This window comes from Capra hircus, chromosome 15, assembly GCF_001704415.2.
Source record: "Capra hircus breed San Clemente chromosome 15, ASM170441v1, whole genome shotgun sequence".
In the NCBI taxonomy this organism is placed as follows: Eukaryota; Metazoa; Chordata; class Mammalia; order Artiodactyla; family Bovidae; genus Capra; species Capra hircus.
In genome coordinates, this window is record NC_030822.1 from 18,492,678 (window position 1) to 18,554,762 (window position 62,085).

General features: G+C 40.0%; 1 protein-coding gene across 1 annotated transcript; it reads left to right on the forward strand.

Moving 5' to 3' along the window:
• Window positions 25,607–59,140, forward strand: FBXO3 (F-box protein 3). Its single transcript, XM_018059260.1, has 11 exons — window positions 25,607–25,748; window positions 29,952–30,041; window positions 32,292–32,455; window positions 42,782–42,896; window positions 44,432–44,636; window positions 45,780–45,825; window positions 48,996–49,080; window positions 49,895–50,017; window positions 51,456–51,571; window positions 52,792–52,982; window positions 57,990–59,140. The coding sequence occupies exons 1-11, from the start codon at window positions 25,645–25,647 to the stop codon at window positions 58,158–58,160; spliced, it is 1,410 nt and encodes a 469-aa protein (XP_017914749.1). The 5' UTR covers window positions 25,607–25,644; the 3' UTR covers window positions 58,161–59,140.

Below are 62,085 nucleotides of genomic sequence, written 5' to 3' on the forward strand. Positions count from 1 at the left end.
TCAAAAATTTTCCAAGTCATTATGATTAATACCATTTTCAAAATCTGTGTTGGCCTTCTCTCTCTGGTGAATGCTCCACACTCCCCTCTCTCTTATCTACTTCATGTTTACACATTGGTTTGGCAAGGGGGTGTTGGGTTGGTCAATATCAATGCGCTCTGGCCATGTTTAGAGGCTCACTCTTAGAAAAATCAATCAACTTTCAATTAACAATTAACTTTCACAGCAAAAAGTATTTTTAAACCTAGACCTGTCTGGCTCACGCATCACATGAGGTCATGGAAAATCAGATAAAGAGTAAGGATAGTTAAGCACTAATGGACTCTACAGATGTAGGGTTTGTGAAAATGAAAGATAACTCAGCTCTTTGAGGTGGACCAGCTCACAAGAGCTTTTCATGTGACAGCTGGCAGCTGGAATCAGCCTACTTTTGAAGCTCTGATTCCTCACTAAGCAAGAAATCATGCACGTTTTGTGGTTGTTGTCAATGGTTTTCCTTCCTTGAAAAAAAAGATAAACAGCTGAAGTGGGTTTCTTATCATTATCAAAATCATATGAGTTTAGGTATCCAGACTATGTTTCCGATGATCTGACGAAGAAGATGAAAAAAGACTTTGGAGACCAAATTTGGCAGCTTAGACTTTACAAGCAAAACATAAAAGCTACCCTTTCGTAACCAGTCAACCTAATCGTAATTCCAACATTGGATAGTAGAAACTCTAAACAAAATAAAGACCTGTTACAGTTAGTAGAAAGCTCTTAAAGATGTAAAAACTCAGTTTAACCATCTTATTGGTTCAGGTGATGCTAAGACATTAAATGACTAGCCCATGATCACACTGCTTGTTTCTATCGAAGCAAAAGCTAGGATCTGGGTCTTCTGATATGGAATTAGGTGTTATTATCATCTATATTAGGTGTCCCTGGTGGCTCAGACAGTAAAGTGTCTGTCTACAATGCAGGAGGCCTGGGTTTGATCCCTAGGTTGGGAAGATTCCCTGGAGAAGGAAATGGTAACCCACTCCAGTATTCTTGCCTAGAAAATTCCATGGACGGAGGAGGCTGATAGGCTACAGTCCATGGGGTCGCAAAGAGTTGGACACGACTGAGCCACTTCACTCACTTATTATCTGTAACACTGTGCATGAGAAACATAATGCCCCTCCTTACGAAGAATAACAAGAACGACAGAATAAAGCTCAGAAGGGTAGAGACCACATCTGTTTATCGCTTTATCTGGTATAGCCGAAAATCACGGGCACAGCACTCAACACATATTTGCTGAATAGACTTGCAACAGATCACAATTCAAGAAATGTTTGCTGAGTGTTTCTGAGTTTCTAAAACCATTGGTTAGGCAGTATATGAGGCACATTTACAGCACTACCTTCATTTTATACAACTCCTTTCCTACCACCATTATTGTGATTATCAGAGTTGCACGCAGTTACTACACAAGGTATAGATAGAGGTCATCATTTCCTCTGATTTAGGAGAGAAGGAAAGGAAGACCGGCAGGAAAGGGTGGATAGGATATCTTGGAACTTAGAGACAGGCTCACCTTAGACATAATTTGAAATTTTCTGCTATCTATAAGCAATTGACTTTTTTCACGAAGTATATTTTCAGAGTATAAACGGTGATCCTTAAATTTTGCCCAGCTGATGCAATCCCCAGAGGACTGTCACTCTTAAAGGCAAGAAGTGAAGGGAGATGGTCCATGGGTATTTCAACGGTTATATAGGTTTTGAGTCTTCCCTACAAACTGGTGCTTATCAGATCCTTTTCCTCCCTCTGTTTGCACGAAATGATCTAGAGGTAATGTTAACAAAAGAAAAACGACTTAGAACACACAAAGGCAGTTAAGCCTAAGACTCTGCCAATGCTGTTTGAGCAAATCCTTCAAAAACAGCCTCTCCAGGGTAGCACGGTCTTTCATTGTGGCTCAGGGAAGAAATGCAGACACAACTCCATCATCCAGCTCTGTTGGTTTAGCACTGTTTTATTTTTACTCTTGAAGCCTTCTATCTACTAAAACCTTAAATGGAAGAGAATACACTATAGATCAAGACAGAACTCAGTTACAACTCAAACCCTGCTCCCGACTGCTTCTTAGAGTGGACCCTGGTGCACAGTGACTGCTGGATAAATGCTAGCAATGGCCGTCACCATGGCCATCACCTCCATATTGCCCTCGTGGAGGCTGCTCCAAGCCTGCTGCTCCAACGTTGACAATCTTCCCTCAGTCCGCATGGATCCCTGTGGATTGCTTCACCCGAGGAGACAAGTCATTTCTGGACTTCTGCACTTCAGCACTGAATGCCTTATCTAGATTAAAAAGTACCAGCTCCTGTCTAGTCAAATGACCAAGAACCATTTTTAGGTTTTTCTTCTAAGATGAAAGTAAATTTTTTTTTAATCTACAGTATGTGACACCTATTACTACTAATGCAATACTAATAAATCTATTAACAATATAGTACTAATAAATCAACATTTATGTCAGAAGTAAGGGCAAGAGACAGATATAGACAGAGAGAATGAATACAGCTGTGTAGGACACCAAATAAAGTTCCATTGCTCCTGACCCCAGTAGGAACGTAAAAAATAAACTCAAAATGGATTAAAGACCTAAACGTAAGATTGGACACTGTAAAATCTTCGAGGAAAACATAGGCAGAACACTCTCTGACATATATCACAGCAGTGTCTTTTTTTCTCTCTCTCAGATTAATGGAAACAAAAACAAAAGCAAATGGAACCTAATTAAACTCAAAACCTTTAGCAGAGCAAAGGAAATCACAAACAAGATGAAAAGACAACCCACAGAATGAAAGAAAATATTTGCAAATGATGACAAGGGATTATTCACCAAAGTTTACAAACAGCTCATGTAGCTCAGTATCATCAAAACAAGCAATCCAATAAAAAAAATGGGCAGAAAACCTAAACAGATATTTTGCATGTTCCAACAGACATATGAAGAGACGTTCACCATTGCTAATTATCAGAGAAATGCAAATCAAAATCACAATATCACCTCACACCAGTCAGAATGGCTATCATAAAAAAAGAAAAAAATCCACAAACAAATGCTGGAGAGGGTGTGGAGAGAAGGGGACCCTCCTACACTGTTGATGGGAATGTAAGTTGGTGCAGCCACTATGGAGAACAGTATGGAGGTTCCTTTAAAAAACTAAAAATAGAGCTACTGTAGGACCCTGCAATCCCATTCCTGGGCATATATCTGGAGTAGAAAGGATACATGCACCCCAATGTTCATAGAAGGGCCGTTTACAATAGCCAAGACATGGAAGCAACCTAAATGCCCATGGATAGAAGAATATATAAAGAGGTGGTATATATATATACAATGGAATAGTTACAAGAATGAAATAATGCCATTTGCAATAATGGATGCACCTAGAGATTGTCACCATGAGTGAAGTAAGTAGAGAAAGACAAATGTTACATGATATCACTTACTTGTGGAATAGAAAAAGAAACGAACAAGTGAACTTATTTACAAAACAGAAACAGGCTTTTTCTCCTGGGAACTGGCACATTTAAAATGGATAGCTAACAAGGACCTACTTGGCATAGCACATGAAACTCTGCTCAATATTCTGTAACAACCTAAAAAACAAAATATTCTGTAACAACCTAACTGGGAAAAGAATTTGATAAAGAAAAAATATATATAGTAAATAAAATAAGAACAGCAAAGTCATCCTTTACTGAGGAATATTCCCTCAGTTACTGAGTCTAAGCCTTTCAACCATTTTAAGGTCATCTTTGAAAGTTATCGACCCTCTCTATGGAGAAACATTCACACACACACTAAATATTGAATAAATATTACTGGCTGATCCTTGAGAGTTACTTGACTCCCTGAAGCCCATTTTAAGAAAACCTTGGCTAAGATTAGCCCCATACCTTTAAAAATGAGACAAAAGTCAACATTCAGCCTCAAAGGAGAGAAGAGAAAGACAAGGGGATTCCTGGGCTACCAAGGACAGCTCACACTCTGCCCTGAGGTAGGGACAGGTGGAATAGAAGAAACCCCATTGCCCCAGGGAAGTTATACTGCCCCTAAGAGAACACAGAGCCAAGAGCTGCAGAACCTCCCTAATTCAGGATTCCTGCAAATAGAGAGGGTTCTTTCTTTCTTTCTTTCTTTTTCCCTTTCTTGGTAAGAAGGGAAAATTTGATGATTCTATCTAGTGGGGTTTTAGGAGTACAGGTCATTCTTGGCAGTGCCCTTGGCCCCCTGTTTATAGAAGTTACCAACAGAGGTCGCTATGAATGTATCTACTCTACCTTCAAGGCCCCAAGGCCGTGCAAAACAATTTTGTTTTGACAAACAAAAGAACGGTCTACTACTACCCCACCGTGCGAGCTCTGGTTTCTTGCAGATTCAGGAAATACGGAGCCTTGTCTTGCGAGACAGGGAGGGGTTAGGGACCGAGTCCCAGCCCTCGTCCTGGTTCCCACCGGTCCACTGTCTACAATCGTCCTGGAGCATTCCTGGTGTTCCCATTGGGCCCTAAACCTCATAGGGGTTTTGCCCTCCAGGAGTTGGCAAATCCGCGCCGGGTTTTCCTATGCGCCGACCTGCCTGGCTGCGAGTCTGGCAGCGGCCGCAGCCTGTCTTCGGTACCCACTGCCGCCTCTCCATCCTCTTTGCTTAGGCCACCGCCTCTCTTTGGCAGCTTCGCTACCATGTTTTTCCTTTTGCAGCGAGCGTACCTCTGTCTTTTCAAACGGCGCCTTTGCTGTGGGGCTCCAGGGCCTGGCAGAGCCCCTGCTACAGCTTTACTTCCCTCCCAGATCTCAGAGCCCACCCCCTGCAGCTGAGTTCCCGAACTCAGAGGCCGCCTCCTGGGCTAGTCGTTGCCTGAGACCCTCACCCAGGCTCCAGCGCTTCCTGAGACCTGACAGGACCCTTAAGAAGAAATGTTGCCATCCCTAAGGTTCCCCGGCTTCAAATGAAGTGTTAGTTGCTCAGTCGTGTCTGACAGACTCTTTGCGACACCATGGACTGTAGCCTGCCAGGCTCCTCTGTCCATGGGATTCTCCAGGCATGAATGCTGGAGGGGGTTGCCATTTCCTTCTCCAGGGGATCTTCCCCATCCAGGGATCAAACCTGGGTCTCCTGCATTGCAGGCAGATTCTTTACCATCTTTACCATTCTTTACCTGAGTCACCAGGGAGGCTTCAAATGACCACCTCCAAAAACTGGAGACAAGGTGGATGTGTGCCTGTGTGGTGGCAACGGTCATGCGGGAAAACAAGGGTCCCCACCCCTGAGGTGGCACCCAGGTACAGATAGAGTTCATGAGACACCTAGGAGCAGGGGAGGGAGAGCCTCCTCACCACCCTCAGCTCCGCACACATGTGTGGCTGCTCGGGCAGAGCTACCCTGGGCACTGCAGTAAGGTCTTGGCCAAGTGATGCTCTTACTCCAAGGGGGAAGGGACACGGGTGTCTACAAAACAGCATATCTTCCTGATTGAGGACATGGCTTTGGTGGAAAGCAGGTGCCTCTGCAGTCTAGCCTGCCTTTCTTCTGTACTCATTCAGACCCGCTGAACTAATACCTTGAGAACAACCAAAAAGGCAGGGCCAAACTGCCTGGGTCCCTCCTTAGTCAAGCACTGCCTTTCTTCCCCCCTAGGGTCTTAAGAGCACAAACAACATCACATTTATTTCTGTAACCCCCCTCAATACTGAGGAAGGGAAAACCAGCCCTGCCATTCATCAGGTTGAGATAACAGACACAGATTCTTGAAAAGACAGCTGCAAAGTTTTCAGTAAACAGTATTTCTTCCAAGGAAATGCTGAAAAGTACCATGTGATCCCTCTTTGGAATGACTAATGCTGTCTTAGAGCTCCCTGGTGGCTCAGAGGTTAAAGTGTCTGCCTGCAATGTGGGAGACCTGGGTTCGATCCCTGGGTTAGGAAGATCCCCTGGAGAAAGAAATGTCAATCCACTCCAGTATTCTTGCCTGGAGAATCCCATGGACAGAGGAGCCTGGTGGGCTACAGTCCACGGGGTCGCAAAGAGTCGGACACAACTGAGCGACTTGACTTCACTCACTGCTGTCTTACTCACTGGAAAACTGCCAGGGGCCAGCGTGAGGAACTCCGCCCATGGCAAAGGTCATGAGGAAGGAGGCTTGGCATAGGCAAAGTCGTGATCAAGCCTCAGGAAACCCCGTTCCCGAGCATCTAACCCCAAAACCAGAGTCTGTTTTATGCTCTCACCTACAGCTCTGACTTTACGGGGGGCTCTCCCCCATAACCGTTTCTCTTGGAGAAGGAGTAAACGTGCAGCTCCAAGGCAATAAAAATTCTTGGGCGTGACTAGAGTGTTTCAGCTTACGGACTCCTCTGAAGGTTATCTAGCCCGCCTGTATAGGTTCGTCCAGCCACATGTGATTGTTTACAGCCTCCCAACCTGAGAGGCACGAGATGTTCTAGACTTACTAAAGGCAAATTCTTTTGGGGAGTTAGAAATTATTAGTATAGTGGGTTGGTTAGGAATTATATTGGTGAAGGGTTTTTCATTTGTTGTGTCAATAATTGCTGCTAATTCCCTGCTCTGGGTGGGACAAGGATGTCTCAGGTCAAACCTCTCTGCTGACAGACTAGCTTGTGTGACAGGATTATCCATACTCCTGCCACTACGCACATGATTGTTTACTACCCCTCAACCATAAACAGCACAGAGTTTGGGAGTATTTTGAAAGTCTAATTAGCATAGGGCTTTTTCTTCTTGTTGAGTCAATGATTGCCGCCAGGCCTCCATATCCTTAGGCACCTGGGAATATATTAATCAATGTATTTGGAATATAGAAAAGAAAATATAGTAGTTTTTAAGGTTAGCAATACTAGACTTTTTGAGTTAATGAATTTTCTCTTTTGTAATAGATCATTGTACTTTGTTATAAATCACTCTATACTTGTTACATAAAAATGTAACTTTATCACTATCTTAAGACTAAATTGATCTTAAGGGGAGCATTGGTGAAAGGATTTTCATTTGTTGGGCTGATGTTTGCTGCTAAATCTCCATGTTCCCAGCCCTTATAACGAATATAACTAGCATATGGGAGAAATAAACATTAACCTTTAAGTATATAGGAGAAATAAGTATTAACCTTTAAGATTAATCATGTTAACCTTGGGTTAAATAAATTCCTTTCTTGATTGTAACTCACTACACCCTCACCCTATAGGAATGTAACTTTATTTGGAGGGTGGTGCCTGGTTTAAGAAAAAATACCCTTGGAAAAAATACGTGTTTTGGTTATCAGAAAGAAAGGATCATAAAATCCCTAAGACCTTTTTATGTGAAGCACCTGATTTTGATAAAGGTCAGGACTGCTGACCCCCGCGTGACTCTGTATTCATCCCTATGTGTAACAAAAGGTATATAAGCAAACCTAAAAATAAAGAAAATGGGTCAGTTTCCGGAAAGGCTGATTCCCCCATGTCACTTCCTTCTTGCTCCCGTTTCTCTGGCTGAATTCCCATCTGGATTCAGCCTCCTTTTCTCCACTACATGAACTCCTACTACACTATCTGTTTCTAATCTCTCTATATATCTGTAATTAAATATGTATTTTTCCAAAGACGCCGATGCCGTCCCCACCTTCGAATTCCCTGGATCCACCAGGGCTGGACCCCGGCAGAAAACCTGTCCCCTGAAAGCAGACTATCAGAAACTTGGCTGTTTGAAATTATTTCAGTAAGAATGAAACCCCTTCAGTCTTGTCTGGAGTAACTAAGACACTCTGACACAGAGAAGCTGACTTGATTTTAAGCCCAGGTGCAGACACTCAAATAAAGGTGTCTGGACACAGGAGTACACATTTAACCTAACTTAGTGGTTTCCGAGGAAATATGACCCTGGGTCCATTTTGGTTTAGACCTGTTGTGACCCTTTTATTACACTCACTTTGCATTGCTTTAAATGCATTAAAACACTATTTCATCTGAATGTTATCCAGATTCTATCCTTCTGCCAAATTCTACAATAACTCTACTTTTCCCTTTGTTGAGAAGCTCCATAATGACTACTGCGTGGTTCTCCTCCTTGCAATGAGACAATAAACCCCACTTTGCCAAACTGCAGGTTTGTCCCTAGTGATCTTAGGCTGATTGGGCTCTGACAGTAACAGGCACAGAGACTCACTTGTAATGGAAGGGAATTCTGGTGGGTTTGTTGAACAGTCTACATGGATCGTGAAACAGATGGAGATACGGCATACGCAGAGGTGAGCCGTTTCCATTACACTAAGTGAGTAGAATCATTTCCGCAGCACTATCCAACTGTTTTCCCAAGAACAGGTAGAAATGAGAACATGATCAACTTGTTTGTAAAGTGTACAGTTCAGTGGTTTTCCAATACAGTCACAGAATTAGGCAGGCATACCCACTGTCTAAGTTCATATATTTTTATCATCCCCAAAGAAACTGCCCTTGTACCAACCACTCCCCAACCCCTCTGCACATCCTCTGGCAACCACTAGTCTACCTTCTGTCTCCTTGGATTTGCCTATTACTGGACATTTCCGTGAATGTAACCCTACAATATGTGGTCTTTTGTGACTGGCATCTTTCATTGTACCATAGTCCTCCATTTTGTTTCATTTCTCTCTTTTTTTTTTTTTACCTAATAATATTTTATTGTATGGATTCTCCATACTTCATTTATCTGTTCAGTTGATGGACATAAGGGTTATTTTCATGTTGGGGGCACTATGAATAATACTATGAATATTCACATATATGTTTTTATGGGAACAAATTCTTTTAATTCTTTTGGGTTTATACTTAAGAGTGAGATTGCCAGCCTATAAGATAACTCCATATTTAGCTTTTGAGGAACTGCCAAACTGAGAGGTCTTACGCTAGCACTAGGGCCCATTTTTGAAGGAACTCTTACTATTATATATAAGCCAGTCATTATCTGCTTGGTCATTAATACAATTTTAATTTGGACAGATTCATACTAGTCATGTCAGAAGTATCAACATGTAAACGTATTTTTTTATCAAAAAATGTGACTGAACAATTTTACATTCCCACCAGCAATGTGTGGGGTTTCCAATTTCTGCACACCCTCATCAACACTTGTTATTGTCTGTCTCTTTTATTAAAGCTGTCGTGGTGTGTGTTTTTGATTTGCATTTTCCTGATGACTAACGATGTTGAGTATCTTTCCATATGCTTATTGGCCATTTATCTATCTTCTTTGGAGAAATGTCTTTTCAAATACTTTACCCAGTTTTTAATTGGGTTATTTGTCTTTTTATCATTGAGTTTAGGATATCCTTTATATATTATTGTATATAAATAGTATGCAATATAAGCATATATATTATTACAAGTCCCTTATCAGATATATGTACTTGCAAACATTTTCTCCCATTATATGGGTTGTCTTTTCATGTTCTTGATAGGGTCTATTATAAGACAAAAGTTTTCAGTTTTGATGAAGTTCACTTTATCTCTTTCTTTTCTTTTGTTCATGTTTTGGTGTGATATCTAAGAATCCACTGCCAAGGTCAGTAAGATTTACTTGCGTGCTATCTTATAAGAGTGTTATAGTTTTAGATCTAATTTAGGTCATTGACCCATTTGGAATTAATTTTTGTATAAGGATTCAATCTCATTCTTTTTTATGTGACTATTCAGTTGTTCCAGCCCTTGTCTATTGAAAATCTGATTCTCTCTTCACTGTTGTCTTAATATCCTCATTGAAAGCCAATTGACAAATGTACAGGTTTGCTTTTAGACTCAATTTTATTCTGTTGATCTATAGAATTCTCCTTATTCTATATTCTCATGATTGCTGTAGCTTTCCAGTAAGTTTTGAAATCAGGATATGTGAGTCCTCCAACCTTATTTTCTTTCTCAAGATTATATTGGTATTCTGAGTTGCTTGCATTTTCATATGAATTTTAGGATCAATTTATCAATTTCTCCAAGGAAACCATCTAGGATTTTGATAGAGATTAAACTGACTCTATAGATCAATTTGGAAAAAAATTGCCATCTTAACAATAAGTTTCCACTTATTAAGGTCTTCTCTAATATCTTTTGACGGTTTTTTAGAATTTTTAGTATGCAAGTTTTGTACTTTTGTTAAATTTATTCCTATGTATTTTATTATTTTTGATGCTCTTATAAATTGGATTGTTTTATCTTTCATTTTGGATTGTCCATTGCTAATACATAGGGATGCAGTGAATTTTTATATATTGACCGTGTATTCTGCCACTTTGTTGAAACTGTTTATTAGCTACAGTATTCGTCTGTGTGTGTATTCCTTAGGATTTTCTACAAACAAAATCACATCAAATGCAAATACAGTTTTACTTCTTCCTTTCCAACCAAGATGCCTTTTATTCCTATTCTTGTTTAATTGCCCTGACTGAAATCCTCAGTAAATATTAAATAGAAGTGATGAGAGCAGACATTTTGTCTTATTCCTGATACTACAGGTAAAAGCTTTCAGTCTTTCCCTGTTAAGTGTGACACTGCTGCTGCTACTGCTGCTAAGTCGCTTCAGTTGTGTCCAACTCCATGCGACCCCATAGACGGCAGCCCACCAGGCTCCCCCGTCCCTGGGATTCTCCAGGCAAGAACACTGGAGTGGGTTGCCATTGCCTTCTCCAATGCATGGAAGTGAAAAGTGAAAGTGAAGTCGCTCAGCCATGTCTGACTCTTAGGGACCCCATGGACTTGCAGCCCACCAGGCTCCTCTGTCCATGGATTTTCCAGGCAAGAGTACTGGAGTGGGGTGCCATTGCCTTTAGCTGTGGGGATTTCATAGATGTCTCAGTCTACTAATTCAGATGCTAATCTCATCCAGAAATACCCTCACAGACACATCAAGAATCATGTTGGACCAAATGTCTGGGCACTTGCATTGTATTAATAACAAGACAATACAAATGTATAAAACAAAATAAAATAATCATCTCCCTTCATTCCCTCTCATTTTCCTTACTCACCTTTTCCACACCATCCTTGTATCTATCTCCAGGAAAGCAGTATTAACAGTCACTTAATTTATCATGTCTGAGTTTTGAAAATACTCATAACAACAAGGACAATAAAGAGTATATCTTCCTGGGAAAAGAAGTTTTACATAGCTTATTTTTCCTGTTGCATACTTAGCGTACAAAATACTAGAACTTAGTCATGGGATACCCTAGAGTAAATGCCTAAAATTTTTAAATTAATGAAAAGATTTCCATATGATTTAACAGACACTCTATTCCTTGACCACACTTAAATCCTTGCAATATATCCTTTTCATCAAGTAAAGTAGGTTTTGAATATAGCTCTGCATGCTAACATCATCAGCTAAGTACAGATAAGAAGTAAAGACATTTAATCTCTATGAAGTTCATTTTCTGCCATAATTACTAGTAATATAAAGCAGACTCTAAAAATAGATTACCTGAATCAAAAGAATCACAGCTTTAAAAGAAAGCATATCATTAAAAATGATAAGGCTGCAGAGTTAGTAATTCCATGAATGTCTCAGACTGAGGCATGGAAAAACTTCAGGCACCTTGAAAACATCTTCACACCATGGCTCCATTTTCCCTCTGCAAGCATTTTACTTGGCAAAATCCGACCCATCCCACGATGTTCAGCTCAGCTGTCGCATTCTGGGGGATGCTTTTCTTCACTGACCTGCCCACCACTAGGTTAGTCACTTCCACCATCTGTGCCTTCAAGATGTTCTGCTGACACTGCCATCATCCCAGTTAATCCCACTGCAAGTGTCAGCTAGGGCGACGTTTCTCTTATCTTCTGAACTGTCAGCAAAATGTGGTAAAGTTTTATGGTGTCCTTGCTCCTTTGAGCACATGTGAATACACACACATACACACACATCTCAAAAATATACAAGCAACTCCTGCAGCTCAATTCCAGAAAAATAAACAACCCAATCAAAAAATGGGCCAAAGAACTAAATAGACATTTCTCCAAAGAAGACATACAGATGGCTAACAAACACATGAAAAGATGCTCAACATCACTCATTATCAGATGAGTACCATTTCACCACAATAAGGTACCATTTCACGCCAGTCAGAATGGCTGCGATCCAAAAGTCTACAAGCAATAAATGCTGGAAAAGGTGTGGAGAAAAGGGAACCCTCTTACACTGTTGGTGGGAATGCAAACTATTACAGCCACTATGGAGAACCGTGTGGAGATTCCTTAAAAGACTGGAAATAGAACTGCCTTATTACCCAGCAATCCCACTGCTGGGCATACACACCGAGGAAACCAGAATTGAAAGAGACATGTGTACCCCAATGTTCATCGCAGCACTGTTTATAATAGCCAGGACATGGAAGCAACCTAGATGTCCATCAGCAGACGAATGGGTAAGAAAGCTGTGGTACATATACACAATGGAGTATTACTCAGACATTAAAAAGAATACATTTGAATCAGTTCTAATGAGGTGGATGAAACTGGAGCCTATTATACAGAGTGAAGTAAGCCAGAAAGAAAAACACCAATATAGTATACTAATGCATATATACGGAGAAGGAAATGGCATCCCACTCCAGTACTCTTGCTTGGAAAATCCCATGGTGGAGGAGCCTGGTAGGCTGCAGTCCATGGGGTCGCTAAGAGTTGGACATGACTGAACGGCTTCACTTTCACTTTTCACCTTAATGCATTGGAGAAGGAAATGGCAACCCACTCCAGTATTCTTGCCTGGAGAATCCCAGGGACGGGGAAGCCTGGTGGGCTGCCGTCTATGGGGTCACACAGAGTTGGACATGACTGAAGCGACTTAGCAGCAGCAGCAGCAGCAGCAACGCATATATATGGAATTTAGAAAGATGGCAACGATAACCCTGTATGCAAGACAGCAAAAGAGACACATAGATGTATAGAACACTCATTTGGACTCTGTGGGAGAGGCGAGACTGGGATGAGTTGGGAGAATGGCATTGAAACATGAATAATATCATATATGAAATGAACCGCCAGTCCAGGTTCAATGCATGATACTGGATGCTTGGGGCTGGTGCACTGGGACGACCCAGAGGGATGGTACGGGGAGGGAGGAGGGAGGGGGTTTCAGGATGGGGAACACGTGTATACCTGTGGCGGATTCATGTTGATGTATGGCAAAACCAATACAATACTATAAAGTAATTAACCTCCTATTAAAATAAATAAATTTATATTGTTAAAAAAAAAGAAATGCACCAACAGTTACACATACATAGAGTGAGATATGGAACCTAAATGTCAATTCCACTATTTTCTGTTCCTAAGAACTGTGGTGTTGGAGAAGACTCATGAGAGTCCCTTGGACTGCAAGGAGATCCAACCAGTCCATCCTAAAGGAAATCAGTCCTGATTATTCATTGGAAGGACTGATGCTGAAGCTGAAACTCCAATACTTTGGCCACCTCATGCGAAGAGCTGACTCATTTGAAAGGACCCTGATGATGGGAAAGATTGAGGGCAGGAGGAGAAGGGGACGACAGAGGATGAGATGGTTGGATGGCATCACTGATTCAATGGACATGGGTTTGGGTGAACTCCGGGAGTTGGTGATGGACAGGGAGGCCTGGTGTGCTGCAGTTCACGGGGTCACAAAGAGTCGGACACAACTGAGCGACTGAACTGAACTGAGTTCCTTCCATTAGACTTTTCCTTAATTTGTACATATCTGGCTTCTCTAAATGTACTTGTTCTTCTACAACTTGAGTGGAATGATTTGTATATCTATTTTCTTTCCTTGTCTAGTACATAAAATATTTAAGGTTTTTAGTTTGCTTCTAGGTAAGGTTTTGGCAGAAAAAAATTTTTTTTAATTATTATATGCCCTTCTGGTGGTCATTATTGTCAAATAATTCCATAACATCTGCTTTAATTTCTTTGACTGATTAGGTTTTTAAAGGATGTTTTTATTTATTTGCTTTTTGAGGCCAACTGGTGGGGCTTTGAGAATATACATTTATTATTCGGTTCTGATTTTACTATATTTGGGTCAGAGAATATGGGTCTGTACTGCTTCTATATCTAGAACTCAAGGTTTTGTCTGTAACCTATTTTGAGAGCCCTTTAGAAATATATGACAAACTATTACAAAGTTTGCAAATTTGACCCAGCAATTCCAAACCTAAGATTTATGCTATGAGCATAATTGAAACAATTCACAAAAGTGAATATACAATGATATTTATCAAAATGCCATTTATTATAACAAATTTGGAGATTTTCTAAATTTCTCATAATAGGAGACTAAAGTAAAATATGCTACATTCATATTTTATTATATTTGTATTTTCATTTCCATTATCTTTCCTATTTTATTTTTTTAGCTTTTTGAGGTATGAGTGACAAAACTGTAGTTATTTTAAGGGTATGATACAAAGATTTGATACACTCATACACTGCGGAAGGAGTCCCACAATCAAGTTAATTAACTTTGTTCTTTTGCCCACTGAACATTCACAGGATAATTTGTGTTCTTCAAATCAACCAATCAGTGACAGCCTCGCTGCAACACCCCGCACTTCGGAAAGTCAGCAAATCACAGAGCGCCCCTAAGCTGCTGAAAGTGAGCCAATCAGTGACAGCCAGTACGTGTCAGCACACCAGCTCACAAAGTAATTGAGTGTGTTTTGTCAGTAATGGATGTTCAGTGGACAAAAGAGCAAACTAAGTTGGATGTGACCCCGTAGAAACCATCTTACAGTGTAAATGAAACACAGATTTATTGTAAATGAAAGGAAACACAGAACTTACACAAGCGAAACACAATGTAAATGAAACACAAGACTTACACAAGCAACTGACAAATGGCCCAAGACAGCTGAACTGGTCAGGCTTGCAGAGACCACCAGGCCATCACTGGACAGACAGGCAGAGTGGGCAGAGAGCACAAGGTTTTTTTCAGTAACAGCAGCTTCTATTTTTGTCGAAAAAATTTTCAGTTGGGTATCTTCATCCTTTTGGTGGTTTCATTAGCATCATGGGTTAGAGCATAGACTCAGTGAGCTGATATAGATAGACATGAGGCCCATATATGCTTCATCAGTCTTTTTAAGTAGGTTATTTTCCTCTACATTTTGTTGCTCTTCCACAGAGGGTGCCTGTGGACAGTGTGCTTGACAGCCAAAAATGGCACATGAAGTTTAACCCATTGTTTAGCATGCCTAGTGCTATGGGCCTCTGTGATTTATGGCTGTGGCGTTCCATGGGATTTGCCCATCTCAGAAGCAAGCTATTTCATCAGTGAACCGTGCTTTTCCATTATATGCTAGCCTTCTCAAAAAGACACCAGTGAGCTAACTGCTTAGGCTGAACAGTAAGTTGGTCTCTCTGAGTTTAATGGGTGGGCAGCCACCTGTTTCTAAATTTGGCTAAGGCATCAGGAACCAGGCTTGGGCCCCGGTTAGAGGGACCATCTTCATATCATTACAGAACTTGCTGGATATTGTAGTTCAGATGGTTCAGGACCCAGTGCAAGGTAGGAATGTCAGGTGGCAGAGTCATTTTCCTTTCAGTGACCATCCCGTTTTTCCAGAATGAGCTGGTTTCAGGCTGGACAACAGAAGGAAGTCCCTGTAGACTTGGCTGATGATAAAGTAGAGCCCCATTTCCAGTCTCCAACCTGTTGTGAGATTGAACTGTGACACCTGTGAGTCCATGGGTCTGAAGGAGGTAGGAAGAGGCCTCTAGCACAAGGTTAGCTTCCCTGATGACTGGATCACTTTCCAGGGCTTCTTGCCCCAGGTGCCCCCTCCCCAAGTGTGGTTGCGTATCTGATATATAAGGCTGCAGTGAAATTCCTATGTGTAGAGAGTGTTGTTTCCAAAATAGGCCAATCACAGGTTGGGCCTCCATTCCTATGGCTGCTAGCCACACAGGAAGCCCCCAGAAAGGTCCCATGCCCACTTCTTCTTTTCTTTTTCCCCCTCTTATACAGCTCTATTGACGTTTAGTTGATATATAACAAAAGTTTCACCTTTTACTATATACATTTTGATGAGTTTGGACATATACAGAAAAACACAATTATAGTCAAAACTCCAGCTGAGGGAGACTAAATATCCTAGTTCCTCCTTTCTCCCCCTTTCCCCAGTTGCTGACCAGAAGCCAAATGACAGGGGAACCCAAATGAAGGAGTCCATAGAGGTCAGCCTCTCAGGGCACAGAGATGAGCAGAGCTCAGAGACTGAATTTTCCCTTCTTCCTGGAGCGTATCCCCTATCCCCTAAAATAAAAGTATTGGCCCATTCAAGCCTGCATATCAAGCATCCCACTGGTTCAGCCACTCTTATGATATCTTTCAGGCACTACAGGAAAATAGCACACAAGCTGACCTGCATAAGCCTCAAAAGGACACAGAAGGACTCCAAACACCATGTCTCCCTCAGCCTACAGGCTACTGAGTTGGTGGATGGCGTTATCTGGCTCCCTGAACTGCGTAACATCTTGTATGAGGACACTGCATTTTCTCTGGCCCTGGGAGAAGTCATTGTTTCCAAGATGCAATCTTGGGAAACTCTGAGATTACAGACCATCCACCCTTAGTATTCACTGTTTTAGAAGCCACCAATAGCGGACACCACTTCAAATGTGTTCAATAGGCAGGTCCATTCACTGGGCATCCAGAAAGTTCACACTAATTACCAAGGGTGCAAGAAAATGAGAAGTGTGTTCCAGACAAAACAAAACAACACATGTATGCTTTAGCAAATTCAGGAATATTGAAAGTCTTGCCCATGAGAGGAGCAGGGGACCAAATCCCAGAACCTCATTCATATGACTGCTGGAACCGTACATTTAAATCCAGGTTTATTAGCCATGGGTTTTCCTGTGTTTGTACCACAGAAACAGATAAATCCATTCCAGATTTTTGCATCAGCTCATCAGGCTGGATGCCTTTCTGAGCAGCAGTAGCAGCCCCTAATCTCCCTGCCACCCTGTAATTATATTCCTCTCCCTGCTTTCAGCCATGAAGCATGAGCATGCTCTTGAGTTTTCCTGAGCTCCGCAGAGGCAGGCCTCCTTATCACCAGTCACTGGCAGCCTTTCACCCGGCTTTTTTTTTTTTTTTTTTTTCTGGATGACGCACTTGTCTGGGGGAGCTGGTGACTGGTAGTTCCATCCTGGTCTTCCCACTCCCTCATCTCCTGGGTTCCCAATGCCAGGCCTGCCTCACCACCACTAGAAGAGCTGACAACAAGGCTTGCACGGTTCAGTCCCAAGCCTGCACTATAACCTGACAGGACCTCTGGGAGCATCTCTGAGAGGCCCAATTGGTCAGGGCCATTTCCACAAACACTTAGCATGAGACGAAGCAGTGTGTGACCTCCAGGTTACCTTCAGCAGCTACTGTTCGTAGGCCCAGGACACATATCACCCAGACCATGCAGCATAAATACAGAAAGTTGGTATGGGTCTACAAGCAGAGAAAAGGAGGAAAATATACAAAAACGCCCTACTTCCAGGCCCACTCCCATCTTCCTCCCCATCTCAGTTCACAGCTTTCACTGTCCCACTGGGAGGTGCATCTAGGCTGGGCAGAAGACGGGACACATCCCAGAGGGTGGTCAGTACAGAGGGACCCTAAACTATGACGCTTTACATATGGCGGGTGGGGGGCAGGGCGTGGGGCATGTGAGGCCACCATTTACAGCATTTAGCAAGAGCCCCTAAAACTCAGTATCTGGCGACTGCCTGTTCTGCCTCCCGGCAAACTCAGATCTGCTGATGCAGCTAGTTGCTAAACCCTGAACACGAGGGAGAAAATGAGACTCCAGGGCCATGTGGATTTGTTTCTCCCCAAGCAAACAGGAAGTGTATCTCTCACCTTCTAAAGAGTGATTGCATCCAAGTAGGAACAGCACCCTGTCTTGATCACTACGTGATTGCATCCAAGTAGGAACAGCACCCTGTCTTGATCACTACAGTCCTGAGCCTAGGTCCTGGCAAGTAATAAGGAATGAATGAATGTCTGGAGGACTTACTGAAACAGCCGGTGGGAACCTTGAAGCCAATGAAGCTAGTAAAAGAAAGTATTAGTTGTTCAGTTGTGTCAGACTCTTTGCAAACCTATAGACTGTAGCCTGTCAGGCTCCTCTGTCCATTGAATTCTCCTGGCAAGAATCCTAGAGTGGGTAGCCATTCCCTTCTCCAGGGTATCCTCCCAACCCAGGGACTGAACCCATGTTTCCCATATTACAGGCAGTTTCTTTACTGTCTGAGCCACCAGGGAGTGTGAAACTAAACTGTAACTATGTGTAAGGAGGTAGGGTGTTGGGCACTAAGGACTACTTGCCACTAACCAAGGTGACACTGGGCTTTTAAAGAGAACACGTGAGTGTATTTATTTCTCAGGCATTATCTTATCTATCTCTATTTCTGAGAGAATAGATAATCTCTTCTCTTTTAATGCCATGTATGAACTCTTCTTTCAGAATCTTGTGCATTCTGATGTACCACAAGAATATTAACAGCGAATAGGGACTTCCCTGCTGGTCCAGTGGTTAACACTTCGCCTTCCAATGCAGAGGGTGCAGGTTTGATCCCTGGTCGGGGAGCTAAGATCCCATATGCCCTATGGCCAAGAAACCAGGACATAAACAACATAAGCAATATTGTAAAAAATTCAATAAAGACTTAATTTTAAAAAAAGAATATTAATGGCAAATAAATGCTATTTTGGTGAAGTCCTTCCATGCCCTTTAGAGACTAGCTTCCAAAACCATTAGCAGACTTGGAGTGTCTCTCCCACCCAGGCACAAAGGCTATGAAGCCCTCACCCTTGACCTTAATCCAGGGGACCCAGATAGCCAAGTCCCAGCTCCTTCTTCCTACACCTTTCCAGCCATGACTGGGGGTATGGCGGGGTGGGGGGGGGGAGGGGGGCGGTGACAGGAAGCCACAGCCCAGAAAAGGGCTTTCCTGGGGACTGCTCACCTGCATTGCTCCCCCCAACCTCCTCGACCTGCTTCCTACCATTTTGGGGAGAAAAATGGAGTCTGGGCTGAGGTCACTTCCTGGGGAGGTATGGTCTATCACAGAAGGGGCCAGCAACCTGATGGTACTCCCCCGACCTAAGAATGGCAGGAGCTCTGAGCCTTGCTACATAGGGGAAGCAAGTCCTCTACCTGAACACTCCCTTCTGGCCTTCTAGGAAAAAACAATAACTATTTGAAAAGTCATAAAAACATATATTTAAGAGCACATTTGTTTTTTTCCCTTTTGGCTTAGGGTCCAATATGGCTTGCACAGCATTGTGGGATCCCATTTTTGTCTAAGATTTTGTTATTTTGTTCATCATGGGGATTTTGCATTTAAAAAAATATTGCATTAAAATATTATTCATCTTGATTACTGAGGGTTGGTTTTTTTGTGTCCCAGGTGAGTACGTCTCTTACCTCACCTTAATCCTAGCTATGACAGAGTAACTTCACACTTTTGGTCTTCTCATTAGGTCATAACTGGACCAAGTCCATAAAGGAGGAGAATGCAATAGGATAGCAGAAGCAAATACAGTCTACTTGAAACTCCAACTAGGCTTCCCAGGTGGCTCAGTGGTAAAGAATCTGCCTGCCAGTACAGGAGACATAGGTTCCATCCCTGGGTCGGAAAGATCCCCTGGAGGAAGAAATTGCAACCTCCTCCAGTATCCTTCCCCAGAAAATCCCGTGGACAGAGGAGCCTGGCAGGCTACAGTCCATAGGGTTGTGAACAGTCGGACATGACTGAAGCGGCTGGGCATGCATGAAACTCCTACCAGCTTTTAGATTTAAAACAAGTAGCCCATTTGAGGGAGAAAAGGAGACAAACATGAATTAGGATCAAATGCCTTTATGAACTTTACCTGTATCAATAGGTACGATTCTCTTGTAAATAGAAATGAGAGTTGTCTTTATCCATTCAACCTGAATTTAAACTTTCTACTTATTGAATGTCATACTAGACCCGGTGTAATAAGGATGTAAAAGACAGAGTTTACAGCCTGGTATGTAGCAACTGACTCTAGCATTCTTGCCTGGAGAATCTCCAAGGACAGAAGAGCCTGGCAGGCTATAGTTGATGGGGTCACAAAGAGTCAGACACGACTGAGCGATTAAGAATGAGAGAGACAGACAGGGAATAACTGACCTGCATCCAATTCAGTAAATGCTCTAAATATGTACACGAATAGTTTGGAAGTATAGACATGTAAGCACAAGGGTTTTTTGTTTGTTTGTTTGCTTCAGTTTTGGTTTTTGCTGGGTGGGTCTCTCATTCGTACTGTGGGATTTCAGTTTATGGAGGTGACTGAGTGACACCATGACAAGGTCAATGCCATGGAGAGAAGTTTTTCTTTTTTTTAAATTACATTTCCCTAGAGAAAGGGGCACACCATGCCATGAAGGGTCCCCGTGGAAGCATCAGGTTTGGGTCAGGAGGCAGAAGCAGGAGCAAGAGGCAAATTTAGGCCAGAGACTTTATCTGAGTTTGCATTGGGCAGGGCAGAGTAAACAGCTTGAAAAGTAAAGTGAAAGTGTTAGTTGCTCAGTCACGTCTGACTCTTTGTGACCCCATGGACTGTAGCCTGCCAGGCTCCTTTGTCCATGGAATTTTCCAGGCAAGAATACTGGAGAGTAGCCATTTCCTACTCCAAGGGATCTTCCTGGCCCAGGACAAACAGCTTGGGACTGGCTGATCCGAAAAATAAGTGGGGGTCTTCGGACTATCGGGGTGTTCTCTCATTGCCTGGTACCTGACCCTGAGATGACACAGGGCAGGGGAAGTAGTGGCTCTGTGTGTGAGAGCTAGATAAAGGGGGTGGTTGGCTTGCATATGAGAGGTGTGTCCAAGCTGTTTGTTATCTTTAGAAACTAGCTAGCCCTGGGAGGTCAGTCTGTCTCTAGTCAGCAAGATTTTTAGGATGTCAAAACTTCATAAGATACAGAAAATAAAAAACACAATTAACACAGTGGGAGTGGGGGAGGAAAGGGGTTATAAATATTAGACAAAACCATAATTATAAGGCATTAATGGTATGGTTGCCAACATCCATTGGATCATAGACAAAGCAAGAGAATTCCAGAAAAACATCTATTCCTACTTCATTGATTACGCTAAAGCCTTTGACTGTGTGGATCACAACAAACTGTGGAAAATTCTTAGAGGTGGGAATACCAGACCACCTGACCTGCCTCCTGCAAAACCTGTGTGCAGGTCAAGAAGTAACAGAACTGGACATGGAACAATGGGCTGGTTCCAAATTGGGAAAGAAGTAGGACAAGGCTGTATATTGTCACCCTGCTTATTTAACTTATATGCAGAGTACATCATGCGAAATGCAGGCTGGATGAAGCACAAGCTGGAATCAAGATTGCTGGGAGAAATATCAAAAACCTCAGATATGCAGATGACACCACTCTTATGGCAAAAAGCAAAGAACTAAAGAGCCTCCTGATGAAGGTGAAAGAGGAGACTGAGAAAGCTGGTTTAAAACTCAACATTCAAAAAATGAAGACCATGGCATCCTGTCCATCACTTCATGGCAAACAGATAGGAAAACAATGGAAATAGCGAGAGATTTTATTTACTTGGGCTCCAAAATCACTGCAGATGGTGACAGCAGCCATGAAATTAAAAGACACTTGCTCCTTGGAAGAAAAGCTATGACAAACCTAGACAGAATATAAAAAAGTAGAGACATTACTTTGCCAACAAAGGTCTGTATAGAGAAAAAGGCTATGGTTTTTCCAGTAGTCATGTATTGATGTGAATGTCAGACAATACAGAAAACTGAGCGCCGAAGAATTGATGCTTTTGAACTGCGGTGCTGGAGAAGACTCTTGAGAGTCCCTTGGACTGCAAGGAGATCCAACCAGTCCATCCTAAAAGAAATCAACCCTGAATATTCATTGGAAGGACTGATGCTGAAGCTGAAGCTGAAGCTCCAATACTTCGGCCACCTGATGCAAAGAACTGACTCATTAGAAAAGGTCTTGATGCGGGGAAAGAGAGAAGGCAGGAGAAGGGGACGACAGAGGATGAGATGGCCAGATGGCCTCACCGACTTGATGGACTGAGTTTGAGCAAGCTCCAGGAGTTGGTGATAGGGAAGCCTGGCATGCTGCAGCGTGTGGGGTTGCAAAGAGTTGGACATGAATGAGGAACTGAAATGACTAAATGGTATGGTGAATTGAGGAAATGGAGTATTTTGTTGTTGAGGGTGGGTGGGATGGGAAGGGTAGAATCATTTCCCCTTTTCCAAATAGTAGGAAACTTTCTCCAGAATGTGGCAAAGTTTGTAAAACTTGGTGATGGATGTATGTACAGGCTTGTACAGGTTATTAAAAAATTAACATTTTTCAATATCTAGCCAGTCATTTACACAAATCTTTGTGGGCACCATAAACCACTTTAGTGGACGGATGATTTTAGAGCTGAGTAAACAGTTACATGGGCTTTCCTAATGACTCAGCAGTAAAGAATCTGCCTGCAGGAGATGCAAGAGAGCTGGGTTTGATCCCTGGTCAGGAAGATTCCCTCCATGGCAATCCGCTCAAGTATTCTTGCCTGGAGAATCCCATGGACAGAGGAGTGAGGCTGGCTGCAGTCCATAGAATCGCAAAAAGTTGGACACGACTGAAGCCACTGAGCATGCACGCATGAAAACAGGATCATAGAATTTAGGCTTAATTAACTAGCTCATCATTCCACTTCCAATAAACAACAGAGGTATGAAGTCTAGATCTGACTGGACTCCCTCAAACACACAGAAGAACTGTACAAAAAAAGATCTTCACGACCCAGATAATCATGATGGTGTGATCACTCACCTAGAGCCAGACACCTTGGAATCTGAAGTCAAGTGGGCCTTAGAAAGCATCACTACGAACAAAGCTAGTGGAGGTGATGGAATTCCAGTTGAGCTATTTCAAATCCTGAAAGATGACGCTATGAAAGTGCTGCACTCAATATGCCAGCAAATTAGGAAAACTCAGCAGTGGCCACCGGACTGGAAAAGGTCAGTTTTCATTCCAATCCCAAAGAAAGGCAATGCCAAAGAATGCTCAAACTATCGCACAATTGCACTCATCTCACACGATAGTAAAGTAATGCTTAAAATTCTCTGAGCCAGGCTTCAGCAATACATGAACCATGAACTTCCAGATGTTCAAGCTGGTTTTAGAAAAGGCCGAGGAACCAGAGATCAAATTGCCAACAGCCGCTGGATCATCGAAAAAGCAAGAGAGTTCCAGAAAAATATCTATTTCTGCTTTATTGTCTATGCCAAAACCTTTGACTGTGTGGATCACAATAAATTGTGGAAAATTCTGAAAGAGATGGGAATACCAGACCACCTGACCTGCCTCTTGAGAAATCTGTATGCAGGTTAGGAAGCAACAGTTAGAACTGGACATGGAACAACAGACTGGTTCCAAAGAGGAAAAGGAGTATGTCAAGGCTCTATACTGTCACCCTGCTTATTTAACTTATATGCAGAGTACATCATGAGAAACGCTGGGCTGGATGAAGCACAAGCTGGAATCAAGATTGCCAGGAGAAATATCAATGACCTGAGATATGTAGATGACACTACCCTTATGGCAGAAAGTGAAGAAGAACTAAAGAGCCTCTTGATGAAAGTGAAAGAGGAGAGTGGAGAAGTTGGCTTAAAGCTCAACATTCAGAAAACTAAGATCATAGCATCCAACCCATCACTTCATGGAAAATAGATGGGGAAATAGTGGAAACAGTGGCTAATTTTGTTTTTCTGGGCTCCAAAATCACTCTAGATGGTGACTGCAGCCATGAAATTAAAAGACACTTACTCCTTGGGAGTAATCTAGACAGCATATTAAAAAGCAGAGACATTATTTTGCTGACAAAGGTCTGTCTAGTCAAGGCTATGGTTTTTCCAGTGGTCATGTATAGATGTGAGAGTTGGACTATAAAGAAAGCTGAGCACCGAAGAATTGATGCTTCTGAGCTGTGGTGTTGGAGAAGACTCTTGAGAGTCCCTTGGACTGCAAGAAGATCCAACCAGTCCATCCTAAAGGAGATCAGTCCTGGGTGTTCATTGGAAAGACTGATGTTGAAGCTGAAACTCCATTACTTTGGCCACCTGATGTGAAGAGCTGACTCATTTGAAAGGACCCTGATGCTGGGAAAGGTTGAGGGCAGGAGGAGAGGGGGACGACAGAGGATGAGATGGTTGGATGGCATCACCGACTCATTGGACATGGGTTTGGGTGGACTCCCGGAGTTGGTGATGGACAGGAAGGCCTGGCGTGCTGCGGTTCATGGGGTCGCAAAGAGTCGGACACGACTGAGCGACTGAACTGACCTGATGAAGTCCAGGTCTCACTTGACTCCCTCAAGCTCTTTACACCACATTGCATTGGAAAAGAAACAGAAAAGAAATCTGCTAAGTGATCTATTCCTTAGCTCACAGTCCAGGACATGTCTCCCATCTCCACTTTAATACCTTCTTGTCTAAGCTAAAGAGTGACCATCAGTGCCTCAACCAAGCCCATTGAGGCCTCAACGGCCCTTCACATCTGAAGTACTTAACCCTCTGAAAATAAATCTTGGCAGAAAAAAAAAAAATTATTATACACTTGCATTGTCCTAAAATGATGCTAAAGCTGAAACTCCAGTACTTTGGCCACCTCATGCGAAGAGTTGACTCATTGGAAAAGACTCTGATGCTGGGAGGGATTGCGGGCAGGAGAAATAGGGGAGGACAGAGGATGAGATGGCTGGATGGCATCACTGACTCGATGAACGCGAGTCTGGGTGAACTCCAGGAGTTGGTGATGGACAGGGAGGCCTGGTGTGCTGCGATTCACCGGGTCGCAAAGAGTCGGACACGACTGAGCGACTGAACTGAACTGAAAATGACGAAAAACAACCGTGACGACCAAATTGAGAGCACCAAATAGATTCAGACCCTATGCACCTTTTACTTGGGAGGGGGTTAAAATTATACCCTCGATAACCATTTCCTTAGTTTGGAAGAAGAGCCTTCCACCAGCGCCTCTAGTTGATTCCCAACTCTGCCCCCTACAGAGTGGACAAGGATCCTGCTGTGTGTAAGCGACACTCCGGGCCAGGGAGGCTAAAAAGAGAAACGAGAGATTTCTCGGTCGGAAAACGAAGAGAAACAATGGATTTGGGGGCTAAAGGCAGAGAGAGAACTTGAGGCCACGCTTCAAGGATAGCGGATGTAAAATTTCTCGTGAGGGGCGAGAGTGACCCAGTCAAATTTGGTAATAAACTCTCAAAGAGGTCCGGACTGGGCAAGTTTAGGGATCGAAACGGGAAGAGGGAGCCCGGGGGAATCTAAGGGAGAGCACAGGGGGACTCGGCAGAACTAGAGTAGCTCGGGTGAGCCAGATACCGAGGCACGCGCGCTCGGCCTGCAAGGCAGAAGGCGGAGCCTTCCGGGGAACCGCCTATCGGGCCGCTCTGTGGGCGGGGCTATCCCGCTCTCCTGTCGATTACATAACAAACCTGTGCCGGTGGCGGGGGAGGGGCGCGGGCTGTGGCGGCGGGGGCGTGGCCTGGGCGTGGCCTGGGCGTGGCCAGGCCTGCACCGGGCCAGGCAAGATGGCGGCCATGGATACTGAGTCGGCGCCCCTGACCCTAGAATCGCTGCCCACCGACCCCCTGCTCCTCATCTTATCCTTCTTGGACTACCGGGACCTAATCAAGTAATGGGGCGAGGCACATGGCAGGGGTGGGGTTCGCGGGTAAGGGAGGAGGTGTAAGGCAGGAAGGACGGAGGCCCGGCTCGCCGACCGAACCTGGACTCGGGTGTCAGCTAGAAGGTGACGCCAGGGCCACCCTGATCCTGCAGGGTCCCTCGGGGGTCCGGGGTGAGACCGCGGCGGAAGGGGTCCCGCCTTGAGGTCTTCCTCGCGGCCGGGGCCCAGGCCTGAGGAGCGACAAGAGCCCTCTCTCCCGGGCCTCAGCGAGGCCCAGTTGGAAGCGGGGAGATACTACTCCCCGCTGCCGGCCTGCGGACCCCCGCGGCCCGCACCTCCGGACCCCCGGCGTCTCTGCCCGATCCTGGCAGCCTTGGCCAGTTTGAAAAAGTCTCCGTCCCGGCGGCAGAGCACTCTTCTCTCTCTGCCTGGGCCGGAGGCCTTCGGAGTCGGGCGCCAAAGTGGGCCAGTTGGACGCGGGAGAGGAGCCGGGCGACCCCCTCACCCCTGGGTGCGACTTCTGCGGCAACGTTATATCTGGCAGGCTCACTTTCCATCTTCTCTGCAGGATAATTGTTTCGTTTTCAGCCTTCCTCCTCACGGTTGCATGTTGGATTTTGTTTTGGTACTGACTTCCGGTGTTGCGATACAGGTGACCATCTTCCCTCCTGTATGCTTTGGGTTTCACAAGTTGCCGGCATCTGTTCCCAAAAATAAACACCGGTTGCTGGTAGGGGTGGTTAAATGCCAGGTTCCTTCAGCGCTTGGGACTGCCTGGAATGGTGGAAGAAATGGCGCTGTTTACACCCTTGACAGCTGGTGGCATGCCTCTTTCTTGGGCCACCATATATATTTTCAGAGGAGGCAAAGACGCCCTCTTAAGGATAGGTAGGAGAGATTAGTTTTGTTTTGTTTGATTAACCATTGGATTTTAGCAGTTTGGTGACTGTACCCTGTGTTGTCAGGGATCCTTGTAGACATGCAGCTTTCTTGAAGTTGGTGGCAGCTGTTGGTTTGTCTAGCTAAGTGGTGACAGAGAGAGAGCAGTTTCTGGCTGCTATCTATACTAATACCTGTAACATTTTTATTTTTCTAGGAAACAATTTTTTCTCTACTCGCGCTTGTAATAAAGTTTGTCTTTTCTTTGGAAAAGTCTGTTCCAGCTGCAAACTGTCATCTGAAATATTGTGTTGGTAGGGCCTTTTAGGGGCATCCCTTGTAGCTCAGTCGGTAAAGAATCTGCCTGCAGCGCAGGAGACCTGGTTCGATCCCCGGGTTGGGAAGATCCCCTGGAGAAGGAAATGGCGACCCACTCCAGTATCCTTGCCTGAAAAAATCTCATGGACAGAGGAGCCTGGTGGCTGCAGTCCATGGGGTCGCAAAGAGTCGGGCGCGACTGAGCAACTAACACTTACTTATAGCCTTTTAGAAATCTAACACTACACACACTCTTGATCTAATGGGCTACCTTGCTCTCAGAATGATCTTTCTAAGACAGATCCTAAAAATCCTGTAATGCCACTCGTTATTTACAGATTATAACCTAAACTTCAGGGAGCATTTAAGGCCCTTATTATTTGACATAGTCCACTCTATCCAAATTGACCTCAGCCAGCATACCACACTTGTGCCTTTTTTGTTCTGTGGCTTAAACTCTTGACCTTGCCTGGAATGCCATGCTCCCCTCTTCTCATCCTAGCAAGATGAATTCCTTTAAGACCCCCTGTCCTGAGTCCGATCTCTACCTTTTTTCCTCCCTCTGCAGAGTTCATTTACCATACCAGATAGATTGTGCATTTCTTAAATATAAAGACTGTGTTGTTTGTCTTTGTAGTCACTGTTTATTCAACAGGTTTTTTTTTTTTTTGAGTGTTTCTGTGTGCCAGCCTATTAAATGCTGGGGAAACAATAGTGAACAAGACACATAAGGACCCTCTTATAAGCTCTTACAGTCTAATGGGCAAGATGGAGAAAAAGTGCATAATTACAAGAGCTGCTGTGTGCTATGAAGGAAATGAATCAGTGACTCTGTTAAGGAGCTGATTCAGACTGGAAGGAGCTGCTGTATATGATAGACAGCATAGAGCAGTCCTGGCAGAAGGACCTGTGTTTTCAGGAGCTGATTGGAGGATAGCAGAGCCTGTTGGAAGAGCTAGAAGACTGGTGTTGTAGGAAGTAGGGAGTGACTCACAGGCGGAGAGGCTGAGCAGAGACTGGTGAGATCATGAAGGACCTTGTGAGGAGTTCAAGTTTATTATAAATGCTTTAGGTCGTAATCAAAGTTTTAAACAAAAATGACATGATCCCTCTATAAATGTTTGTAGAAGTAAACTAAGTTGAATACTGTATTAGTCAGGGTTCTTGAAGGAAGCAGAACCAATATGTGTGTGTATGTGTGGCTTATTTTAAGGTATTTGCTCATGAATTGTGGAGGCTCTTTCCTATAGTCTGCTATGTGCAACCTGGAGACCCAAGAAAGCTGGTGGTATAGTTTGAAGGGTAGGGAGCTGGAGAAATGATTCCAGTCTGGCTCTAAAAGCCTGAGAACCAGGAGTGCCAAAGGCAGGATAAGATCAGTGTCCCAAATTAGTGGTCAGGCAGAGAGCAAATTCAACCTTCCTCTGCCTTTTTGTTCTATTCAGACCCTCAGTGGATTGGATGATGCCCACCCGTATTGGGGAGGGCCATTTGGCTAACTTAGTCTGCCAGTTCAAAGGCTCATTTTTTCTGGCAACATCTGACAGACACATCAGGAAATAGTGTTTAACCAGCTATCTGGGCATCCCTTAGCCCAAACAAGTTGACGCAAATGCCATCGAATTTTATCCACAGAAAAGTTTCCAATGTACTGTGACTTTCTTGTAGTATGTAGCTCAGATTTTTCAAGTGTCTCTCTCATTGCTAACCTTCTGAAGGTTTTGGTACATATTTGCTGAACTGGATTGGATTGGATTGATTAGTCTATTGGGATCATTGTGTAATGTAAACTGCACAGTTTGAGTCTCACTGCATATCAGAATTATATGTGGCACTTTAAAAATAAACATATCATGCCCGAGGTACAGACTGCCCGAGGTACCATGCCGACTGAGTCAGAAGCTCTAGGACAGTAGTTTTCATCCTTAATGTCCATCAAAAATCACTTCTGGTGCACATTCCAGAGATTCTTTTATGTTGTTTAACTCTTGGGATATTAAGAGAGAAGGACCTAAAAAAGAGATAGGGGACTCTTGAGTTCACAAAATTGGAGGGATTCCTAGTTTTGCAAATGTTTGGGTGTCTCCTGAGAGAGGCTGAAAAGGATGAGAATGATGTTTATGTAAAATCTGAAAAGTGAACAAAGCCTATTCTGTTTAGCATCAGTTGTTTTTTTAACATGCCCCACTCATGGCCTTGACAAATCCTATGTGATTTAAGATTCCCTTAATTGATTAGTTATTGCCCAAGTAAAATCTTTTAATACCTACCTACTTTCTCTAACTTGTGATTTCTCTTCTGAAAGGATAGAAATCCATTTTTTAAAATCTCAAGTTCATTCTTTTTTGAATTAATTACATAGGGAAGGATTTACAGGCATCAAGCACTATTGTGTTAGAAATCTCTATATAATAAGAAAATTATTTCTAATATTTCATATTTTTGAGCAGTTGACCCTAAGTTGAATAGCTGTGGATACTGAATCAGAACTGTTGTGAATCTAACATCTTTTATAAGTGGGTTTTCCAATAGTTCCTATAATTGAAAAGTGTTTTTGGCTATGTATTCCTGTTAAGAAAAAAAATTGGAATAGAAGGCCTATGTATTTAATATCAAATGTCTCACAGATCTTAAAAAGAAAAAACAGTTTGTTTACATCTGCATAACATTTCTATTTGTAGAAATGATTACTGCCCAATAATGAGTATAGGAAAACTCTTTGATTTGAAATAACTCCAGTGGTTTATATGTTTCATAGACTTTTGTATGAAAATTAAAATTGTAGACATTTTGCAGTGTGTTTGTGAACTCAAATAGTTAAGATTTCATTACTCACAAGGTAATTATACTAGCTAACACATTAAATAGGTTTTAGAAAATACTGTTTTGCGGAAGGTAGTGGGAGAAAAGCAAAAGGAACAAAACAGAACTTAACATTGAATATTTTCGTCTTCATTTCTAAATTGCTTTCTTGTTTTCTTTTATACTAACCATGAATCTGGTTACTGCCAGCTGTTGCTATGTCAGTCGAAGACTCAGCCAGCTATCAAGTCATGATCCTCTGTGGAGAAGACATTGCAAAAAATACTGGCTGATATCCGAGTGAGTATTTGGGAAACATGTATCTTGAAATTGGGCCCTTGGCTTTCATTAGTGCTAGTCTATCCTGATTTTCCTCTCTAAGCCTGTCTCTTTAACACCTTTGATGGCTCTGCTTGTGCCTGCCAGTAAATGCAGGTGTTCTCCAAACTTCTGTCCGTGGCTGACTGCTCTTCTCCCTCTGAGAAGTCTCCCGCATGCACTCCTGCAGTTTGTAGAGATGACTTGTATACTTCTAACTCCCAAACCTGAGTGTCCACCCCAGACATTGCCGTTGAACCGCAGATTTGTTTGCATAACTGTCTGCTGGACCTTTCCACTGGATGACCCACAGGGTTCACCGAATTTAGTAAATTTTAATCAATTTGATAGAATAAAAGTGTAGATGACAGAAGGTGGGAGTTGGAAAAGGTGAAAGAAAGGGTAGGATTGCTAATATCTTTTTCTTAGGTTGAGGGGAGTCAGGTGGTAACTGAAGTTGGTGAAGCAAGAAACAGAGATTTAAACATATTATTTAAAGCTAAGCTGTTGAGTAGAACTAAAAATAACATCCTCTAAACATTGGAAGGAGAAAGAATGAGGAAGAAGGAATTTCATGTATTGCTTCATCCTGACCTTTTATTGATTCTTTGGGGTATCAGTAGATAGATATAAAATTGATAAATCAAGAACTAGAGGAATAGGGACTTCCCTGGTGGTCCAGTGGTTAAGAATCTGCCAGCCAGCGTAGGGGACGTGGGTTCAGTCCCTGGTCCAAGAAGATCCCACACGCTGTGGAGCAGCTAAGCCCGTGTGCCACAGCTACCGAGCCTGCAACTGCTGAGGCCACTTGGCGCAGCTGCTGAAGCCCATGTGCTCGAGAGCCTGTGCTCTGCAAGAAGAGAAGGCACTGCAGTGGGAAGCCGTCACACCACAGCTAGAGAGTAGCCCCCGCTCACCTCAACTATAGAAAGCCCAGACTCAGCAGCAGAGACTTAGTGCAGCCACAAATTTAAAAAATTAAAAAATACAGCTGGAGGAACAAGCATTTAGAATTACAGAGATACCTTCCAGAAGTACCTAAAGTTTCCTTTGAAGAGTTGGACGAAGAACAGGAGACTGCCTAGCTTTTCATTATAAGTTCTTTGGTACTTTTTGGTTTTAATAATATGTGTATTACTTCGATAAATAAAAGGTTACTTCCTTCCTACCACTCCCCTCACCCCAAAACACACACACGCATGTACATACAACACCCTGAATTGTTCTCCCCATCCCTAAACCGGGTCCTCCTGTATTCCTGCCGTCATAGCGGTACCATGCATCCTGGCATCCAAGCCAGAGAGGGGCAGCATCCTACGTCTCTTCTGTCCTTCTCTCCCTACCTCATTCAGTGACTAAGCCTTTCTGACTTTAGCCCCTGTATGTTTCTTGAATCTTTCTTCTCATTTCGTTTCGCCACCACAGCTTTAGTTATCGTCCCTTACCGAACTGCTGCAGAACCTTTCCAACCGGTCTCTCTGTCTCTGGTATACACCCCTCCCAAACCACAACCACAGGTCCGCTCTTTTCACTCCCCTGTTACAACTCTTCAGTGACTCTCTATTCCCTAGAGGATAAGGTCCAAGCTACTACTGGTATTCTGGCTGCCTTATCCTGTACCACTTCTGACTCTTAAATTTATATTTCATTCTTTCTCCCTGATTAGATTACATTCTTTGAAGGCAAAAAATGTGCCTTATTTTCAGTGTCCTCAGTGGCTAAATAAACAGTAAATGTTTGTGGACTTGTACCAGACAGAAATGTTGAGTTTTGACTCCTTTGCTGTGCTATAGTGATTCTCTGGTTAATTCAGTGTGGATAAATTAGATTAATATAGCCTGTCAGTCATTAGTTTCTAAATGTGCTCTAAAATGGAAAAGCTAAATATATATTTTAAAATTTTACAATTGGTATGTTTTTAGGAGTAAGTTGAAATTCATATCCCATATGTTATTCATATTATATCTTATTAAGGATTAGAAAACTTACAAAAATAATAAATAGAAAGTAAAAAAATAAGTGACTCATAATCCCACTATTCCAGGAATAACTTGTTAAATTTTTTGATGTGTGTGTTACTGTTTATTATCTAGTCTTCATTTGTAGCTAAAATAAATGAAAAGGAATACAAAAGTAGCCACAGATTCCCAATAAAGTATGTTGGTAGGTGTCTAAAATATATGCTAATTTCATTGTAAAAGATTTTTAATTTTATTTTTTAAATCTATTTAGGGAAGAGAAAACACAGAAGAACCAGTGTTGGAAATCCCTCTTCATTGATACTTACTCTGATGTAGGAAGATATATTGACCATTATGCTGCTATTAAAAAGGCCTGGGATGATCTCAAGAAATACTTGGAACCCAGATGTCCTCGGATGGTTTTATCTCTGAAAGGTATTGGGAATACAGGGTGTCCCTTCCTCATTATAGTGACTCTAGTATAAACAGGTTAAATAACTTTAGGTTTCTGTCTCCTACGCTGATCTATGCTAATCCAACATTGTTTGTAATGCATCATTCACTTCTGGTCAGGGAAACGGGAAGCCTCGTTTGCTAAGGGGATACTGGCCCTGGTTTGCCCACCTCCGTACCCACGTGATTCTTTATTGGAAGGGAAGGCTGAACTCATCTGATCTTTACATTTGTTTTACATAAAGAAACTAGTAATGCTAGAATTGCTTGAGGATACCTATTGTAATTTCTTTTAAAAGACTTTTTTTTTTTTTAATTGAAGAATTGCCTGCTGTATCAACCCTCTTCCCTGTTTTCAGTACAAGTAAGTGTTTATTTGACAGCCTGGTATTAGGAAAGACCAAATATTGACAGACTGGGTTTTTACGCATCTGAAGAGCAGCATAATAGAATAGGGAAAACTTTCATCCCTACGTTGACATTTACAGAATAATGAAACTAGGATTTGAAGTGAGGTTTATTTGACCCCAGAATCTGTGCTCTGTCTACCATTCTACTATTGTCCAATTTTGGCAAGAAATATTAAGCTATTTTCCATTACTTTGATTTTTAAATGCCCAAGAAATACATAAATGGATTGGAGATGCTACTTATCTGCTTTAGCCTCCAATTTTTTTAGGTTTCTCCAGTAAAAGGAATTTTATATGTGTTTTGGTTTTGCTAAGCTGAAATTGGAATTAGTTCTTCTCAAATGTATTCCTTTTGAACTGAGGTCTCTTTTGAAAAGGTGTTCCTTTTACATTTCATATTTCTGCTGTACTTTTCCATGCAAATATGAATTTCATACAAGCATGATTGCATGACCAGTTACTTAAAACTGAATTGCAAGGAAGTAGAAGAAAGAATAATTTGGTAGAGAGAGTAGAGCTTTGAAGGAAAGGACCCTTGATTAATATTTTTATTATTATTTTTTCTTGAAAGAAAAGAAAAATATCATCTATTTCATATGTGGGGTTGAAAAATTTCAAGAGGAAAATAATTCCGAAAATAGGTAATTTGGTGGTGATATGTAAAATATGTAAGGGTTAGTGGGCTTCTTGGGTGGCACTAGTGGTAAAGAACTTACCTGCTAATGCAGGAAATGTAAGAGACACAGGTTCGATCCCTGAGTTGGGAAGATCCCCCGGAGGAGGAAATGGCAACCCACTCCAGTGTTCTTGCCTAGAGAATCCCATGGACAGAGGAGCTTGGCAGGCTACAGTAGGGTCTCAAAGAGTCCTACACGATTGAAGTGATTTAGCATGAAGCAAGTATGCAGTAGCCAATATTTGTTCAACACAAAGCTAGGTGCTAAGCTAAGTACTGTGTATTATTACATTTAAATTGCCAAAATCCAATGACGCAGACAGTTACTATTCTTATTTATAGGTGAGCTACCTGAGGCAAAAAAATCTAAGGAAGTTGTTTGCCATCACAAAGCAAAGGCTGAGCCAGGATTTGAATACAGGACTGATTCCAGAGCTGCGGTCTTAACAGCTATTGAAGGAAGAGAGGACCTATTCTGCTTAGGTTATCTTAGGACTCTTAGAGAGCTAGTCTAATATTAGGATATTTGGAATATGAGAATATATTCATTGTTCTCCTTTGAGGCACGGAGCTACCAGGAAAGGAAGAAACTAAGGGTACATAGCAGCCTCTTCCTTTTCTCTTTTATAGTTTTTTAGGGGGGCACTCAGTTGGTATTCCCAGGCTCCCTGCTCACAGTTGTGTACCTAGTGGCTGGAGGTGTGGTTGTCAGAGGATTCCTTCACAGCCCCTGTTTTACTGCTAGGTGCCAGTTCTCTGGGGTCTTTGCTCTGAGTTGGAATAGGACAGATGCTCTGAAATCTAGAAAATCGGGGGTTCTATTCATGTAGACCTATGAGTTTTAGGACTGAGTCAGGAACTTAGCTATTCATCTCAGGGGCCATAATCCCTGACTCAATTTCAAGAGTATGGAGATTGCAGATAGGAAACTTGGAAAGCAGATAGGCATTGGGCTTGGGAAAATTTTTATTAAGTATCTTGAAATTATAGTGTACTGGCCTGTTGTTATCGTTCAGTCACTCAGTCATGTCCAACTCTTTGGGACCCTGTGACTGCAGCATACCAGGCTTCCCTGTCCTTCACCATCTGCCAGAGTTTGCTCAAACTCATGTCCATTGAGTCAATGATGCCATTGAACCGTCTCATCCTCTGTTGTCCCCTTCTCCTCCTGCCCTCAATCTTTCCCAGCAACAGGGTCTTTCCCAGTGAGTCGGCTCTTCACATCAGGTGGCCAAAGTATTGGAGTTTCAGCTTCAGCATCAGTCCTTCCAATGAATATTTAGGGTTGATTTCCTTTTAGGATTGACTGGTTGGATCTCCTTGCAGTCCAAGCGACTCTCAAGAGTCTTCTCCAGCACCACAGTTCAAAGGCATCATTTCTTCCCCACTTGGCCATTTTTATTGTCCAGCTCTCACATCTATACATGGCTACTGGAAAAACCATAGCTTTGACTAGATGGACCTTTGTAGGCAAAGTTATGTCTCTACTTTTTAATATGCTGTCTAGGTTTGTCATAGCTTTTCTTCCAAGGAGTAAGCGTCTTTTAATTTCATGGCTGCAGTCACCATCCAAAGTGATTTTGGAGCCCTAGAAAATAAAGTCTGTCACTGGTTCCATTGTTTCCCCATCTATTTGCCATGAAGTGATAACCAGATGTCGTGGTGTTTGTTTTTTGAATGTTGAGTTTTAAACCAGCTTTCTTACTCTCCTCTTTCACCTTCAAGAGGCTCTTTAGTTCCTCTTTGCTTACTGCCATAAGGGTGGTGTCATCTGCATATCTGAGGTGATTGATATTTCTCCTGGCAATCTTGATTCCAGCTTGTGCTTTATCCAGCCTGCGTTTCGGATGATGTACTCTGCATATAAATTAAATAAGCAGGGTGACAATATACAGCCTTGTCCTACTCCTTTCCCAATTTGGAACCAGTCTGTTCTTCCATGTCCAGTTCTAACTGTTGCTTCTTGACTTGCACACAGGTTTCGCAGGAGGCAGGTCAGGTGGTCTGGTATTCCCATCTCTTGAAGAATTTTCCACAGTTTGTTGTGATCCACGCAGTCAAAGGCTTTAGCGTAGTCAATGAAGCAGAAGTAGATGTTTTTCTGGATTTCTCTTTGCTTTTTCAATGATCAAAAGATGTTGGCAATTTGATCTCTGGTTCCTCTGCTTTTTCTAAATCCAACTTGCACATCTGGAAGTTCCAGGTTGCAGTCTGTCTAATGGTATGTATCATATGTCTTTGAAGTTCATATTAACCTTAAGTGTTGGCTTAACATTGTTAGAGTCAAGGGACTTTTTAGAGATCGTTTTGACCAAGGATTAGCAAACTTTTTCTTCAAATGACCAGCTAGTAAATATTTTAGGCTTTGATAGGCAGATGACCTTTGTGACAGCAGTTCAGCTCTGCTATTGTGGGAGAGCAGCCATAGACAATTCAACAACAAATGGGTGTGGCAGTGTTCCAAGAAAACTTCATTTAGGGAAGTAGGTGGCATTTGGCCTTCGGGCTGTGGTTTGTGGATCCCTGATTTATAACAGCCCTTTTCTTTTCATAGGTGAAGAAACAGTCTCAGAGAGTTTAAGTGACTTATGCAGGGTCCTGTAGCTGGTGAGGAACAGAGATGAACTCTAGAACTCTAGGCCTCTTGGCTCCTAGTGATCTTTTCACCTCTTCCTCATACAAATAGGCTGGGGGCCAGGAAAGCACTTTATTAAGCATATGAAAGTTGCTTAATCCTCTCTGTAATTTTCTGTAGGTGGTTATCATCATCTATTTTGCAGAGGAGGAAACTGGATTAAAGAGGTGAAATAACTTGCCAGAGATCACAGTCAGTCTAGTCATGCCTTGGTATCCACAACGGATTGGTTCCAGGGCTCACTGAGGATATCAAAACCCAAAGACGCGCAAGTGCCATTGTTGACCCTTTGTATCCTTGTGTTCCACAACCGTGGATACAGAGGGCCAGCTATAATTGGTAGAGCTGAGATTTGACCCTGGTCTGTCTGGCTTCCAAATTCTGTTAGAGTAGGATGCCCCTCTAAAACATATTTCCTTGTATTTGTCTTTCACCATGTTTCCTTGTTGTCATTTAACTTTTTTTGTGTGTGTCTTGCTATCTGTTTTCAAGAAATGCTTGGTTTCTTAATGTTACATGTTAAATGTCCAATATGTAGCACTAACCATATAAATAGTAATTTTTTTCTCATTCAACTTCTAGTTCAGATAGCTATTTAGCTTGTTTACTTTCATACTGAACTTTTTAAAAAATAAACTTTTTTTGTAGTAATTTACATTATAAGACAGTTGCAAAGATGGCACAGAGGGTTCCTGTGTACCCCTCAGCCAGCTTCAGTTTCCCCTAACATACCACCCTGTGGGCCATTTGTCAAACTAAAGTCTTCACTGGCACATTCCTGCTCACTGAACTCTGGGCTTTATTTGTAATTCCCCAGATTTTCCATCAGTGAGATCCTTTTTCAGTTCCTGCACACAGTCAAGAATACCACATGGCATTTAGTTGCCATGTGTCTCCTCACTGTCCTCTGGCCTGTGGAAATTTTCCAGCCTTTCCTTATCTTTCACAGCCTTGACAGTTTGAAGCAGTACTGGTCAGGTGTTTTGCAGGATGTCCCTCAGACTGACTTTGTCTAAAGTATTATTCCTGATTAGACTGGACTAAGGGGTTTTTCAGGTTACTACCGGGTGAAATGTTTCTCTTATCACATAGCTGGAGGTATGTGATATCAACAGGCTATTACTAGTGATGTTAACCAACCTAGAGAAATGTGCACAGATCAAAAATAAACAAAGAAATGTGCACAGATCAAAAGTGTACAACTCAGTAAACTGTTGCAATGTGAACTTTCCCATTGTAACACCCTTCAGGTCATAAAGTAGAATAATTATGTGTACCTCGAACCCTCTTCTCTTTCTCAGGGGTAACCATTATCCTGATTGCTAATGCCACGGAGTAGTTTTCTCTCTTTTTGAACTTTGTATAATTTGCGTGATTAACTTGTGTATTTTGTGTAAAGTATTTGTTTCATTTGTGAGATTCAGTTGTGTGTAACAGTATTTTGTTCATTTTTGGTATGGTATAAACATTCCATTATATGATTAGACCACAGTTTATGTATTTATTCTACTGTTGGTGGATAGTTTATTTCTAGTCTTTGACTATTACAAATAATATTGTAAATCATTTTTAAAGTAATTTTTATTAGGGCATAGTTGATTTAAAATGTTGTGTTAGTTTCTGCTGTATGGCAAAGTGAGTCAGTTATACATATACATATATCCACTCTTTTTTAGATTCTTTTCCCATGTACGTCATTACAAGTGTTGAGTGGAGTTCCCTGTTGCATACAGTAGGTCCTTATTAGTTATCTATTTTATGTACAGTAGTGTGTATATTTCAAACCCAGTCTCCCAATTTATCCCTCCCCAACCCCAATCCTAAGTCTGTCTTCTATGTCTGTGACTCTGTTTCTATTTGTAAATCATTTTTGATGTATATATGAGCATATTTCTATCAGGCAAATATCTGGGATTGCATTTGTTGGGTGGTATAGTATGCTTACACTAAACTTCAAAAAATAGTTAATTTTCCAAAATGGTTTTACCACTTTACATTCCTACTAGCACTTTAATGTTGTCGTTGTTTTTATTTTAGCCTTTCTAATGGGTGTGTATGGTGATTTTAATTTGCATATCCTTGAGGAGGTAGAATGACAGTTTTATTTCTAGCTTTCCAATCCCTATATGTCATTTCTTTGTTTTTCTTGCTTTATTGAACTGGCTGGGCCTTCAGTACAGTATTGGGTAGAAATGATAATAGTGAGTATCCTTATCTTTCCGACTGCAGAGGGAGAGCTTTCAACAAGATGATGTTTGCTGTAGGTTTTTAGTAAATACTCTTTAGCATATTGAAGGAAGTCCCTTAAGATCCTAGTTTGGGGAAAGGGTTTTTTGTTTTTGTGTTTTAAATGAATAATTGAATTTTATCAAATCCCTTTCTACTTCATTCTGTTAATGCTCTGAATTATATTGATTGCTTTTTCTGAATGTTAAACCAGTTTTGCATTCTTGGAGTAAAGTTACTTTGGTTAGAATGTATTATCTTTTCTTTTTAATATATTGTTGGATTTGATTTGCTAGTATTTGGGGTTTTACATCTATGCTCATGAGAGAGTTTGGCCTGTAATTTTCCTTTCTTGCAATGTTCTTGTCAGGTTTTGGTATCAAGATGATGCTGGCCTTGTAAAACGAGTCGGGAAGTGTTGCCTCTTTTTCTGTTCCCTGGAAGAGTTTATGTAAGCTTGGTCTTATTTCTTGTTTAAATGATTAGTAGAATATTACCAGTGAAGCTATTCAATCTTGGAGTTTTCATTGTGGGAAGGTTTTAAATTAAGTTTCAATTTCTTTATCAGATTTAGGACTACTCAGATTTTCTGCTTAGTCTCATGTCAGTTTTGGTAAGTTGTGTTTTTCTAGGAAATTGTGCACTTCATGTACATTTTCCAATTTATTGCTATAAAATTTTTCATAATATCCTCTTAATCTTTGTAATGCCCGTTGGATCGGTAGTGATTTCACCTTTCCATTTCTGATGTTATTTGATATTATTATTTCTCTCTGTTATTCTTGATCAGTTTTGCTAGGTAGGGACTAATCAGTTTTATTAATGTTTTCAAAGAACTGACTTTTGTCTTTGTCAATCCTCTGTATATTAATATCTTATTTCTTATTTCATTAATTTTGCTGACTGCGTCTCTTTGAGTTTATATTGTCACTTTTTCCTGACTTGAGATGATTACTTAGACTATAAATTTTTCAGCCTTTCTTATTTTCTTCAAATCCCTTTAGGTGTATACATTTCCCATTAAACATAGCTTTAAGTTCATCCAACAAGTTTGAATATGTTGTGTTTTCATTAACATGCAGTTCAAAATATTTTGTGATTTCTTCTTTGACCCATGGATTGTATAGAAATGTATTCCTTCATTTCCAAACATTGGGGGCTTTTTTTAGTAATCTTTTTAATGTAATTTATATTTTAATTCCACTATGATCAGAGAATATACTTTATATGAGTTCAGTCATTTGAACTTTATTGTGATTTGTTATGTGTCCAGCATGTAATTTATCTTGGGAAATATTCCATGTATACTTGAAAAGAATATGTATCTCTCCTATATATTTTTTGCCATTGTTTCCATTTAGTACTATGTGTATAATTAGACAAAAACTGTTAATCTTATCAAATCATCTATACTCTTATGAAGCTTTTGGTTTCCTTATTCTGTTAGTTACTGAGAGAGATATGTTAAAATTCCTTACTGTGGTAGGCAGAGTTCTGAGAAAGTTTCCAAGATTCCCATCCTTGTGGTACATGCCTGATAAAATGATAGCCTCCCCCTAAATATGAGTGGTACTATGGATATAATTTGGAGAAGGCAATGGTACGCCACTCCAGTACTCTTGCCTTTTAGTCCTGTGATAGGTCATATCATATGACAAAAGGTGAAGGGGTTTTACAAATGTAATGAAAGTCAAAAATTAGTTGTTTTTGAATTAATTATTAATCAAAAGGGAAATTATCCTGAGCAGGCCTGACCCAGAAGGAACTTAAAAGGAACTGGGCCCTTCCAGAAGTCAGAGAGATTCAGAGCATGAGTATCTCTCCTGTTGGCCATGAGCAAGCAAATTGGCATGTTGTGGAGAGGGCCAGCTGATAGGGATGGCAGATGGCTTCTCAGAGCAGAGAGCTTCAGTCCTACAACTGCAGAGAACCGTGTTCTGCCAACAACCAGTGAGTTTGGAATAGAACCCCAAGCAAAGGATGCATAAAATGAGCTAGCAGCCCCAGTTAACACCATGACTTCAGCCTTGTAGGACCTGAGTGGGAGATCCAATTAAGTCATGCCCAGAATTCTGACCTGCAGAAACTGTAAAATAGTAAATGAGTGTTGTTTGACACTTCTAATATTGTGGCAGTAGAAAACTAATATTCCCATTATAATTATAGACAATCTTTTTTTCCATTTTAATTCTGTCATTTAAAAAATATATTTTGAAGCTGTGTTATTAGATGTACAAAACTAAAGTTATAATGCCTGTGTAGTGAATTGAACCTTTTTTCCTTTACAGAAAGTCCTCCATTACCTCAAATAATGCTATTTGCCTTCAGGTCTGTTTTGTATGATTTTAGTAGAGCTATTTTAGTTTTCTGTGTTTACATCTTTAAGATGTGCCTCTTGTATATAATTGTGTTTTGTTTTTCATCTGGTCTGTCAGTCTGTTTTTTAATTAGATTATTTAGTCTGTTTATATTTAATATAATTATTAATACATTTGAATGTAAATATACCATGTTGCTGGGAAGCCCAGGTGGTTCCATGGTAAAGAATCCGCCTACCAGTGCCAGAGACACGGTTTGATCCCCTGATCGGGGAGATCCCCCTGGAGGAGGAAATGGCAACCCACTCCAGTACTCTTGCCTGGAGAATCCCATGGAACAGAGCAGCCTGGTGGGCTGCAGTCCACGGGGCTGCAAAGAGTCGGACAGGACTGAGCAGCTGAGCAGGCATGTGTGCATACCTTGTTTCTACTTTTTATTGGTGCTGCCTCAGCAGCTGCTCCTTTTTTTGCATTCTTCTTAATTATCTTTTATTCCATACCCCCTTGCCTTTCTTAGTTAACGTCTTCTTTTAGTGATTAGTCTAGAAATTAAAATACGTGTGTCTGACATAGTGAAAGTCTATTGTAAAATTAGTATTTTTACCACTTCCTGAACAATGAAAGATCCTTAAAATACTTTAATTTCAATTACCTCCGTCTTATCTTTTGTATTATAGTTTTATGATTTTAGTTTTCAACCTATTTTATATCTTTGAAAACATTATTTCTATTTTATATGTTCAATATTATTTTAGATTTACCTCCATATTTACGTCTTCTGTTGCACTTTATTTCTTCCTGTGTCTTCATGCTTCCATCTGGGGTAATTTTTCTTCTGCCTGAAGAATTCCTATTAGTATTTCTTTTTTTTAATGAGGGACTGCAACTGCTGAATTATTTTCAGATTTTTTTTTGGTTGAAAAATGTATTTATTTCATCTTCACTTTTGAAGTATAAATTCACTGAATATAGAATTCTAGTCAGCAGTTGTTTTTTTTTCCCCAGCGCTTGGAGATACTGTTCTAGCTTCTGTTGTTTGGTTGGTAATTTAGCTATCAGTCTTACTGTCATTCCTCTGAAAGTGACTGTGGCTTTTTCCCCTTCTCTGGTTGCTTTTAAGATTTCTCTTTGTCTTTGATTTTCAGCAGTTTTCCAGTAATGTGTCTAGGTAACGATTTTCTTTGTAATTATAGTGCTTCTTGTAATTATAGTGCTTCTTGAATTGTTTTAATAAATTTTGGAGAACTCTCAACCCTATGATAATGCTGAAAGCTTTGCTCAGTTTCTCAACTTTGTGTTTGCTTTCAGAATTGGTAGTTGCCTCAAACACAAGGTAGCTCCAGTGGCTAAACTCTCAGTCTCCCTGTTCTGGACCAGCCTCCCCCGGCCCAGACCGTGCTGGTTCTCACCGCCTTTGAGGTTCTCCAGAAACGTTGAAACCAATATTCTGTTCAGCTTTTCTGCTTCTAAGCAGAAGGTTTGGCCCAGCAGCCTGGTGTGCCATTGCTGGGAGTGACTCTCTTCCTTGCTATTTGTAATGATACTTTTTGAAGCTAGTTTATATGGCAGGCTTACAAACATGAAAATCAAATGCTAGGTAATATCCTCCTAGAATGAACCTACACCTAAGTCCTGTATTCCCCATTGAGAAGCTTGGTTAAGACTCTTGAACAACATCTGTTTAGAGAACTTCTGGAGAGTTTTTTTAAATAGAGAAGTTTATTAGATTAAGAAAAATGAGCTATGCTCTTAAGTTTGCAGTGTAATGTGAAAAATTATTGTGGATTTCACTGGTGCCTGCCATTCCATATTTTACTTAATGCCAGTGCTTTCCCCCTGGAGAGGAAACTGGGGAATTTGCTTGCTCAGGTGCTTCAAATGGTTCTATGAATATTCAGTTCATTTCCCTATATTTCAGCAAGTACCTTTTAGGCAGAATTCAGTTGGTCTAAAATTGTTTCATTGGCTAGCAGATACAGTGGAATTCCTTCTTAGATTTAAGACTATCATTGTTTCATAATTTGCTTTTTTGTGTCTCTGCAGAGGGTGCTCGAGAGGAAGACCTAGATGCTGTGGAAGCTCAGATCGGCTGCAAGCTTCCTGATGATTATCGGTGTTCCTATCGTATCCACAATGGGCAGAAGTTAGTTGTTCCTGGGTAAGATGTTCACTGTTTGGGTTATTTTTTATGATACAAAGTATTTTCTAGAATGTAAACAAATTGTATTTGTAGTTATTCTTAACAGATTAAAGGAGTATGAGAATTTCCTCTTGTTTGTTGTAGCAATCCATAAGACAGAATATAAAACTTGAATTTGATTTTGCCAAAATAGATTATGTCTCAAAAGCATCATTTCTATAAATACATCTTTATAGTTTAAATGAAGTCTGGTTGGAGGTGGGGGGTATGGGACATGGGAGAGGGGTGTGTGTGTATATATATATATATAATTTAACTAGAACTGTTCTGAATCCTTGAAATGTTTACCCTGTTACAGGCCAGGTAAATTGTTTGGGAGAACTTGTTGTAAATTCTGTGTATCATACATCTAAAAAGTAATTTGCTCAGAGCTATATATTCTTAACCAAAGAAAATATAGTTTTGTCCTATTCAAGCATAGCCTATTTTAAACTTACTTCCAAAAGATATGAAGTATTCACTGTGGATCCTTTTGGTAAAACCAGAGCATACAGTAGCTGTCAAATTCACTCCTAGTTTTAAAAGGTCTGTTCTGTGAATGATTCTACTCCTTTTGTTCCTTTATGAAATTAAGCTAATTCAGAGACTTTGCATTTGTGACATGCTAATAGGAATTTAGGGAGAATTTTGCATTGTTCTTGTTAGAATTTGATATCTCTATGTGTGTGAAAAATCATATGAGGCTCTTTTACCATTTTAGATCAGAGTTGAGTGAGGACAGGGAATCTAGAAGGTGATCGATCATGTTGAGGTTACTGAGGTTCAGATATCAAATACTGGGCAGTTAGAACTAGATAAGCCTAAATCACTGATTTTTTTTTTTCTACTCTTGTTTTCCTGTCACTCTGCAACTTGACAAAAAAGGAAAAATTGTCATATTTCGAGAACAAACAGGAGAGAACTTTACTAAAGGAGTTGCTCAGACTTGACATGACAAACAGGTCATGAGTTCAACCCAGAGATTTTTATCTGTCCATAGCTCAGTGAGACTTAGGATGAGACTCTTGCAAAGACTGAAACCTGTGTTGTTCTCATTTGTCTACCATGAGATGAGTTTAGACACCAGACATCCCAAGTTTTTGAAAATTTGAATAAGGTTTAAGCTGATCTCCATTTATTCTGCCTGGTAGGATAGGGTAAGCTAAAGGTTGTATCAAGATAAAACTATCAGAGAGAATATACTCCTTTAAACATAAAATTAGTCATACATACATATATAGCAAAATGCTGGCAAATTATGGCAAGATAGGTTTTTGAAAGCAATAAAACTGTTTTTTCTTTTTAAAAGGTTTACATTTAGATATTTAGGCTTTTAATTTAAACCAGAATCTTTCCACTCAAGAGTTTGAATTTAAGATATATAGAAATTGTAGTGTTTCATGTATTCCTGCTTTAGAATTGACATGATAATCAGTTTTCATAAAGTTGTCAATGTGAAATTAGTACTCATCAAAAGGTTGCAGCTGACTAAATTTTTGAGTCTGTGTTCTCAGGTTGTTGGGAAGCATGGCACTGTCTAATCACTACCGTTCTGAGGATTTGTTAGATGTCGACACGGCTGCTGGAGGCTTCCAGCAGAGACAGGGACTGAAATACTGTCTCCCTTTAACTTTTTGCATACACACTGGTTTGAGTCAGTACATAGCAGTGGAAGCTGCGGAGGGCCGAAACAAAAATGAAGTCTTCTACCAATGTCCAGTAAGTAGAAAGTGTCTTGAAAGGTGGCTTTCAGATATGTTCTGATAAAATGTGCATTAGGAATTTTCAAGATTATGGAATGAGTATAGAGCGTTATATAATTTGATTATAGACCTGTCTGACTAGAGGGCTAATATTCTGATTTAATGACATAAAATACTAAAAGAGAATTTCAGCAATGGACCAACAGTGCAAACAATTGTACGTACAGAGGGGAAGCTGTGATTTGTGTTGGGGATTTTAAGCTTGAGAAAAACTAATGAGCTTCTTTCTGAGGTGATTAATTGTAATATCAGTTTCTAACTTTAAAAATCTAACATTTGCACATCATTTGATTCAAGTTCTGAGTGCAGTGGAAACTTTCTAAACTCTTTCTTCAGCATGTATTTGGGTTATTGAAAAATATAGATCCTTTTCAGGAGGCTTTTGTTAAGATTTTCATGTACGCACAGAATATCATGTCATTTGCTCTCATTCTTATTTCCTCAGTTCTCAGTCATTCCTCAGTTACAGACCTGCTGCTTTTGTTTTTGTCTGGATGTGAACTTTTAACTTAAAAGAGGAATTTAAAATAGAAAATATTTTTCTTAGTTATCTGAGACATGTAACTCTATATGACATTTATATTATTTAAAGAACTTTCATTGCTTTAAATTTTTTTCTAAGCATTTGCATTTCTTTATCTCATTTTTGACTTGATAGTTCTGTAAGGTTGTAGGACAATGACTTGGCCTCTCATTCCTGAGAGAAATGATTAATCTAGAATTGTTCAGGTCCATTGACTGAATCCAAAGCCCTGTCTTTTAGGTCCATAGGTCATATATCATCTCATGGTTTTAACATCTTAATTGTTCTCTTAAAGGATCATTTTTTTTAGTTCATTTGAACACTGAGAGCAGTGTATAAGCATTTTAACTGTTTTTGAGAGCTGCTTGGCGTTCTTCCAAGGGCTTGATAGGAAGAGCCTAAATACAGAAATCATAAAAACAGAAACTGAACAGTATGTGGAATGTCTAAGTATTGTTTAGAGCACTTCAGTTATTGCTGTCTGTTTTGCCTTGTCCCCAGGGAAGGATACAATGAATAACAAGAAATTAAGTAAAATGTACCATATTCAATTATAATATTCTTTTTCTCACCTAGGACCAAATGGCTCGGAATCCAGCTGCTATTGACATGTTTATCATAGGTAAAACAAAGTCTTCTTTTCTCCCTTTTTCCTTCTGGTCCAGACACATTAAGTTAGTAAAAACTTGTCTGTTACTTGATCAGCTAGCAATTTTATATTTGTATTTCTTAGAACGTGTTGGTTCATAAAGTACTATAACTATGTTTCTTTAGAATAGCCCTTATACTTCATTTGACTTGGGTTTCTACTTGGAAAAAAGCCATGCCCGATACAACCTTGTTCTCTCAGGATTCTTCTGTAGAACAGTGAAATATATGGAATAGCTAGAAATGTGTATATAGTTCCGTTATACACACATGCATTTTCGGTCGATCATATTAATGTGTAATTAGATTTAACGGTACTTGTTCTCGTCTAGTGCCAGTGCTGTAGTAAGATACTGATAAGTCACACCAGAGACCTCAAACCAGCAGCCTTCAGAGACCAGTATAAACTGGGCCTTATAAACTGCTTGGCACACCTGATTTTTCTTGGTCTTAAAAGGGTATTTCTCATAGGATTTTTTAAAAACTTTAAACCAATTAACAATGTTATGATAGTTACAGGTGAACAGTGAAGGGACTCAGCAATACAGACACATCTCATAGGATTCTGAGAACAATTCAGTCTGTATACAAGAGCATCTCACCCCTTTGTTGTTCATTCATTCTTGTTTTGCTTAGATTTTGCTCAAGTAAGACAAGCGTCCTAACTGTCTGTTCTGCTTTTTAGAGGTATTTCTGGCACATATTAAACATCCTCATGTATTAATAGTGAAGGGGCCTTCCAGACTAAGTCATCTATAATTGTATCTCCTAATGGAATCTTGAGCAGAGTATAAGTTTCTGTGAGTTCAGAAACTTATGGCATATTCTAGGTTTGTATGTTCAAGTTATGGCATATTCTAGGTTTAATAAATAAACTGGTACAGCCACTATGGAGAACAGTGTGGAGATTCCTTAAAAAACTGGGAATTAAACTGCCATACGACCCAGTAATCCCAGTGCTGGGCATACACCCCGAGGAAACAAGAATTGAAAGAGACGTGTACTCCAGTGTTCATTGCAGGACTATTTACGATAACTAGGACATGGAAGCAACCTAGATGTCCATCAGCAGATGAATGGATAAGGAAGTTGTGGTACATATACACGATGGAATATTGCTCAGCAATATTCCTTTTCCCCCTGCCCGTAGGGGAGGGTGAGGAAGGCAGGGGTTGGGTGCGGCCTCTGGCCCTGACCTTCGGTCTCCTGCCCCCGCCTCGGGGCGTCACTGGGGGCCGTTGGTCTTCTGAGCAATATTCCATTGCTCAGAAGGAATGGATCTGAGTCAATTCTGATGAGGTGGATGAACCTGGAGCCTATTATACAAAGTGAAGTAAGTCAGAAAGAGAAAGACAAGTACTGTATATTAATGCATATATATGGAGTTTAGAAAGTCAGTACCAACAATCCTACATGCAGGGCAGCAAAGGAGACATAGATGTAAAGAACAGACTTTGGACTCAATGCGAGAGGGCAAGGGTGGGATGATTTGAGAGAATAGCCCTGAAACATGTACATTGCCGTGTGTAAAATAGATGACCAGTGCAAGTTTGATGCATGAAGCAGGGCACCCAAAGCTGGTGCTCTGGGACAACCCAGAGGGATGAGGTGGGGAGGGAGGTGGGAGAGAAGTTCAGAATCGGGGGGACACACGTATGCCTGTGGCCAATTCATGTTGATGTATGACAAAAGCCATCACAATACTATAAAATAATTATTCTCCAATTAAACTAATTTTTTTTTTTTAGCAAAAGAAAAACAAAGGCCCAGAGTGAGCCATTAATAGACATTGAGAAAAGAGAAAACTGGGTGGGATGGCATCACTGAGTCAGTGGACATGAGTTTGAGCAAACTCTGGGAGATGGTGAAGGACAGGGAAGCCTGGCGTGCTGCAGTCCATGGGGTCGCAGAGTTGGACACGACTTAGGGACTGAACAACAACAATTGCAGTTTACCTGCTCTCAACTGATACCTTTAATTTTTTAAAGCTGTATACTATCAGACTCAGCTTAAATTTTATCTTCAGTCATTCCCTAAATAGAATTGTAAGTAAATACAGACTGTAAATTCAACATCGGACTTTCAGTGTGGAAGAGTGCAGAAACTAGGTTAATAGAAACCATATTATGAAGAAATTCACTGAACACTATTGATTAAGGGACTAATTAATATATTCTAGGCACTGAGATGTATTAAGAGTAAATGATAGGGGTCTGAGATAGATTATGTTGTATTACCTAGATGAGGCAACATAATTCACTCAAATACTTGCTATTGATCTAATCACTAGGTCACAGATATATGGTCTGGACTAGACTATCCCAGTCCTGCGTCTCTGCTTCGAGTTGGTCACTGAGACTATGGAGGACATTCGAATCTGTAGTAGCACAGCTGAGCTGTGTGTGTTAGTCGCTCAGTCGTGTCTGACTCTTTGTGACCCCATGGACTGTAGCCCACCAGGCTCCTCTGTCCATGGAATTTTGCAGGCAAGAATACTGGAGTAGGTGGCCATTCCCTTCTCCAGCGGATCTTAACCAACCCAGGGATCGAATCCGGGTCTCCTACATTGCAGGCGGATTCTTTACCGTCTGAGCCACCAGAGAAACTGCTTTGGGGTTATCCTGATGCCCAGAACTCCACAGTGCTATACCCCTATTAAATGTCCAGACTGAGCCTGGCCTCTACCAGAATTTTGTACGTGAATCAGAATTTGCCTAGTAGACCAGGGATATACCTTATTCATCTGAGGATAGCTGCTGATATCTTTTTCTGTAGTTTCTTCCTACATGTGGCTATATCTCCTTTGTTCTGTATGTTCTAGGAATTATAGACCGAAGGCTTTTCATTCTTGTACCAGAACCAATTAAAATTTAAAAGTTAACTGTTTAGTTTTAAGTGTTAAAAAGTAGTTTGAAGGAAGTTGGAGGATTCTCTAGCAAGGTAGTTAGGGAATACGATTGCTAGAATTGAGGATAGTAAATTTCTATAGGATTTGTAGATGACATCTATAAATATTTCCAGTTTTGATATCACTAGATACCAGTATAAGCATAGAGAAATTACAATTTTTTTCCTTGTTTCCTGTGTAGACTTTTAAAACCTATTTGTCCTTTTCTCTTTTCTTCTTCCCTTCCTTGTTTATAGGTGCTACTTTTACTGACTGGTTTACTTCTTATGTCAACAGTGTTGTATCAGGTGGCTTCCCTATCATCAGAGACCAAATTTTCAGGTATTTCACTCAGACCTTTTTGGTTTGGAATGATTATAAATCAGAAAAAAACATTAAGTTACACATCATGAGATGAAGTTTCCCAGGAATGTTAATAACAGAACCTCTCATCTTGAATCTTATTGTTTTATTCTCATTTTAAAGCCAAAACATCCAAACAGTTGAATGACCAGTATTTTTTTCATCTTGAAGAATCAAGAGAAAAATTGATTTTGCTTTAGGTGCTATGGCTTTATAGTAGTTTTATAATTGGGGGGTGGGGTGGGCAGGGGAGCTATTACCAAGTAATGAATATATTGTGACTAGCAAGGCAGTAACTGTTTACTCCTGGAAAATGTTATGTATTATCTCTGAAACATTCACGTATTACAGATGGTATTAGAGGTAATCTTGGTTCACAGTGGGCTGGTTGGCAGAAATGATAGATTAATTATACATTAGAGGCCTCTAGAATAACATACTAACACACTTTTATTGTCAGAGTCACCATTTAAAGGGCATAGCTGGGTTTTCAGATGTTCCAAGTTTCCTTAGCTCTGAAAACTGAAATAAGCTGTTTTTAGTTTCCAGATTAGTTACTAATCCATTATTTGAACCACTGATCATTGAACCTTGACTGCTGTCATTATTGATGCAGAGTCTTCAAAATTTTCTAATTTGTTTGTTTTTTAAGTTTAATAAGGTCCCAAATATGATTTAAATTTTTTATCCTAAGGTAAAATATAAACTATTTTGCACTGTATCTTTAAAACTTATATCTTGCAGAATTGAGGTTTGTTGATTTAACAATGTTTAATTTTTTAAAATTACCTAGATATGTTCATGATCCAGAGTGTGTAGCAACGACTGGGGATATTACAGTTTCAGTTTCCACATCATTTCTGCCAGAACTTAGCTCTGTACATCCACCCCATTATTTCTTCACATACCGAATCAGGTGAGAATTTTAAATGGGGGTGTTTTTTTAAATTGTGGGATATAGCTCATGGATGTGTTATTATCGCCCTATTTGATATGATATAAAAAAAACATTTTGAAAAGCAGCTTCTTACTAAAGTGTAGGGGTAAGTGGATAGCAAAAAAATTTTCTACAATGTAGTGTTTATAAAGTACCTTGAGTTTATATCAGCCTAACTTTAAGTTGTTTCTTCAGTATAAGTATTGTGCCCGGTACTTTGAGAGGTGGACTGCTAAGTTGGAATCATCATGAAAGTTCAGTATTAGAGTGAGGATGCATTCTAAAACTATGAATAACTTCCCTGGTCGTCCAGTGATTAAGACTCTGTGCTCTCAATGCAGTGGGTACAGGTTTGATCCCTGGTCAGGGAACTAAGATCCCACATGCTGCACAGTGTGGCCAAAAAAAAGCTATGAAATTGCTCAAGATAAAACTATGCATTTAAGTTTTAACTTGCTTGTCTATATTTAGTTAAAAGTGTTATAAGTATTATTTGAATATAGCCTCTATAATTAGACATAGTGCTGAGCAAGCCCTGGATTTGGTTGAATAAGAAGCATATTAAATTAAATTCACTTTAATTAGTACTCTGTACTGTGAGGTAAAGATAACATTTATCTTAAGATATTAAGATGTATTTTTAAATACTTTATGATGTATAGATTTTTACAATGCCTATATATACACATATGTATACATACTGGAAATAATGGTAATGTATACTTAACCAGGAAGCATTCTAGGATTTTGGTATGGTATCCAGCTTTGATGTCTAGTTACATATATTCAGATGAATTTGTTTTAATTAACATCCTGCCTAGGATTGAGATATGCTTAAAATAATAACACCTGTACATGCTTATAGGGTATTCTAAATGAAAATGAGTCAGCAGATTCTCAGAAAAAGGAGGGAAATAATAGTATTGGAAAACAGAGTCAAGGGACGATCTTGGTAACTGAACAGTAGATGCCCGAAATAGTGACATTTTGCTCTGAGCTTTCTAGAAGCTAATGGAGAAAAGGGAAATGGGCTGCATAGCCTTGTAGTGAAAAAAAGACTCCCATTTTTTTTAAAGCAGTTTTTCGTAGCACTATATTCTAGAATGTGTTTCCCACATTAGTCATTTAAACATAAGATTGTTGGCACCACTGTGTTTGTAAGTTTTTGTGTCGCCCTTTCTATTGTTAATCCTAACTGACAGTCAAGTGTATAAACGGAATGAAACAAGCGTGTAAACTGAATGAAAGCATTTCTGTGGGTGGAGTCCAGCCAGTATCTTTGAGAGCTTACAGGAATAGATGATTTACACACACTTTGGGTTGGGTTTCTTAATTTACTTTGGAAATCCCTTTCACCATCTTAGCTCAAATACTATAGCTCTTAACCAATGTGTCTCTACCACCCCTTTTTCTCCAGGATTGAAATGTCAAAAGATGCCCTTCCTGAAAAGGCTTGTCAGTTAGACAGTCGTTACTGGAGAATAACAAATGCTAAAGGTGATGTGGAAGAAGTTCAGGGACCTGGAGTGGTTGGTATGTAACCCAAGACTTGAGTTTAAACATCAGTTGCTTCTGAGACATTTTGGAGAGTATATGTGTGATACATATACTTGCTTGGTAAATACATGATGTACTAGTGGATAAGATGGCATCTTCTTAATAGCTGTGTTTCAGTGTGAAAGATACCATAGATTCTGGATTCTTCTCCTAACTGTAATACAATGAGTATAATGTATAAAGGTCGTGATTTTATCAGTTTAGTACCTTAAACATGACCTTTTCTAAAAGGATAGCAAAGTCAATTATTTAGGGGTTGAATTTCCATTCTGTGCATCACATGGGTTTCTTGCTTTCCCTTCTTAACTTCTTATTTGTTTTAGCTGGAAAATTATTCATTGTCATATTCTATAGGGTTACAAGGTATAGGACAGAAAAAGAAAATAAATTTCATACTGGTCATCTTTTTGAATTTGAGGGGAAATGTTAAAATTAAACACACAGATTTTATTGTCAATCATCTCTAGCCTCTGATTACAACTGACATTTGGCTTTTTAAAAAATTATGAGTATCATAAGTTTCTGAGCCCTCAGATTCTGTTGTACTTCAGGAAAATATTACTTAAGCAATGCAGTTCAGTTACTGGTCCTAAGCATATGTAGGATTCAGTTTAAATTTGTTTTAATTAATTGCCACAAGTAGAGTCACAGTCTACTTCTCTTTTTAAGAAATTATTAAGGATTAAGGGTCTAGTGCTAAAGAACTTTATTAAAGTTGTAATTCTTTTTCAGTCATTTTGTCTGTTGGGTTAAGACCTCTCTTCCTTGTGACTGCACTCTGGGCTAAATGCTGAAGACACATCTTCAGAGTTTTATGTTTTAGTCTCTTGCTACGTTTGAACATTTAAATTATCCTTATCTCTGTTTGAATTAGAGTCTGTGATAGTTTTTATTACCCATGTCTTAAAGAGTGTGTCTTCAATGACTCTCCTTTTTTGGTTTTTATTCTGATACTAGATATCATTACCCACCCCCCACCCCCGCCCCATGCATATACACTGTAAGGAATTCAGAGAGTACAAAAAAATGTCAAAATCCTCATAATCCCATCACTGTTACCATTTTGTTACATTTCCTTTAAAAATTGTTTCTAATTATGCATTTACTTTAGTACAATTTAAAGAGGACATGTTTTATTTGCTATAATGAAGAATTAAATTTTATACTTTGATTTATTGTTGCTATTTTCTCTGCAGGTGAATTTCCAATCATCAGCCCAGGCCGGGTATATGAATATACAAGTTGTACCACATTCTCTACAACATCAGGCTATATGGAAGGATATTATACCTTCCATTTTCTTTACTTTAAAGACAAGATCTTTAATGTCGCCATTCCCCGATTCCATATGGCATGTCCGACATTCAGGGTGTCTATAGCTCGATTGGTAGGTTAAAATTTCCTCTGGTGCTGATTTACATGACTTTGTAGAATGAACTCCACAGAAGGTCTTACAAATAGTTTGTAAATGGTATTTCAGAGAACCCTAGTGATTTTGAGGGAGATATCTTTGAGGGACTGGGGGGATATGTGAATACATTGGGTGGGAGTGGACAGTAAGTAAACTAGGCTCCATATTCTTTAATCAGAGTAACTCTGTTATCTTTTTGTTGTTTTTGTTTGCTTTAAAGAAACTAGTTTTAGAGCAGTTTCAGATTCATAGCAAAATTGAGCAGAAGGTACAGAGATTTCCTATGCTTCAGCACATGCATAGACATGCCCATTATCAATATCTTCTGCCAGAATGGTACCTTTGTTACAACTGATGAACCTACCTTGACACACCATGATCACCCAAAGTCCATAGTTTACATGAGGGTTCATTCACTCTTGGTGTTGCATATTCTGTGAGTTTGAATGAATGACCTGTATCCTCCATATAAAGTAGTTATTGGTTTTAAAGCTTCAATGTCTTTTCCAGTTTCCAAAAACAGTTTTGTTGCCTAATGAGAATCACTACACTGGACCAGTTATAGTTGCCTTTATTTCATGAAGAGTAGGGAAACAATTTCTTACTATGTTTTTGCTAAAATTCCCAATTTAAAAAAATAATACAAATATCCTATAAAATCATTACAAATAAGATTTAATGGGTAGACTTGTACTTTTAGTAGTCTCTCTTTGGGATAATTTCCTAACTCAACTAGTCCTGTTTTTAAAATCTCATTTCTAGGGTTATGACAGGTATAGCAGTAACCCCAGTCTTACCAGCTATAAAATGATTAAAGAAATTTATCATGCTCCAGTAATACAATAGGAATACCACATGAATTGCATATCCAGAATGTAATCAAATCATAGATGTCAGGTATTAAAAAAAAACTCTCTAGCTCCTGGATGACCCTGATGTGTGGGTCCAAAATAAGTCTGGGAAGATAGACATGATGTTAACATGACTTAGATACATTCCCAACTCCAGTCTGAAAAGAAAAGGATGGTGATGAGACTCCGCCACTAATACTTGTAGTATTTCTGGTGAAAAGAATCTATAGTCTTAGCTTTGGAAGTGAAGTTTAGCTTCCCTCCCAGTGTGTATTTCCAACACTGTGAATTTGCTACTTCCTATAACAGTCTTCCGTTTTTGAGTAGCTCCATCTCTGTATGAGATTGATATCATCCTTAAATGTTTGATACAGTTTATCAGTGAAGTCATCTAGGGCTAGAGTGCTCTTTGTGGGAACATTTTGAAATATGAATTTTATTTCTTTAATCATATTTTCTGTTCCTTATTTCACTTTTGGTAATTTGTGTCTTTCAAGGACTTTGTCCATTTGGTCTAAATACTGAATTTATTTCTATAAAGTTATTTGCAATATTCCCTTGATACCCTAAAGAGCTACGGTTATACATCGTGTTTTGTTCTTGGTATTGGTAGTTTGCATCTTCTCTTTTGTTCATCACCTTAGCTAGGGGGTTATCACTTTTATTGATCATTTAAAGGAACAGTTTTTGGTTTCACTGTTTTTCTCTATTTGCTAATTTTCTATTTCATTGATTTTTGGAGTTATCTTTATTTCTTTCCCACTTTAGGGTTTAATTTGCTTTTTTTTTTAAATTTCTCAAAGTAGAAGTTTAGATGATTGATTTTAGACGTTCTAAGCACTGTTTTAGCTGCATTTCACAAATTTTGATGTGTTTTTTTTATTAACATTTAATTCAGAATATTTTCAGATTTCCTTTGTAATTTAATTTTGATCTCTGTATTTTTCTAGAAATGTATTGATTTCCAAACATTTGGAGCTTTTTAGTTACCTTTTGGTTATTGATTTCTAGTTTTGTTATGGTTAGAAAACTTGCTGTGTATAATTTCAATTTTTTAAAATGTTTTGTGGCCTAGCATTATGATCTGTCTTGGTAAATGATCCTTGTGTATTTGAAAAGAATGTGTATTCTGATATTTGGGAAATATTATTCTATAAATGGCAAGACAAATTGATTGTTTTTCAAGTCTTCTTTATATTTACTGATCTTTTGTGTATGTGTTTGTCCTCTGAGAGATGATTATTGTAATCTCCAACTGTAATTACAGTTTTGTCTTTTTTTAATTCTGAATTTTTATTCTTTTAAATTTGTTTCATGTATTTTAATTATATGCAAATATGTGTAGGATTGTTATGTGTTTTTAATGAAGTGCTTTTTTTATTGTTATAAAACCTCTATCTGTGACAATATTCCTTGCCCTAAAGTTGCTATATATTCCTGACCTAAAGTGTAAAGAGTGTTGACGTTTGTTTGTGCAGGCAGCTTGCGCAGTTAAGTTACTATTGAGTCAGTTGATCCTGTCGAGGCTTGTTTTTTGTGTTTGTTAGGGTGGGGATAGAGTAGTCTTTACTTAAGTACAGTAGTTCTCAGACTTTCCAGTCTCATGATCCCCCTAAGCTCTTACAAGTTATTGAGGACTCCAAAGAACTCTTGCTTACCTGGGTTATACAACATTTATCATGTTAGAAATTAAAACTGAGAAATTTTATAATATTTACTTACTCCTTTTTTAAAGTTTAAAATTTTTAAATTTATAATTTCCAATTACGGTAATAAACTCATAACATGTTCAACCTTCTCTTAACTATGTTCTTACTTATTTAGAGTTTTAGTTTCCTCCCGACCACAAAGAAACATGTAAAATCTTGATCTCCCTTGTGGAAAATGTTTTCTCTTTCTCCAGGATGAGAACTCAATAAAATTAAATGAGAATTCTGCACTTATTTCTAATCAACATGAAAGAGGCAGTGGGGATTGTGTTTCTATTGTGTTGTATTTGTATTGTACTTTTCCTATTTAAAAATTAGTTTTCTTGATATAGAAGTTGAGTTGTCCTCATTTGTCCCCTAACCATGTATTATCATTCTTAATACTGCTTTTTGTTCTATACTTTGAATGCTGCTTTAAAGATTTTTTTGGTTGGTCTTAAGTCTTTTCTTGGTCTAGGTAGTTTGCTTTTGGACACTTTAGAGGCCTCTAAAGACATTCTTGTCTGTGTGTTCCCTTTTCCATCTACTGTTTTTGTATATACACTTTTGTCTGAGATTATCAGCAATCTTCTTCTTTAGCTACAGTATTTTTTTTTAAAAGAGTTTTTCTGTTCTTTTCTTAAGATAATTAATAATCATACTACCTGGATTTAATGTTTCAGAATTTCCTAAGTTTTAATCTTCTCCCCCTTTTGGAGCTTCTGCTGAATTTTAAAGTCTTTATTTCCCAGAATAAGAAAAATCAAAAGATAAAAGTAATGAAATATGTTATATTTATGTATATTTTCTCTGTTGTTGTTAGTGTTACAATAAATCCTGAGTGACAATTACTTTGACAAATTCTAAAGGACATTTCCTTTCTCCCACATTCATTACCTTGCTTGCTCAACAGATATTTATTGAGTACCTACTAGGTGCTGGGGAAAATCCAGTGACCAACACAATGAAAATCTCTGCCTTCAGGGGTGTAATGTACAGCATGGTGATTATGGTTAATAATACTGTATTGCATATTTTGAAAGTTGCTAAGAGAGTAAATTTTAGAAGTTCTCATCACACGAAAAAAGCTCTGTAACTATGTATGGTGATGGATGTTAACTAGATTTATTGTGGTGATCACTTTGTAATGTATACAGATACTGAATCATTATGTTGTACATCTGAAACTAATATAATGTTGTTTGTCAATTATGCTTCAATAAAAATAAAAAATAAAAGAGAAGAAAGATGAGGAGATTGAAAAGAAATCTCTGGCTTGGAATTTACATTGTAGTTGGAAGAGACAAAGTGTAGTAAATATACATTCCTCACTTATGTCAATAAGTAGTCATAGTGCGCTGGAGAAAAAGCAGAGTAAGGATGCTAAGAAGTGTACTGTTGGGTTGTTCTGATACAAAGATGTGTGATGGAAGGCCTTGGTGACATTTGAGTTCATGCTTAAAAGAAGTAGAGGGAAATGGGCGGATGTGTAGCCTAAGGGTGTTCCAAGCAGAACAGCAAATACAGAGGTGCTGAAAGCACTCATGTGCTTGGTGTGTCTGAAGACATGCACGGAGGCCAGTGTGGCTGGAGGACAGTGGATAGGGGAGAGTGGTTGGAGATGCCACATGGGGCCGTGGGGTGCTGCATTTGCCATGCCATAAAGGCCATGGGGGAAGGACTTTTGCTGCCATCCCAGCCCAGGTTTCCCAGTACTTCCCACAGTAACAGCTAGGTCCTCCTTGCTGTTCAGAATTCTGTCCAATTATAGTAGCTCCTGTCTTGAGTCTTCAAAAACGTATGAGACAGAAAACCAACAGCAGAGTAAGTCAAGACTCGACTAGAGACGTTGCTTAAAAGGAGTGGAAGTGTCCAAGAGACGTTCAGATACTGGGTGTTCAACATCACTGCTGCCTTATTCTGATAGTCTTCAACAAGTTAATTTAAAAGTAGAGACCACTGAAGGTGGTTGTCTTACTAGACCTCTTGTTGACAGTACATAAAAGTTACCAGCAGAGGTCGTAACTTAGTTATATTTTTATATCCTTGTTTCTGTAAGCATGCAGGTTAATAAAGAATTGTTCCACAGTACATTAATAAATTCAGTAAAATTTTATCTTGGGTTGTTAGAAGTGGTCTGTTTGCTACCTTCTGTGAATTACCAACCACCATGTAAAAAATAATGAAGTATATTTACTGTGAAAACCACATTGAGCATTAACTTGTCGTAGCATATATACTCTAGAATCTTAACGTTAGCATGTGCATCATGAACATGTATAAAAGTCTGTAAGATTCTATAAAAAGGTATAAAATTCAATGAGAAGTCTATAGAAATTCATACTTGGCATGCCCAGTTGTTTAGATTCTAGGTAAATGAGAATTTGTATTAAAAAAGAAAAACTGATGGAAGTTCTTATCAAAAGATTGTCTTTTCTTTCAAGGAAATGGGTCCTGATGAATATGAAGAAATGGAAGAGGAAGAAGAGGAGGAGGAGGAGGACGACGATGACGATTCGGCAGACATGGATGAATCTGATGATGATGAGGAAGAGAGACAGAGGAGAGTCTTCGATGTTCCCATTCGAAGACGCCGCTGCTCTCGCCTGTTTTAGCAAGCCTCTGCTGATGGAAGCCCTGGGATGAATCTAGCCTTTTAAATAGGTGTCTCAATAATGTCAATAACTAAACTGTTCTCAGCTTATATTAATAGCAGGAAGACTAGCATGAAATACTGTGCCAGGCCCTGGGTTCCGTGAGATGCTACTTTAGGAATTGGATTGTTTGGGTTTGCTTTATGTTTTTGAGGTAGAGGAAGGAATGGGAATCTTTTTTTTCTCTTCTAGGAGTTAATGGGAGAATAGTTATCTAGCTAAGGAACAGACATTTCTTTATTTAAAAATATTTTATACTTATAAAAATATGGAAATGGAAGGGAATTGGTTTGAAAGAGGATTTAAAATGAATCAGAAATACCTACACAAGGATAGAGAGAAACTATGTGACTGAATGGTTCTGTGAAAAGACTTATAAGTTATTTAGAAATGAACAGAATTTGTAATTAGGCTAATCCATTTAGTGATTCCTATATATTTTGTACGAACAGGGAACTAACTGACTAAATAGCTTGACTGCCAGTTGTTTGTCCTTTCTTAGACAATCTATCCTTGAATTTAGAGTTTTCATCACAACCTTGAATTTAAAGCTATTGGTATGGCCTTGACCATAAATCTAGTCTTCAGCTCTATCAACTTTGGATTTAATTTAAGGTTTTCAACACTATGACCTTTACCACACTGTTCACAGATGCTTCATGTTTGAAATGTAGTGTGTAAAAGTATGTATTGTGTTTATTAACAAGGTTCTTCACAGTGTCTCATGTAGTCTAAGTTTGTAAATACTGCTTCTGTTTTGTTACTTGACTGTCTTAACTTTGTGATAAGTAACATGAATTTTATCTTAAGATGAAGTATGTTTTCCTGAAACATGAGATTTTTTTTTTTTTGTAATTATATATAATTGAGAGTTTGGAAATGAAATCCTCCGAATGTCAAAACCTCACTTTTTGAAAACAAATTTTGGTTCCAATCCTGTATTTTGTGTAATTGACTATTTCCCATAAATATATATATTAATAAGCCTTTGCTCTTAAAATGAAGATAAAATCAAACCTCTTTGGCCTATTGCCAGAGGCCCATTCAAAGTCATTTTCTGGCTCTAACTAAACTCTTGTCATGTAATCTACCTTGTCTTTCCCCCAGAAACAGTTCTTTTGTAGGGAAAACTGTAGAAAGAGGGAAGTATATAGAGGATTAAGAAGTTGCCATCAAGAAACTTAAAGGCAAACTTAGCCTTTCATATTGGCTAATATGAAACATGTCAGAATGTTCTGAAGTGGAGTAAATAGTTTTTCCTGCGCCCCCCTTTTTTTTAATAGAGTATTATCAGGGTGCCAAATCCTTCTATTATGCCTATCCTTAAAAAAAACACAACCCATTGGTTTTTTTAAAAATAAACTTTCCCAATAGAGCAGTAACTAAAAGTAGTTAATGTTGGAAGTTAAAGCTGGTTCCAGGATCCCTCACCATTCTTTGCATCTTTCACTTTTCAGAATTGGCCTCTCCTTTCTCTCAGTTCCCAGAGAACTCATGATGCCCCATGTCTCTCTGTCACCCCATCCAACCCTTGTTCCTCGGAATGCTTCAGGCTCACTTATCCTTGGTTAGAATTCACATTCTTTTAGTATGTTGACTGAGTTCTTCCTAAGTTGTGATTAATTAGTTGATAACCTCAACTTTTATTTCATTGGCAGAATATGTATTCACACAAAAAAAGGGATCTAACAGTTGGTCTGACTGGACTTTCAGTGTAGTGAACCCCATTTCTGGCTCTGAGGTCCCTTCAGAACATCACTTATTTATCTGAAGCTTGATGTATCAGAATGAGGCAGATAGGTAAACAGTAACCAAACAGCTCAGAGTTTTTTCCTCTTGTGAAAAGTCAGAGGTAACTAGCTGATGCCTGATAAGGTGGCCCAATCTTTTCAACATTCCAGATTGCTTCCACCTTCCTGTTCTGCCATTTGTAGCAGACTTTAAGATCACTCATAGCCTCAGTGTAGCAACTGCAGTCACTGTATTCCAGGAAGGATGATGAGAAAAGGGGGAAATTAAATGGAAAGTAAAAAGTTAAGCCTGGAGAAGTAAACCAGCCAGGTCTCTTAACAGGAAGGTAAGTAGAGATGGGGCAAGAGATGCAGGTGTTAACATGGGCAGCATGGAACCCTAGTAAGAAATTGTAATGGCCCAAGTAAGACATTCTAAATCTAGATGTACAAGCTGGCTTTAGAAAAGGCAGAGGAACCAGAGATCAAGTTGCCAAGCATCCTTTGGATCGTAGAAAAAGCAAGAGAATTCCAGGAAAACATCTGCTTCATTGACTACGCTAAAGCCTTGGACTGTGTGGATCACAACAAACTGGAAAATTCTTCAAGAGATGGGAATACCAGACCACCTGACCTGCCTCCTATGAAATTTATATGCAGGTCAAGAAGCAACGGTTAGAACTGACATGGAACAACAAACTGGTTCCAAATTGGGAAAGGAGTATGACAAGGCTGTATATTATCACCCTGTTTATTTAACTGATATGCAGAGGACATCATACGAAATGCCAGGCTGGATGAAGCACAAGCTGGAATCAAGATTGCCGGGAGAAATATCAATAACCTCATTTGTAGATGACACTACCCCATGGCAGAAAGCGAAGAAGACCTAAAGAGCCTTTTGATGAAGGTCAAAGAAGAGAGTGAAAAAGCTGGCTTAAAACTCAACATTGAAAAAACTAATCATGGCATCCGGTCCTGTCACTTCATGGCAAATAGAAGGGGAAACAATGGAAACAGTGACAGACTTATTTTCTTGGGCTCCAAAATCACTGTGGACAGTGACTGCAGCTATGAAATTAAAAGGTGCTTGCTCCTTGGAAGAAAAGCTATGACCAACCTAGACAGCATATTAAAAAGCAGAGAAATTACTTTGTTGACAAAGGTCTGTCTAGTCAAAGCTGTGATTTTTCCAGTGTGTGGATGTGAGAACTGGACAATAAAAAAGGCTGAATGCCAAAGAAGTGATGCTTTTGAACTGTGGTGCTGGAGAAGACTCTTGAGTGTCCCTTGGACAGCAGGAGATCAAACCAACCAATCTTAAAGGAAACCAACCCTGAATATTCATTGGAAGGACTGATACTACTTTGACCACCTGATGCAAAGAGCAGACCTATTGGAAAAGACTCTGATGCTGGGAAAGATTGAAGGTAGGAAGAGAAGGGGATGACAGAGGATGAGACAGCTGGATGGCATCACCGACTCAATGGGCATGAGTTTGAGCAAACTCTGGGAGATGGTTAAGGACAGGGAAGCCTGACATGCTGTAGTCCATGGGGTCACAAAGAGTCAGACACAACGACTGAACAGAATAAGATATTCTATAGGCTTGAGTCAGGGCAGCAGCAGTGGGAGTGGAGTGGAAAGAGGATGAAATTGAAGGATCTAGATGGTAAAATAGGCAGGAGTTGGTGACTGCACGTGTGGGAGCAGAAGAAACTGAAGTTGTTTCCAGGTATAGGACTTCATGGAAAAAAAAATTACAGGAAAAGCAGTGGAACATTGGAGAGGAGTTAAGATTTGAACACATTTTGGGTTCAGATGTCTGTGGGACATATAGATGGAGATGTCCAGTAATTAGATATGAAGATTCAAGGAGTGAGAGAGAAAAAAGATTTGCAAGTTGACTTGTAAACATATATACAGTCAGCCCTCAGTATCTGCAAGAGATTGGTTACAGAACCTCCACAGATACCAAAATCAGTGGATGCTCAGTTCAGTTCAGTCGCTCAGTCGTGTCCGACTCTTTGCGACCCAAAGAATCACAGCACGCCAGGCCTCCCTGTCCATCACCAACTCCGGAGTTCACTCAGACTCACGGCCATCAAGTCAGTGATGCCATCCAGCCATCTCATCCTCTGTCGTCCCCTTCTCCT

Bases quoted from the DNA above. Each gene is read 5' to 3' on its own strand.
- FBXO3 (XM_018059260.1), top strand. From the start codon at position 25,645: ATGGCGGCCATGGATACTGAGTCGGCGCCCCTGACCCTAGAATCGCTG. The intron at 44,637-45,779 runs GTAAGTAGAAAG...TTTCTCACCTAG, and splicing joins AAGTCTTCTACCAATGTCCA to GACCAAATGGCTCGGAATCC. The intron at 51,572-52,791 runs GTATGTAACCCA...TTTTCTCTGCAG, and splicing joins TCAGGGACCTGGAGTGGTTG to GTGAATTTCCAATCATCAGC.